The following is a 72,089-nucleotide window of genomic DNA, read 5'->3' on the forward strand; positions in this document are numbered from 1 at the left end:
TTGAGGGAGGCCATGTTGACTGAGGTTGGGTTATTTTTCCATATCTTCTCCAAGGTGCGGCATAGCTTCTTGGATTTTTTAAGGTCGTCATTGAACCAGGGAGCCTTTTTGCTGGCTGAATTGATCTGGTGCTTTTTCAGGGGTGCTAATTCGTCAGCACTGTGGGTGATCCATTGCTTGAGTTTAGTGGCCGCTTGGTTTGGGTCCAATGAGAGGGTGGGGGGGTTTTTGTTGAGTGATGTGAGGAGTTGGTCGGAGGTGATTTTGTTCCAGTTTCTCCAAGGAATAGGTTGAGGGCGGTTGTGAGTTAGGGAGGTTTTGTAGCTGAAGTGAACACAGCTGTGGTCCGTCCATTGGAGAGTTGTGGTGCGATCGAAGGAGATGTGCTTGCTGGAGGTGAAGATAGGGTCGAGCGTGTCCGGCTACATGGGTGGGGGTGTCCACAAGTTGTTTGAGTCCGAGATTGGCCAGGTTGTCCAGAAGGGTGGTGGTGTTGCTGTCGTGTTGGTTTTCAAGGTGGAAGTTGAGGTCTCCTAGAAGAATGTAGTTCTCGGTGGCTAGGGCGTGTGGGCTGATGAAGTCCGTGATGTCATCGCTGAATTGAGTGCGGGTACCTGGAGGCCTGTAGATGAGGGTGCCTCTCAGTGTGGTTCTGGGGTCGGTGTGGATCTGAAAGTGGAGATGTTCGGCGGTTGCAAGATTGTCGTCAGAGCTGGTTGTGATTTTGATGGTGTTCCAAACTACTGTAGAGATTTCAACTAAATTACAAAAGAGATTTTTCTGGTCCAAGAGCAAACGATCAGCCAAATTTGATGCAATACCATTTAGTGGTTCAGGCTCCAGCCGTGTCTAAAAACTACAAAATCCCCACAGATATTGCATGGGGAAAAACATTTTGAGACCCCCTTATTTCATGTCCTCTTCTTGAGGTATCATCCCAAAACTTTCAAAACAGAACTAGCCATACTAGGGCAAGTGTTCAGTTTCATAGATTATCTTTTATTTGATGATAAGACAAGGAAACCAAACTCATTAAAAGAAGTAGAAGAAATGAGTCAGTGTGAAAACGTGAGAAGGTAAAGTGTGTGAAATGGCATCTTCAGTCTAATTTGCTTCCACTTTCATGATTATGGTCAAACATAAGAAAGATGAAGTATAGGTAATATGTCCATTATGAAATAACATTTTCTGCCCACATTACTGGTGTTTGAAGCAAAAAAGAATTTTTGACTCATTGGAGCAAGAAACAAGCAAGAGCAGTTCTGTAACTTGTCTTTTTATATATGGTTTAGTGACCTAATCAACAGTTGCATACTGCAGATTGTTTCACAGTGGTGATAGTTGGTTACACCCAGCAGATTTCCTGTGACTCTCCCAAACATATATGGAAGGTATTCACATAACAAATTAAAATATTACTTGACAGAGACAGGTATTTGAATGAGTTCCCCTCACCTTTTTCTTCAAACAGGCACACACATGAAATGTGGGGTAGTACCTTATAAGACTTTTATTTGAAGTCAGGCTACTGCAGAATATATTTAATTATTTAGAACAAATTGGAATTCTCCTTACATATTTATAAAGTTTTGTATAGCCCGAACATGACCCATGGGTATCAGAGCGCTTCACAGTTACATGTTGTTAGTCCTAACTTTACTACTCCTAAACTGAGAAAAATCCTAACTTTAAGACTTTCGGTATTCACAAAAGGCATTTAGGAGTCCTAAAGTTAGGACTCCTAACTTCTGTGAATACCGAAATGAGTAAGTGCCTTCTGTGAATACCAAAATGTTAGTAAGTTTAGGATTTTGTCTCAAGTTAGTTCTGTGAATCGGGCCTGCTGTGTTTAACCCTCTGATAGCTTGTCACAAAAGCAGTCAGGCTTAAATTAGAGTCAATCTGTAAAGAATTTTTGCAGCACTTAGACAGTATGGAAGTGAAAGCACAATGCAAGAAAAATACCACATCAATTTAGAAAAATAGATCACATTGTAATACATTATTTGACACCAAAATGACAAAATCCAGTCACTAGAACAGGAGTTATTAATTGTTTAAGTTTAAGGTGAAAAATAGCACATAAAAGATAAAACCGTCAACGTTGGCCATTTATTCGCATGAGACCAGGGCATAGTGAAAGTTATGGCTGACCGCAATGGAACATGGTTGCGCAACAAGGCAGCTGGTAGAGTCCAAGGAGGAGGAGTCATTTTTGGGGAGCCGCTGGGTGAAGTCACTGTAAAGATTTCTATACTCAGATTTAGTCTGTTTATTGGAGGTTGAAAATCTCCAACAAAATTAAGTTGCAGGCTTTAGCTGACGAAGGCTCCATGTGACCAATTACCCCTTCTGTGAGAAACTGCTAAACGGGATTTGCTGCTGTGGAGAAAAACCTAGCAGGAGCTGTCACGAAGTAAGGAAAACCGTAGATGCACTTTGGGAGGATCTGCAAGCACTTACAGCCCTGTCTCCTCTCAGTTCTCAAAGAACTTTTTGGCAGAAAGTTACCAAGTTTTGGATTTGGATTACAGGAGCACTTTTAGCACCAACTCCAAGGGTCTAGTCTGGAGGGGCACCACTTTGAGGATCAGGACTTATGCAGGCTGTGTTGAGGTGCGTATTCAAGATGGTGGGAGGCTTTTCTGTACCTGAGGATTTAAACAGAAGGCCCACCAACTAGTCCTCTGAGTCATTCTGGAGTTCTTGGGTTCAAGTAGCAAGGCAATCCTGTGAGGGTGCAAGGCAGTCTGCTGGCAGCAGGGTAATCCTCATGGTGCAGAAGAGCAGTCCACCAAAGCATACAGAGGCCACAGGCAGCAGGGCAGTTCTCTGAGAGTCTTTCTTCAACTCCAGAGTGGGTCTGAGGGTCCAATTTTTACACCTGATGGCAGGTTTGAAGTGAAGACACTTCTGGAGTTTTAACTCCATATAAGTGTTTGGAATGTCCTACCTCCCTGCCCTGGTTCCAGTCTTTATGGGGGACAATTGAAGGAAAGTTTACCTTTTTTCCATGGTTACCCCCCACTTTTTGCCTAACACATGACACACTTTTGACTTGGTGTGCTGTGGGTCCCTGCCAATCAGGTTCCCAGGGCATGTGAACCTTCCCAAAGCTGTACCTTTGTACCCACTATTGGCGCATCTCTGGCCAGAGGCAGGCCCCTTGTAAAAGGTGCCATGGGTACCAAGGGCTCTGTAATCAGGGAAGGCCTCTAAGGGCTGCAGCACCTATTGTGCCACCCTTAGAGGCCCTGTACCTTAACACACTCACACTGTCATTGCAGGCTGTGTGTTTTGGTGCAGAGAAAAGTGAAGAATCAACATTGCCAATCCAATCCAAACAAGCTTTTTTCGACAAAAATCATAAAAGCATTACAAAAAGACAAAAACATCACAGATAAATACATTAAAACAGCTTGACGGTGGGAAAATATGTTATATACGGTCCAAATTAAGATGTTAAAAATGACTTCATACAAAAATTATTTTAAAACTGGTGATTTTAAAAGATTGGACACAAGTGCAAAATTCCCACAGACCTATACACAGTGAAATGAAATGATGATGATGATGATTACGCACTTGTATAGCGCACGACTACCCGTAGGCATCTCGGCGCTTGTACGAATACCGCCGAGGAACCCTTCCTGGCCTTTCCCTGTGAGGAGCCCACTCCTGGGCACCCCCAAGGTGAAGGCAGGCATCCTCAGCGTTGTTGGGGCCGTTGTAGAAATTAAGCAAGCTATTACCCAGAGGTGCAGAGTGGGACTCATGAATAGAATAGGCACCGAAGCGAGAACTATCAGGTCCGAGGAAATTGAGCCCAAGACCCGCCGAGGCGGGAATTGAACCCTGGTCCCGGCCAGACTACTGCATCTGGGTCTGCCGCTCTAACCATTGAGCCACACTTCTCTACTTCTCTAAGAAAGCCAAGACTATCACTCTAGGCCAACATATAAATGGCAAGACAAAGGAGCGAAGGGTGAGAATTACCCTGTTACACTGTTCAGTCTTATGATCCACACCCATCCTAAAAACTTTGCAACTCCCACTACGATGGTAAGCATAGTGCTAGTACACAAAATCCCTTGAGCTTCAGTACTCCTCCTTGTGCCAAGTAGTTTGTATACCGGGCTCAGCCAAACCCGTCTTGGGACAGCATAAGCCGGGCAGGCAAAAAACACAAGGGCAATTGTTTCGGTATGGATCTTACAAACGGGGCATATACAATCACCCTGTTGAGCCCACTGGGTAGTAAAAGATCTTAGGGGAATCGATCCTACCCTCAGCTGGAAATACAACTTTGTGTCTTGTACCTTTGTGATACTATCCCAAAAGGGTTCAAAATTGGGAATAGGTTTCATATTCAAAAAAATACCTGACAAAGAAAGAGAATCAGTACTTCTAAAGGCTTTGCTCATAACCATCTCCCAATACTTCTCCTTTAAAACCTTTTTTGACGGAAAAGAAGCACCTACAGGATTCTCCCAGAGTTCATACATTCCCAAATCCGCTAGGATCTTTCTTTCTTCTTTGAACCACCCTATTTTATGGAAACCGTCTGATTTTATTACGTCAAGGAAACCCTCGGCGTACAATAACAATTCGGGGGTTGACCACATTCTGGCCCAATTAAGAATAGGCCGCAGTTTAGCTATTTGCGCTATAGGGTTCCTACCCAGATCATACCTTAGGGGCACTAGTGGTGTACTCTGGGCAAGGGAAGTAATGGCACGCAAAAACTTGTTTTAAAAAATAATTAAATCAGTCAAATTCCCAAACCCCCACAATTCCGCACCATACAGGGCAGAACTGACAGCTTTCGCCCCATAAACTTGAAGTAAAGGTCTAATGGGCTTAGTCATGGATTTTTTTAATTCAGCAACCAGAGCCCCCGAAAGTTGTCTATGCTTTAGGGTGGCCAAATCTCTTTGGTGGCTCCACTTTAAATCTTTCTGAATATTCACCCCTAGGTATGTAAAAGACCTTACTTGCTCCAATGGTTGCTTCGTCAATAAAAAATTATTTTTAAAAGTTCTGTGCGGATTAAAGGGCATGAATTTGGTCTTGTTCACTTTAACTTCAAGGCCTTGCTCCGAACAGAATTCTTCAAAGATTAATAATGCCCGCTGGAGTCCGCTGGGAGTCTTTGCAATTAAAAGCGTATCGTCGGCGAACATTAAAATCGGGACTTTTACCCCCGCTAAAGTGGGAGCATCTGTGTTCACCAACAGTAAGCGATCAACTATTCCGTTTATGTATAAGGAGAGCAAACATCCATATGTGCCATGCCTGCAACCCAGTGCCTGGGGCTTAGCTAAGTCACCCATCTAGCAGGGTACACCAGGCCCTGGTGAAGGTACAGTGGCATGAGCCCTCTCCCCATACTGTGTCTAAGTCCATTCCTAGCCATTGCAAGTGTAGGAAAGCTATAAAGAGTATTTGGTCTGGGAGTTGGTCATTATGAACTCCACATGACCATGATGGCTTTACTAAACCCTGGGAAGTTTGGTCGTAAAATGCACACAGAAGTCATCTTAGAGATACCCCCTGAAAAGTGACCAGCCCTGGGTATAACGCCTCTGCTCTGTTGCTCCAGAAGCAAAGGCCATCCTGGGCAGAGGTGTCATGCCTCCTCCCCCAGGATTGGTTGGGTCCACCGAAGGGGAAGCTTCAAAGGCCTTCCACCTTTGTACGCTGTCTCTGCCTTTTGCTGCCCCCAGTAACTGGCTCCTGATGGTTCTGACCCCCAGTTTGGGCTGGGGAATTGGAGGGAAAACCAAGTTAGGAGAAGAGGTGTGCCCACCTTTGCCAACCCCACTCCTCAAGTGGGGGAGGTGAGGTGAAGCACACATCTCAATCCCCTCATCTTGGAGATTAGGTGACCCAGGCAATCAGGAACAGGCTCATGCCCCCTCAGACTGGTGGGTGGCATTATAGGGGGTGCACGCACCCTAAGGACGGGACCCATTGGTCCCAACCTGCACACCCCTGTAATACCCTTAAATTTAGTATTTAGGGTAAACCCTGAATCTTGCCTCCTCAGATTCCAAGAAGGACCGTAGAGATGTGCTGACCCAGGAAAAAGAGGACACCTACTGATTTGGCCCACAGTATTACTGGCCTGTCCCGACTTTGACCTGCCTACAGAAAACAAACCAGTGTATCCAGCAGCCAGCACCCCCCCCCCAGAGCCCAGAGGACCTTCCCTGCACTCACCTTACAGACTCTCGGTCCCGTCAGCACCAGATTTGCCCAACAAAGGCTCCAAAAACAGAACCCAGACCCAGGCAGCTCCGCAGTTGTGCACCACTCTGCACCCGATGTCCATGGGCCTAGTTCAAGTGTCCCAACACCATGGGGAGGTCTCCTCAGTGATTTTGACCTGGGATGTGGTGATCCCCGGCCTCCCGCAAGCTTCAAGGCGACTCCTGCAGCCTCAACCTGAAGGGTCTCCCCAAAACCGACAGGAGCTGGTAAGAAGACCCAATGCCAGAAGACTCACCTGCACCAGAGGCGCAAAAGCCTTGGGTGACCCAACCAACAGTGTCCAAGCCCCCAAGAATCCAACTTACCTCTCCAGCCAGTGGTCACCTTCAGAAAATCTCCACAGGGTCTCGGACATCTTCTTGGCACACTGCATCTGGACGCCCCTGTGCCGCTGGTGGTGCGGCTCCTGTGCTAATTGTTGGCTCATGTAGTCCTGGCATTAACCCCAGGAGCTTTGCTCCCACACCCGGGTGCCCTGTTCGCAAGCAATCCCTTACCGAAAGCCTCCTTAGCCCCATTGGCTAACATTGGGCCTTAGCACTCTGCAACCGGACACCCGAGGGCCACTAGTGTTGCAATTTGAGTGCCTCTCCAAACCTTGGATAACTTTGGTCTCAACCCCCGACACTCCCATTCATAAGACGTTTACTTACCTGTGAAACTGATAGCCATTTTTCTCCCATAGGAACCAATGTTATGTAGTTTTGTTACTAAAATATTGTGTTGAGCTGATGTTCTGTATGGAGAAAAAGTAACTACACTGTAAATCATAAAAAGTCTAACTTACCTTGTATTGTGAGATCCCCGGCAGGGTATCTAGGCATACCACCCAGAGTAGTCGATGTGATCTAAAGTAATCTAAAAATGTTCCAAAAGTAATGACTGTGTAATTTAAACTGCTTTTTGAACGAATCCCAACCTGTAAAGATTCCAAATCAATTCCCTATTGCACTTCTCGAAATGTTCTATGATTGAAAGTATAATTTAATTACCTGTGCCAAGTCCTGCTTGGGTCTAAAAATAAAACATAAGTATACCTTTTGTTATACTTACCTAATTGATCTCGATTCAATTTCTGAGTGTGTGCTATTAGTCTTGAGCGAGTGAATACAATAAATGCTTAACACACCCTCTGGATAAGCCTAACTGCCCATCCACACTACCAGAAAGTATACCTCTGGGATTCCCTGGGATCTGTGCACACTATACCTTACTATGGTATAGTATATACAGAGCCTGCTTCCTACAACAATTTTTTAGTGTGAAGTGCTGTGTGTGAGAGATGAGGCAGGGTCTTTGAAATGCAATAGGGCCATACGCAGCTCCACCCCCATCCTGCTTGGATGGCCCATCATGCCAAAAGTCAGTCTCTCTATTATGTGGCTGACTGGGAAAAATACACAGAGGCCAGCTGCCAACTAATAATGTGTACCAGAAAACAGTCTGCAGGCATCAAATGGTTAGGAAAAGAAATTGCAAACTTTTGAAAAGTGACATTTCCAGAATTCTGTCTTAAAATCCAACTTTACCATTAAAGAGGACTGTATCTTACAATTTCTTGGACACCAAACATGATTTTTCTTCGTATTCCCAAACAAAACTTATCATTTATTAAATGTAATAAGGTAACTCAATGTGGGAGAGGTAGACCTCACACTAGTGAAAAACGAATTTGTGAGTTTTTCACTACTAGGAACTGAAGTACATGTCCAACTTAATACACTGCACTATGCTCTAAAGGCTGATTAGGGCCTCTCTCAGGAGTGACTTATAAGTATTAAAAATGAGGTTTTAGTATTGGCAAGGGATTTACTTTGCTTGGTCGAATTGGTAGTTTAAGATTGCTCATAAGCTAAGGAGCTACTTAGTGTGGCACAATATGTGCTGGAAGGCCCACTAGCAGGAATGTATTTGCCAGCCCTGGGTATATGGGACTTTACTAGAGACTTACAACTAAACTACACTAAATATGAAAATCAGGTGTGAGACATTTTCACCTTGTATTTCTGAGTCATAAGGCCAACAAAAATGAATGCAGCAAAACTAGAGGGGAAAAGGCAAAAGGTTTTCGGGGAAGACCACCTTTAGGCTCACAGGTGTAACACATTTATTTTACAGTACATTTTTATGGTGCACAGACAAAATATCGAGTTTTAAATATCGACATACACAAATATCGAGTTGGAAATATTGTGATACATGAACATCGACAGCAAGAATAGCGTAGGCAAGAATATCGACTTTAAGATAAGAAATATTGTTTTTCAAAAATATCGAGGTCAGTAATATTGTTTGCAAAAATATTGTTGTTTAAATTATCAATGTTTAAATTAGTGTTGTGTATTTTAGTATGTTTTTTGAAAGTATGTGATCTATTTGAAAGTATGTGATAAGTATTGCTTTTGTTTTTTAATATATGTGTTAAATTTTTAGTAGCGATTCATTTTATGTTAATTAAATGTTGCGCTTCGTTCTGTAGCGGATTCTGGGGTTTAAAGGGGAATAGGGTGGGAAGCAATTTTATTATAATAAATTAATTAGATTTTATTAATTATTAGTATTTATTTAATTTAGATTTTGTAGTGTCAATTGTGGGAAATAATATATTATTAATTAACTATTAATTGGTTGTTAATTTTGAGTAACTATAATACATTTATTAAATGTTACTGCATATTAGTATTTATTTAATTTTGATTTTATAGTATTAATTGGTGGAATTAATGTATTATTAATTGGTTGACATTTTTTATTAATTAGTTAATTGTAAATATGTTAATTGTGTTACTTTTTTAGGAGTGAGTTGTGGGTTTATATGGTGGGAAGTAATTTAATTATAATACATTATTTGATATTTTGTATTTATTGGTATTTATTTAATCTCCATTTTATAGTATTAACTGTAGGAATTAATTTATTATTAATTAATTATTAATTAATTGGTAATTATGATTAATTATTTGAAAATTAAGTTAATTGTATCATTTGTGTAGGAGCGGGTTGTGGGTTTATAGGGGAATAGGGTAGGAAGTAATTTAATTTTAAAACATTTAATAGTGTTAATTGTGGGAAGTAATTTATTAATAATCATGTATCAGTTGTTTGTTATTTAATATTGATTAATGCTGTACTGGATACAGAGCTAGACAAGTCACACCCGCCATTACATAACACAGCCAGTAGAAAACTAGCAGATGCACTGAAGAACTGGGTAGTTGGATGGGGGATTGTAGATGCCTGCAGGGCGATGCATCCAAAGGATAGGGAATATTCCTTTTACTCCCCGACGCACAAATTACATACTATAATAGACAGAATATTTTGCACCTCTTTGATGCTGGAAGCAGTTAGTGACTCTACCCACTTGGGGAAAACTTTATCGGATCATAATCCGGTGGAGATTACGCTGCAATGGGGCAAAATACCTACCCTAGTGCCGACATGGAGGCTACAACCACAGCTACTGGAAGACTCAGTCTTTAGAACAACACTATCCACAGTCATATATAATTACTTCACAGAAAATGCGAATACAGCTTCCTTCAGACAGATAGAGTGGGATGCCTTTAAGACTGTGTTGCGAGGCGTGGCAATCAGTACAAAGGTAGGGGCGAGACATACCCTTATTGCACACCTTACTGACATAGAAAATACCTTAGAGAGACTAGAACGGATGGCTCATTGGACGAGGCGCATCAGGTAAAGCTGCAGGAAGCTCACATTAAACATGCAGAACTATTAGAGGATCTAAGGCTTTTAGATTATAGGCTTTATGCACAGAAACAACATGCTATGGCGGATAGGGCGGGTCCGTTACTGGCCAGAATTATTAAAGACATCCCACCGTCGTTCCCATTTTAGAAATTGAGAATGTAACGGGTGGTATGGTCTGCACACAACTAGGCATGAATGAGGCCTTTAGAGAATATTATGAAAACTTGTATACACAGCCGGATGCTGCCGAGGACACATACCAAGATGCATTCTTTGACGGTCTGCAACTCCCACAGCTGCTACAAGCACACAAAGAGGAACTGAGACACCCAGTGACTAATATGGAAATCTAAAGCACAATTAATAGCTTGCTCCGTAATAAGTGACCTGGTGGAGATGGACTACCCATCAATTTTTTAAAAACATTTTTATTTAAAAAAATGTTTTTCCTCATTCGCCTCAAACCTCAGCTAACAGAAGTTCAGAAGGCTGCCACTGCTACTCAAATTAGAGAAGTAGGCTGTGTGGTGATATTTCCCGCCCTTTGTCTCCCACCTACCAGTGGCGTAAGCCGACTTCACTCCAGTTGCTGCCCTCCCGTTGTTAAGGGGAGGGTGGTTCCACTCTCTCCAGAAATTAAGACTGAAGCAGGTAATTAGACAGGCCAAATCCCTGCTGAGTTACAGCTCTTCTACAGCACAGTCTGAGAGTTCCACTGCGGCTTAATCATGGGACCAAAAAAAAAACAGACTGCTCCAAATGGCACGCTTCTTAGAGTTCTTCAATCAGGCCAGATCTGTTTTAGAGGTTTTATATACCGAGGATAACCACTCTGCTTGTATTAGGGGTGATGACTCGACCCATCTCCTACATATTTCACTACACACAGAGCCTACTTTTCCCCGGCCAGGCTTTCAAAAATTTCTAAGGGCCCACCGGCAAGGTGTAAAAAATGTAACTTAGAAAGTGCCTCGAATGTGTATATGTTTTGGGCTTGCCTGTCTCTCTCAGACGTTTGGAGGGAAGTTGGAGATTGTTTAATTTCTATTTTGGGGCCTACAATACAAATTTCCCAGAAACATGCCATTTTTGGTGTATTTAGTGACATCACTGGCAGCAATAGAGAATTTCTATTTTTGCCATCTTGCTGCCCATCGAATTTTATGCAACATTTGCTGACCTGTTGGTTCCCCATCTGTAGCAATTATATTAGTCATCCCTAGAAACTGGCACCCTTCCCCACACAACACTACAGGCGACCATGGTCTCATTGCATAAACCGGGGAGGGATAGCACTGACATGGCAGGGTATAGGCCCCTCTCATTATTAAATGCAGATTATAAGATTCTGAGTAAGATACTGGTACTAGGCTCTGTCAATACATACCACAGTTGATACACAGTGATCAGTGTGAGTTTGTCCCAGGCAGGAACACAGCTCTTAATATTAGGAGACTACATCAAATAATGACGCATACGTTTCAGAGATCAGATGCAGTGTGATGTATTTCATTAGATCTATGCCAGGCTTTTGATTCCCTGCACTGGGAGTATATGTTCTATGCCCTGTCCAAATTTGACATACTGGAAGAACATATAAAATGGGTGAGGCTGTTGTATATGAACCCCACGGCGCGAGCACGGGCAGGAAGTCATATTTCACAGAAATATATGGTAGCAAGGAGAACCCGACAAGGATGCCCACTGTCGCCCCTGCTGTTTATCCTAGCTTTAGAACCCCTTTTACAAAAACTGCACTCTACTGCGGGTCCTAGGGGGATAGTATTGGGTCCCAACACCCACATTGTTTCTGCATATGCCTTAATATTATATTTCAGGAATTTAGATAGTGACTATGTACCATCTACATTCGCAACATTTCAAGCACTTTCTGGGCTATCAATCAATGAGAACAAGTCCTATGTTTATTTTTTGCGGACGCGTCACGCACTGGTTTGCTGGACTTTGGGAACTGGTCTTTCCAGATCGCACCCAGCACTTTTAAATATTTAGGGATAAATATATATAGAGATACAACGGACTTTCTGGATGGCAATTTAAACCGTACTATCACTTCACTTAGGTCCCAAATAAAGCTCTGGACCACCCTACCAATATCAGTGGCGGGCACGGTAGCAATTGCCAAAATGGTGGTGCTCTCTAGATTATTGTACTTTTTCACCAATTTACCCATTATAGTGCCGTCCAAAATATTTAAATTGCTATCTTCTCTACTGGTTGAGTTGATATGGGGCAGGGGCAGAAGGCGTATAGGGATTGCAAAATTGCAATTAGATACTAAGCAAGGAGGATTGGGGGTTCCTGACCTGAAAGCCTACTGCAACGCGAGTCAGTTGCAATGGCTGGCGTACTGGCTAGCGGGCGGAATCTGCAGGAAATAAACATGACACAACTGGACTGGCAGTGGGGTGAGATACATACATTAATGTTGCCGAACAGCAAGATTCCACCAACGACGCAACATCTACTGAAAATTGCGTTGTTGTACTGGAGACACTCCCTAAGGTACACCAAGACAGCGACTCCTTATGCCCAACTATACCTCTATTGGGGATCCCCACACAATTAGGCAGGGTTACTAAAAGGAGAATGCGTGCATGTGAAGATGTAGGAGTTACCACAGTGGGTGATTTCTTCAAAAAGGGTACCCTGGTGCCTCACGATGTGTTAATTCATGAACACAGAGCATCCGACACACTGTTTATTCTGCACACAAGTATTTCTCACTACATACGCACTAAATAGGCCCCTGGGGGTGTAGAACCAGACACGCACACATTAGTCACAATGCAACATTTGATGGGCAATGGTCGACACCTAACAAATGGCTGTACAAAGGCATCCGTACAGTAGCAGTGGTATCTCTACAACCCCTTCGTACCAAATGGGATGCAGATATAGGTCGAGCGCCCAGTGCCAAGGAATGGGTTGCGATGTTAGAATACCCTAGAAAGGTGTCGTGAAACCCGAAATTTTAATTCGTACAACTCATGCTTCTGCATCGACCCTACCTGACACCGTGTAAGTTAAGTGCTATGTTCTAAGACACGTCGGATGTGTGTGCGAGATGCCACTTACCGGCATGGACCTGATGCACATGTTGTGGAACTGTCCACGGCTGTGCCACTATTGGGTAACAGTCTGTAAGATTTTGACAGATATAGCTCCAGTGAGAAATAATGACAGGCTGGAATACTGTTTGTTGGGGCTGGGCCCTAAAGGGAAGAAAGGTAGCCCAGTTACTAAATTCAATAATTTGGCACTCATACTGGCCAAACGTAATGTTACAATGAAATGGAAAATTGCTAGTTCACCGTCACTGAAGGACTGGTATGAAGAGCTCATGCAATGGGGCAGGGCGAAAGGTGCAGAATTAAAAAGGGAGGAACAACGTGGCTTTCGCAAGACTCCTATATCCATAGAATGGAATATGCTGATGGAGGAGTTTAGAGCTGTAGACATACTAGAATATTGTCTCTAGGGAGTGATCTAATGGAGCATAAGGAGTACAGAACATGGGCTACAATACAGTTTTGTAGTGTACAGTGAAATGCTGCCGGGGGCCAGAATATTGCAATTTGTGTATAAGCTTGCTATGCTGAGCTGGACTGGTTATGACTCCTTAGCCTGAGGTATATCCTTGCAGCACTGTCCATAGAGAGGGCAAGGGCCACGGCGATGTAAAAATGGAATGAGGATTACTGATGGGTGTTTCTGGATTGTACACATGCCAATATACGGAACATGATATACATCACAGCTTGCTGGAATATGGATTCTATTGATTGATATGTAATATGTATCATTATAATGCGGATGTACTGCATAATATACCCTGCGATGTACTGTGCTGATATTTTCTAATAAAAAATATGTTTAAAAAAAAAAGTTGACTCAGTAAATATTCTTCCTATACCACAGTCTATAACAAATCTTGCATTGATCACTTTTTGATCTCAGTTTTCATTGTATCACCAGTGCTGCACAGCTTTTGTGCACCCTGTCTTACCACTCTCCCAGTAAGGTAACTATGGGCCTTATCATGTGTTTGGCAGTGCAGGAGAAGGACCACCCCACTCCAGCACCGCCAAACCTGTGTAGGAACCCCCGCCAGATCAGGAGTTTTCTCCAGGTTTGGCGGGCGGTTCTTTGGCATTTCCACGGAGGTGACTATGAAATAAGCACCACAATGAAAACATCAAAGATAGTACCTGAACGGCATGGACTTCTGCAGTCCATGCTCTGCAGGTGCTGGTGTGCACACATGTTGTGTCCCCCTGTGTGCATCCACATGGCGTGAGGCACCAGGAGGTCCTGTAGGGACCGCTTTGTTTCTTCACCGTCACACTTTCAATAGAGGTCGCACTGCCATGAAAAATGTGGCGGTGAGGAATCTCATAATATGCCAGTGGTGGCTCCACTGCAAAAGCGGAGGAGAGTTCCCCAACTACTCTTCAGCAGTTAAGAAAGTAAAAAATAAAATGATAATAATGTAATGTAATTTTCAATTTATTTTGTCCTCCTGTTACAGCAGCTTTGCGTGAGGTGGTGTGGCTGCAGAGCAGGGGAGGAGTGGTTTACCCACTACTAAGTGTGCAATGACTGTTTCATAGACCGTCTCGAGCTGCCCAAACCAGTCATGCGCACTTCCTTGTTCTCCATGTAGGATGCATTACAACCTGCATGGAGAACATGCCCACCCCTCCGGCCCCTGGCTGAGCACGCCACCGTGTCTGAACTGGGGTGGCGTGGTGAGCAAAATAACGATGGATTAAACCCAGATCTGTGACTGGGGATGAATGTTTTGCCAATGTGCAACATTCCGTCCATCACCTTGTGTGTTTTGCTGTTTGCCCTATGTGTGAAGTGTATGCCCAAATAAGGGTCCCGTGCTCACTACGCTACTGGAGTCAAGCTATCCTGGCTGATGACGGCTGATAGCCAGCAATCAGTCCTAGGATGCTTGATTCTGGTCCAGGAAAGACATGGCTTGGCAGTTCGGGCTGGACTGTTCCCATGAGGCACAGGGTCAAGACTGATTTGCATATGGCCATGTCTGAACTGGGGTGGCATGGTGAGCAAAATAACAATGGATTAAACCCAGATCTGTGACTGGGGGTGAATGTTTTGCCAATGTGCAACATTCCGTCCATCACCTTGTGTGTTTTGCTGTTCGCCCTGTGTGGGAAGGGTATGCCCAGACGTGGGTCCAGTGCTCACTACGCCACTGGAGTCAAGCTATCCTGGCTGATGACGGCTGATAGCCAGAAACCGGTCCTAGGATGCTTGATTCTGGTCCAGGGAAGACATGGCTTGAAAGGTCGGGCTGGACTGTTCCCATGAGGCACAGGGTCAAGACTGATTTGCATATGGCCATGTCTGAACTGGGATGGCGTGGTGAGCAAAATAACAATGGAGTAAACCGAGATCTGTCACTGGGGGTGAATGTTTTGCCAATGTGCAATATTCCGTCGATCACCTTGTGTGTTTTGCTGTTCGCCCTATGTTGGAAGGGTATGCCTAGACATGGGTCCAATGCTCACTACACCACTCGAGTCAAGCTATCCTGGCTGATGACAGCTGATAGACAGAAACCGGTCCTAGGATGCTTGATTCCGGTCCAGGAAAGACATGGCTTGAAAGTTTGGGCTGGACTGTTCCCATGAGGCACAGGCTCAAGACTGTTTTGCATAGGGCCATGTCAGAACTGGGGTGGTGTGGTGACCAAAATAAAGATGGATTAAACCCAGATCTGTGACTGGGGGTGAATGTTTTGCCAATGTGCAACATTCCGTCCATCACCGTGTGTTTTGCTGTTCACCCTTCTATGTATGGCGTCATGAGGCCGCTTTTCAGTGTGAAATGCAAAAGCCAAATGAATGAATACAATACTCTTTTATTTTAGATCTCAGAAATGTAAGTCACGAAGCCGATTTCGAGTGCATGAAAATGTTCTCAGTGCAAAAATGATGGACACTGTTGACATCACTTCCCCGATACCTGTTTTGTTTTTATAGGTCTATATGTATGTATGAAAGAAAAGTTCGATAGCATGGGGTTTGAAAAATTAGCAGCCGCTCACGAGCGTGCACATCAATCCATCATACAGGACACAGTCTCAAGAGCCTTCCCAGGGGATAACTTGCTAAGACTAAGAAGAATTGCTGTAAGAATGAAATTGATGACATAGAGGAAGAAAAATTAATTGAGAAATGGGAAGGGATAAAGCGATGTCATAGTGGTACAAACGAATGCGATGCTTTCCAGACAAGGTGGCCCAGTGTCCATTCTATGTACAGACGATCTGACTTAGTTCTCTTTCCCTGCACGGATGGCATATCCCAAGCAAGCCGAGAAAAGACTGTGCGTTTGTTGGCATTCATTCAGTTGTCATCACTGCTGTGTCCTTTCTGTAAGCACAATGTGACACTGAGGAGTTTTGCTCTCAGGATTAGCACTCGGAACATGGCTTATTGGAGGACTCGAGCCTACTTTTGCACTTCTGTAATAGTGGGTGATTTGAATATTGCAAGATGATTTGTCCAATTGGGTTGTGATTACTGAGAATCTTTAGTGTTTTGTGACCACAGAAAAGTTCTCAGTCATAGGGTTGAGTGTTAGAAGGCTTCTAACATATCTTAACATGCAGTCCGCTTAAAAATAAGAGTAGGCAATTGGTGAAACTCTTTCTGTGCACAACTTAATTTTATTTAATGTATTTATACAACACAAACGATCATTCACTCGGCTCTAGAACATCTTTTCAACTGTGAGTAGTGGAAATAAGAATTAGAATCAACTGCTAAGAATTAATTAACCTTAGAAAAAGCCAAGTTTTTAGTTTTTTCCTAAAACGAAAATGGTTATCAGTCAGGCGGAGATCTGAGGGTAGAGTGTTCCAGTGGGCTGCTGCCAGATGCGAGAAAGAGGATCCGCCGGTTCTGAGTTTTTTTTATCCATTTGACCTAGGTGACCGCCAGGTTTTGTGACCTCAATTTGCATGATGGATTGTAAAATTCCACTTTGCCTTGAAGAATTTCAAGCCCAGTCTTGTATAGTGACTTTTGTGTAACGCAAAGGAGTTTGAAGCTGGCTCTTTCCCTTACTAGCTGCCAAAGTAGGGTTTCCAAGCAACCTGATTCTGACCTGTATCTGTCCATTTTGCAGATTACCTTGGCAGCAACGTTAAGGATCATATGGTTTCTGGTAAAGAGATCATCTGCCTTACCCCCATACAGGGTAAAGAGATAATCTCTTCATACCCACATACATTGCATTGCCATAGTCCAATTTGCTGGTTATCAGGGCCTGGACTATCGTTTTTTGCCAGTCGACCAGTATCCACCTGAACAACCGTCTTTGTAGTTTGAGGATTCCAAAGAATTTGGCACATGTGGCAAAGATATGCTTCTGCATTGAAAGCGAGTCATCAATGATTACTCCAAGGTTTGTATCTGATTTCTTAGGGATCGGTGCCTCTCCTAGTGATGTAGGCTACCAGAACGAATCCCATATTCCGTGAGCCCCACCAAATCATAGGATCGCAGAATTCCCAGCATTGAGTTTCAAACAATGCTCTTTCATCCAAAAAAAAGTTCCTACTAGTATATTTTCAGCGGATGGAGTCGTTGTTCCTATGAAAAAGTATAGGGAAAAATGTATTATTATTAGTTTTTTAAGTATTTCTATAATGTATACTGTAAATGTAAAATCATTTAAAATAATTGTAATTCAACTGGTAAAAATAATTATACAACAATTTGCTACCTCAAAATAAATGTGACTACATAACAGAAAAATTAAATGTTATGACACATTACCTCCTCGAAATAAATGTGTATTAAATGAAAGAAACATTCAAATATTTTATTTCATTTATAAATATTTATCTTTGAACAATAATTTGTAAAAAAATACCTTTTCTAAAGTTAGTACTTCAAATTGAATTCTTGATTAAGCGTTAGTTATTTAGTTAAATTAAATAGTTTAAAAAGTATTATATAATTTCAAAATTAAGTTTATTTAAAAGCTATTAGACATATTTTAATCAAATATATCAATATATAAAATTCTCTCTCTCTATATATATTATATATATATATATCTATATATATATATATATACACACACACACACACACACACATACATATAGCCTACTTCCATACTTCCAATGCTTTCTATAACTGTGTGTTGCAGTACAAGGGATTTGCCATTTGTTGTGCTCTAAATACATTCTCCAGGGTTAGGGTGGAGTATATTCATGCCTGAGGTGATACTTTTACAGCTGTAGAAACTTGAGAAGAATATTTTGTGAATTGGAATGATACCTATATGTGCAGAGATCTCCCCGACTGAGGTGGGTAGCTCTGCACAGAGAAGAGGAAGGAGAGATGAAGGTCTCTGGCTATACAGTTGGGAATTTCATCTTGCAGTGTATGAGTAGTACCACAGAAGAACTACTAGATGTACTACAACGTGTAACTTATGAATCAGGCCTAAAGTATCTATTGCTGTTCATTTGCTATGTTGTGTGTGTAAAGAAAGGATGTTTATGATATCTGTTTGGTGCATAACAAGTGCCCAAGTACCCCCTTCTTGTGCAGAACTCTCCTGAGGGTGAAATCTGCTCCAACTTGACTATCTACTGCTGCTCTTCTCAGAATATATAAATATTCTTGTTGGTGGAAGACTACCATTTTCAGAGGCTAACCAAGAATATTGAGCAATTATCCACCTTGCTCTTGATGGGATGTTACAGAAAGGGACTTCAGACCTACTTGACCGCTAGTCCGTCTTTACTATCCTTGATAAACGTTTGATAATAATGGCGTTTTACACAAGCAAACACACCAGCTAATTTGGGGAACACACTGCCAAGACGCGTTTTCATCTACCAGAAGGTAAGATCCCGGGGCCTCATTTATGAAGCTATGCGTCACTTTTATGCCGCTGGTGCGCCACTTTTTCTGACGCACCAGTGGAGTAAAAAATGCGCCTTGTTGCGCCATATTTACAAAGTGACGCATCTAGGTAGATGCGTCACTTTGTAAACCCCTGCGCCACATTATACCTGCACCATGTATAATGTATGAAAGGGGGCGTATTGACGCAAGAAAGGGTCGTAGAAGTGACGCAGTGAAATCTATGTGATTTCACTGCGCTACTTCTAGCACACAAATGCGTCAATTTCTTACGCCTGCCTCACAGCAGGCGTAAGACTGACGCAGGCCCTTTCACATGGGGCTTGCCCCATGTGAAAGGATACATTGCTGGAGTTGCGTCACTTTTGTGACACACTCCAGCAATGCGCCACTTTTGCGCCATACAGATACATCAGAAATACTGACGTATCTGTAACTCCTTGTGCAATGATGCGTCATACTGTAAATATGACGCATCATTGGTGGTGCAAGGAGGGCGCAGTGAAAAGTGACGCATCACTGTTTTCACGCAGCAAAGCATCACTTTTCATAAATAAGGCCCCCGGTACTTTAAGTTTCGAGCTGAAATACACTTTTTTCTATTAGTTGCACGTAGTGACACCGGCATGGCAAAATTCATACTATCATCGATTCATATTGCAATGCTTTATTGATTAAGCAGGTCACTGACTTTTTCACTCTTTAAATGCACGACCATGATACCTTGTACTAATCCTTATCGCCGTGAGAACGTTCAGAATTATTGCATGTTCACCATTATGTTTGGCACCACGCCATCCGCGTGTTCACCAATAGCAATTCACACTGATTTCTATATGGAATCATTTGGCTTTCAACGTTTTTTTTCTCTTGAAAATCAATACATTAGTTACAACTGAACCTGCCCAATTTTCACAATTAGCTATATGAATTTTAGGATGTGGACCCTCATTTAGTCAACCTTTTGTTTTCATTTAGATTTCCCCATATGAACTGCCCGTGTGTGCACGAAATGCATTGGAAATGTCGTTAAAACAGTCTGATAAATATCCAAGGATGATTTAAGCATTGCATATACATAAGGATATATTCATGGATTGAATAAAAATCTATATACAAAAACCAATTTCTTCAGAAATTGTTGTGGATATATAAAATTGAACTTTATTAATCGCACAAGTGATCAACATTGCAGCGCCCAGAGGGTCGTCCTCTAAGAATAGAGGACGCATGTATGGCTACTTGAAAGGGTGACAAAGTATCTTTACCGCAAGAATGTGGTTTACCCACCAAATTTGTACGCGTGTGGACCTTTAGTTTAATCACGGCGGAGACTACCCTATCTATGCCATAATTGAACCCCTCCGACAGCCCTAAGCAGTAAGGTCAACAGAAGCAGACCTCTAATTCTGTCCACCTAATTTAGATGTTCCGAATTAGAGGTCTGGTTTTACTGCCTGTCACCGCCAAGAAAACCTTGGCAGTAAGAGGCAGTGAAAACTGCTCGATGGTCCCCTCACTATGACAGATGATTCCCATGGCCAGCGGAGCTGTGCACTAAACTATACACAGCATTGTCAGGAATTTCCATGACATAAGTTCCTGCCAATGTTTTAGAAATGATCGCCAGCTGGGCCCGACAGAGAAAAGGCAGCCCACCAAAAAATAAATCAGACAGCTTTTGGTCAAATAGAGTAGATAGCCAGAGTTATTGGAAAACTGATTTTTCTTTGAGGTCATTAAAATATAATGCTTATCTTAGGCCCATCCACCTCCTAATAGGCCATCTGCATCCTTAAGTGAGTGAGATTTCATTTGGTTTGCTGTGGCTGAAACACCTTATTTTAGTTTGTTGCCTTATTATAGAATTTTGATGCAGAGCATTTCCAAGACACAGGTATCCCTTACAAATTCCTCAACAAATATGCTAAACCAATGTGTAGCGTCCTTCCCAGCCCAGAAGCATTTAATTGGATTCCGCACAGTATTATACATCTTCATTTTTCAAAATGTAACCGATAACTGAGATGTACTGGGTCATACCTTTTATTAACTACACCCAATTGCGTATGTCACTACACACCTGAGTCTGTTAGGGACCATAGAGGTCCCACGCTCTATAATGCAGAAGGCACTACATCCACACCTTTGATCAAATTTAAAATAAAAACAAAACATATAAACATAATATTTCCTCAATGAGTCATTGAGGTGCTCGAACCACTCCACCAGATCTCCTGGTGTGAGACACAGGAGAAACAACCACAGCAGGCACTTGTGAGCTAGCCCCTGGTGCAGTCCTTCAGCTCTCCTGGCCCTCTGATGACAGAGTCTCACACCCGATGTCTGGAATCAAATGACTCCAAGGAAGGTGCTTGAAATGTGAGGAATCCCTCGTAATGGACTTTCCGGGATGGTATGTAGTCACCATATGTCCCTTACTCGTCACAACTTGCAATGGATCAGCATCGAAGGGAGCATACGATTTGCATTTTCACCTCTGCTTAACAACGACAAGATCAATTTCCTGAAAAAAAGGCAGAGTACATCGATCCCTGTCTGCATTAGTCTTCATTTTGAACTTGTGAGATGAGTCAGTGAGCCGCACTTTCTGAGCATTAATTGTTCTTTGAGCAGCTTGGTACCCATGGCTCTCCCGTACATTAGGGTGGGCGAGCTTTTGTCGGTTGTAGAATGGGAGGTAGATCTGTAGGTACAAAGAGTAGAATGAAGAACTGACTTCAGCTCAAGTCCCTCTAGCACAGCCCGCTGGACAATTTTCTTAAGAATGCCCATAAAACATTCAACAAAACCACCTGTGGTCATGGATGTGTGCTTTTCCGATGCTGATATTCAAATGATTAAGAAAGGCTTTGAATTCCTGACCATTGAATGGTGGACCATTGTCAGATTTTAGAATGGTCAGAACACACCAGGTTGCATATATGCCTTCTACTCTTTCGATCATGAGTGATTGATGATAGGTCTTCCGCAAGAGGAAAAGAGGAGTAGTCATCTATGATTACCATCAGGTAATGGCCACAGTCAAGGTCTCCAAAGAAGTCAACTGCAATTTTCTCCCAAAAGTGTCTTGGAAAAGCCAACATGTTCAAAGAGTGCTGTGTTGTTTTGGGAGATAAACAGTTACACAAATTACAAACCTTGAGCTCTCTCTCAACTCACTCATCAAGATGAGGAAGTCAAACATGAACCCGGAGGGCTCACTTTATGGTGACAATTCCACAATGTCCCTCATGTTCCACTTCAATGACTTGCTTTCGTAGACTTTCAGGAATGACAATTTTTGACCCTCGCAAGACAATCCCTTGTCCTTAAATGGAAATTTCATCTTGCACATTCTTGAATTTCTAATATTCATTGTTGTTATCAAGAGGTCAAGCATGTGTTCTCCGCGACTGATGCATAATAATGTCTTTGAGGGTTAGTATATTTCAGTCAGCATTGGTAACAGCACGTATATGTTCTACAGACACAGCAGCAGGAGTCCCGGGTCTCACAATGAAGTTAGTTTAGGCCTCTGCCACTTTGGGTGGGGTACCCAGACGCAGTATAGGGACTCAAAAAAAGTAGTCAGCAGTGTTTCAGTCTTTCCAAGGCCTGTGCACAATGGAGTAGTCATACTCATGCAGTTGCAGCCCCCACCTCTTAATGTGAGGGGGCATTATGGCCTTTGGATTGCCAAAAGTAATGAGCAGTGTTTGATGATCAGTAACATATGCAAAATGTTTCCATACAGAAACACATGAAAGTGTTCAGAAGCCAATCTGATGGCCAGGCTTTCTTTCTCAGGTTGCAAGTAAGTATGGTCAGTTTGTGACAAACTTCAGCCAGCAAAAGCTGCAATATGCCTTTGTGCATTTGCAGGTCCACTATGTTGGGCAAGAATCACACCTGAACCCACTGGCTGGAATACACAATGATCTCTGTATGCAATTTCAGATTCACTTAGGCTGTTTCAGTAGCATTTTCAATTGCATGCTTAATTGTCTTAAAACTTTGATCACACACTTGTGACCACTGAAATGATACATTCTGTTTTGTTAACTGTTTTAATGGGGCACTCACAATGGCAATGGATGTACATGGGACAGTAGCTTGCCCTACCAAGAAAAGAAACAGCATGGTTACATCTTGTGGAGGGGAGGTGGATGACAAAGCCTGATTGCTGGACATTGATTGTCTTAAGTTTTCCTAATCCATGACAAAATGAAAGACACTGATTCACTATGAGCATTGATATTGCAATTCACAGAAATTAGTCCCATGTCAGCAGCATTGCTAAAACTGAGTAGATAGACGCTTGACAAAGTGCCCTTAAGGACATGAATTGGCACTTGTACTTTTGTCTTTTTATGTTTAGTAGTCACCATAAATGAACCTTTACTTTGCAATGGTGTTGAGGCTGCCCACATGTATACTGTGGTTTTTGAGAGTGTAAGACAGGCGCCAGAGACAGTTCATTGCACTTTTTGGTTGGCACGATGTTGATCGACACACCACTGTCTATATTGAATGGTATATTGCAATTATTGACCTTCAGTATGACCTTGGGATAGTGTCCAAAGGAATTTCATGATTTCACATGATCCTTTTTTAAATTGTACTCTTCCCTGCAAGAAGCCAAACCCACATGCATACATTTTGTCAGTGGCCAGCATCGAAATGCTACAGCCATCTTCTTCAGTGTCGCTCAACAGTGACGTTAAAGAAGCTCTTGACGAAGACTTCAGGGACAATTCACCTCTTTTAGTTTCTACTTGCCTCAACTGATATTGCTGTTTACTTCGATAGGCGTGACTAGAATGTTTCTGGAACTTTCTGCCAGCCATTTTGTATTCACAACTTGACACTCACTTTTTCTTCCACTTTGTAAACTGTTACAAAATGGTTCTCTTTACCGCAGCCTTGACATATCGCCTCAATGGCGGAAATTTACTTTCATATGGAAAAGAAAACCCTCATCTAAAACAGAAAGTCTTTTTCTTTGGAGAAGTCACTTTTTGGCCTTCTATCTTGTGTTTTTGCTTGGTTTTCATACTCAACACCAATTCACTCTTGGCTCCTCCGGCCTCCTTTTCAGCAGCTTGTTTGTCGGCACGTTCTTCAGCTCTGTCCGCCATTAGCACATGCTCCAGACTGAGCGTTTCTCTCAGTATTCGGTGTCTGAAGGAATCAAACAAGCAAACATCTATGGCTCTTAAACAAATGCATTCATCATTGAATTTGTTGAACTTAATGTGTTTGATGAGCATTTCAAGTCTTTCAACAAATTCATCCATCGTTTCACCATCTCTTTGTCTTTCCTAATTGAAGATGTACCTCTAATAGTCAACTTTTAACATCAGATTGAACTTGAGTCTCCATGCCACCTTGACACCCTGGTAAGATATTCTGACAACCTGTTGTATCTTCATTATCACTTCATTTACTCTTTCTCCTGCTGTGTTAAGATAGTTGATGATCTTTTCGTCATCATTTCTTTCTAGCACAGCAATGAAATCCTGAAAGGTTTCTCTCCAAGCAGTCCATTGGGTGCCAAGACCTGGGTGTCAGTTCTCCTGTACTTGGTGGGAATCCATTTGAAGGCCCTTTGGATTAGGAAGAGCGTTTGGAGTCAGGAGGATGATTCAGAGTTGATTTGGCGGTTCATAGAGAGCTATAAGTCGAATATGATGCCCGGTTGCATGCATAGTCAGTGGGTTTAGGGGGTTCCAAGGGCTGCTGGTGTAAACCCTGACTGCCCACAGGATTGGATGGTGACACCCCACTGTTAGTAGCGCAAAGCAGAAAGAATACAGTCGCAGACTGATGTGGTTTGGTTCAGGTTTTTACTCTCATAAGAGCTAATACACCGGGTCAAGTAGTACTAGGAGTTACACCACTCTGTTCCTATGGTAGCTTTCTAAACCGTCCTCCGCATGAGTGTCGTCCTGACACTCTCCAACGGAGGGCACTGTGCTAAGCAGTGGCCGACAATGCCACTCGACTCTCGAACAGCTAGCCAGCTGTTCTGAAACCATCCCCCGCAGTGGTGCTGGTCCCAGCACCTTCCAACGTGGGGTACAGTATGTCCTGGTTAAGTGTGCACCAAAGACCCAAGAGTCAGTTGTTGTCTTGCCAGTGCTTGTTCAGCGTGGGACAGCGTACAAGCATTGGCTCTTCCAGTTGGCCCCCACGAGGGATTGCAGTGTCTTAATTACTCAAGGTGAATGAGACGCTGAACTCCCTCACCGGCTTGGGGATTCTTGTCAGAGTGCAACTGACGAGGTCTGTTTATATAACCGGGGCAACTGAGCCAGTGTATTTGCAAAGTCAGATACGAATTCCGGGGTCAGGGATGACAAGGCTGTAAGACTACGGTTTCTAAGGCTAGAAAATTGGTTCGCTATCGACTCTCAGTACACAGAACAGGGAACACGCTTCCCTTACCTTCCCGGCGTCTTCCTTCGGTATCTTCAATATCCGATGCTGTCTCCCGGCGCCGCTTCTGTTTTTAAGCATCACGGATGTTCACGCATGCGCAGCGCACAGACTCACAGGACCTGTCGTTCTCTCGGCTTCGCGGCTGTTCGCACATGCGCGGCGCACAGACTCACGGGACACGTAGTCCCCTCGTCGGCCGTTCTGGTAGTTCCCTGCGTTCGGCAATGCGCCATAGCGGTGCTGAACATGACAGCACATCCCCCTTCACACCGGTCCCCTGGAAGGGCCGGGTTTAGTGGGATATTTCCTGTGGAAAGCCGCTAGCATCCTTGAAGCCGAAATGCCAGCCACGGGCTTCCACGACTGTTCCTCGGGGCCGTACCCCTTCCATGCCACCAGATACCACAGCTTGCCCCTTTTCCACTTGGAATCGCGGATGCCCTCTACGTCGTAGTCGCGCTATGCCTCTAAACGCACCGCAACACGGGAAGACGGTGTCCTGGAGACGGAGAGCTTCAGCAGCGATATGTGGAATACAGGATGGATCCGCATTGCGGGGGGCAACGCGAGCTGCATGGTAACCGGGCTGATGCATTTCTTGATGCGATATGGGCCGATGTACTTAGATGAAATAGGCTGCCTTTCCGGAAGCGCATGTTGCGGGATGACCCCCACACATAATCCCCGGCTTTGTACAATGGCCCTGGTCTCCGGTGTTTATCTGCTTGGGTCTTGTTTCTGGCTTTCGCCTCCACCAAGCACCTTTGTGTACGCCATCAATCAACAAAGGTCCTAGTTTACAAGGCAATTCTCGTCTATCAATCTATAGACAACACTGGTTAAGAACCAATCACCCCAGGACATCTCTTATTATAGAGATTGTCAAATTGTCTCAGTTTATTGCCTCTATAAAAAGCAGCCCGGCTCTGATCTACACATTCAGAACAACACAAAGACTCACAATCACCTTAGAAGACAAAAAAAAAAGTGTGGAGAGCGAGATGGCACCTCACGGGCGCACCACCAATGGGACCCCTGGTTGGTACTCACCAGGATGGCCCTGTTCTCATCATTGGTGCCATCAAGCTTTAACGGAAACGTGTCTTAAACCCAAAGTAAGAGGACAGTGAGTGGTGCAGTGCAACACTGTCACCGCAATAGACATGCCTTCACGTGGGTGATCCTGGAGAGAGTGATAGGAGATGCCCAAACTGTAGAGAGACGTTTAATCACCAAAGAAGCCCGATGGATATATCAAGAACAAAGTGAACAGAAGGGACTGAATGAACTTTTGGAGTGGAACAAACTGCGTTGAAGTAGATGTGTAGATGTTCTTTTGTGTAGTGGGCTGTTGACTAACACATATGAACTCCTTTAGTACAAGTATGTTGCCATCTCTGAACATTTGGGATTGGTAGAATATGATATAACATGGAATCTGCTATTAGCAACGCTAGCGATACCATCAAGATTGCCTATACACTGTTCTAAGATGGCCGCGGTTGTTATTCCACTTCCTTGTCCGAGCCCGAAAACTATCAGGAGCGAATACCATAATGAATGAGGCTAGTATGACTTTTTTATACCAATGTAAAACCATACAATGCTTTAAATATTGCGATAGGATAGTCATCAGTAACGCAAGCAACGCAAATAACGCAATACAAACCAGTAAGATTGCCGAGCATACTGTTCCAAGATGGCCGTGGTCGTCATTTGAGTTCCACGTCCAATCTGGGGCCCGAGAATTATCTAGGGCCGGCATCACATTTTAAATACTGATGTGAAATAATGTTTTGTATAATAGACAGACAAATCTGTTTATACTTTTAGTTGAGAATCTGCCGCGCAAAAAACACATCGCGATATTACACGATATTATCTATATTCCCACGGAATATAAACAGTATAGGCTTGTCAGGTAACAACTTAGGCTTTAGAAATTGCCAAGCCGAAATAAATAAACATCGTGAGATTACCGAGAGATTTCCATAATATATATACATTCCATGGATTTGGTACTGCTTACAAATGGCTACGAGGGTCACATGACTATCGCAGCCAATCAGGGCCCACGAAAATCGTCAATGGAAAATCTAAAATAGACCGGTTCAGCACTCTCTCGTTGTTCGAGGGTTGAGAAGACGCCGAACGACTACTCTCCACTGGTAACTCTTTGATGAGTCAATTTTGTCGTTTTTGAGGTAAAACAAGCAAGGTATAAAGATGCCCTTCGAGTTCATAACTTTTGTTTGTTTGGCGTTTGTCTTATAGTAACAGAACCAAAGGGAGATAGGATCCCGCTCACCTATGGGGGCTACATTCCTGTTTTAATATTCCTCGTGGCTGGTATGAGAGGCAAGGCTAACTGAAGGGTAATTATCTAAAACAGCATGTTGGTTTGACAGTGCAAAATGATTTCTATACATAATACAGGGGTGGATAGCAGGTAACCTCGTATATGTTTGTTTTTATTACAGCACACAAAAGCTCAGTGTCTTTTGCAGTGGCATTCAATTGGGTTGCCCTGAGGAAATTGCCTGATAGAAACCAAGGCAATGAAACATGTCGGCTGTAAGTAGGGTGTGAATCGATGGGTAGTATTCACATCCTCCCTTTTAATGTTTATGTGTGTACTGTTTGCAACAAAGAAAGGAACATGAGTAAAGTTGTTTGTCCTGGTTGCACAGTAGCTTGTATGTTAAATGTTTAATGTTGTAAGTTTCTTGTCACATATAAGTTGTGTCCACTGCACCACTCACTGTCCTCTTACTTTGGGTTTAAGACACGTTTCCGTTAAAGCTTGATGGCACCAATGATGAGAACAGGACCATCCTGATGAGTACCAACCAGGGGTCCCATTGGTGGTGCGCCCGTGAGGTGCCATCTCGCTCTCCACACTTTTTTTGTTGTCTTCTAAGGTGATTGTGAGTCTTTGTGTTGTTCTGAATGTGTAGATCAGAGCCGGGCTGCTTTTTATAGAGGCAATAAACTGAGACAATTTGACAATCTCTATAATAAGAGATGTCCTGGGGTGATTGGTTCTTAGCCAGTGTTGTCTATAGATTGATAGACGAGAATTGCCCTGTAAACTAGGACCTTTGTTGATTGATGACTTACTGAGTGGAGGGCGTCCTAGTTTTGTTTTTCCCTCTAGACTCCTATTTTTCTTACACCTTTGTGTACGCACCAGCAGATCACTAATGTGCGCTGTGCTCTTTGTTGTTTCTGGCACTGTCTTTAACCCAGCAGGGTGCTCCAAAGGCAGAAATCTTGGATGGTGCCCGTAGTTGGCATAGAAAGGCTACACCTTGGTTGAACTGTGTGAAGCATTGTTGTATGCGATTTCTGCAAGCCAGAGGTGCTCCACCCATTCCTCCTTACCCTGGTCGATGAAACAACGCAGGTATTGTTTTAGGGTTTGGTTGAGCCTCTCGGTTTGGCCCTCTGTTTGTGGGTGGTAGCTCGTGGACAGGGCTGACTCGACGTGCAAGGAAGAGCACCAAGTTTTCCAGAAGTGAGCCGTAAACTACGAACCCCTGTCGGACACGATCACTTTGGGTAGGCCATGCAGTCTCACGATCTCTCTTAGTAACACCGAGGCCATCCTCCCTGCTGAAGGCAGTCCTTTGCAGGCTATGAAGTGCCCCATCTTGGTGAGGTAGTCGACCACTACCAAGATCACCGTGTTCCCTTGGTCAGAAGGCAACCCAACCACAAAATCCAATGAAATGTTTTCCCATGGTCTTGAAGGTGTGGGAAGGGGTTGCAGCATTCCTTGTGGTTTGCGGTGATCCGACTTCATGGTAGCGCACACTCTGCAGGACGCGACCCATTCCGCCACGTCTCTTCTCATACTTGGCCACCAGAACTGTCTTGAGACATATTCCCTTGTCTTTTCTGTCCCCAAGTGCCCCGCACTGGGTGACTCATGACACCATGGAAATGCCTGTTTCCTCAATAGCAAAGCAGGCAACAGCATGGCAGTCCCCTTGATAGGAACGACCTCTTTTACGCGCCACTCCGGGTGGTGATGAAGCCAGGTTCTCCATTCATGGGTGCGGACCCCCTCCTGTACCCGCTTCATGAAGCTGTCAGGTTGTATAGCCCGATCACTTTCTCAGGGTGGATGATAGAGGCCACCGGCGCAGGAGGCGCCGTGGTGCCAGAGGTTTGCCTAGAGAGGGCATCCGCTTTGCGGTTTTCGGCTCCGGGCCTATAGGTTATAACAAAATCAAAACCCGAAAAGAACAGCATCCACCTCATTTGCCTCGGTGATAGGTGTCTTGCAGCGGTCATGAATTGGAGGTTTCGGTGATCTGTGACACCGATACTCTGTGCCTAGCCCCCATCAGGAGGTGCCTCCACTCCGAGAAAGCGTCCTTGATCGCCAGCAGCTCCTTTTCGGCGATGTGGTAATTTCTCTCCGCCTCCGTCAGCTTCCTGGACATAAACGCCACCGGATGAAGCACTCCCGTGCCCTCATCTCTCTGAGACAGGATGGCCCCAATCGCCATGTCTGAAGCATCCGCTTCGACAACAAAGGGCAAGTCCGGGTTCGGATGAGCCAGCACTGGAGCGGTGCCGAACGCTCGTTTCAGGGCAGAGAAGGCTTCTCCCCCCTACTGGGTCCAGGTAAACGTCTGTGATTTCCGCAGCAGATGAGTGATAGGGGCCACCAGTCCTGAAAACCCCTCGATAAAACGCCGATAGAAATTGGCAAAGCCAATGAAGCTCTGCACCTCCTTGACGTTCCGAGGGGGCTGCCGCTCTTTTATGGCCTTGACCTTTCTGTCTGCCATCGTCTGGCCGTCCGGGCTCAACATGACTCCTAAAAACTCCACAGATGTGACATGGAAGTCACACTTGCTTAGCTTGCAATACAGCCTGTTCTCCCTGAGAATGCGCAATACTGTGGACACATGTCTTATGTGTTCTGTCTCGCTGTCCGAATACACCAGAATGTCGTCACTGTAGACCACGACAAAGACGTCCAGGAGCTCGTGCAACACGTCATTCAAGAAGAACTGGAATGCCGCAGGGGCGTTACAGAGCTCAAAGGGCATCACCGTATATTCGTATAACCCGAACCACGTCTTAAACGCGGTCTTCCACTCGTCCCCCGACCTCATACGCACCAGGTGGTACGCTCCTTTTAGGTCAAGCTTGGTGTATATTTCACCTGTTCTAACAGTACGTTGATTAGGGGCAGTGGGTATCTGTTCTTTACTGTGATGGCGTTGAGGGCTCTGAAGTACACACAGGCGCGGAGTTCCCCATTGGCCTTGGGGATGAAAAACAGGGGAGAAGCTGCTGGGGATTTGGACGGGCGAATAAATCCTAAACTCAGCATGTTGTCCAGGTACGAACGCAAGTGCACATTCTCGGGTTCTGATAACGCGTATAGCCTTCCACTCGGCACGCTCGCACCCGGGACCAGGTCGATTTGGCAGTCGTACACCCGATGTGGGGGCAGTACTTCAGCCTGCGTGTCATCGAACACATCGGCAAAGGGCTGGTATACTTCAAGGAGTGTTACATCTTTTTCTGCTGCTGTGGCTACCATGTATGGTCCTCCCCACGAATAGTCAGGTTGCTCAATTGACACACCGCAATGAGCGATGCAATAGGCTGAACTCATGTTGTCCTCTTGTTTATCCCAATCTATTGCTGGGTTGTGTTTCCGTAGCCAGGGTAGCCCTAGGATTACTCCATACTGGGGGGCTCGTATGATGTTGAAGTCGATGGTTTCCACGTGTTCCTTTCCGTACCTTGCCAGCACCCCTCCGGTGTGTTGTCGTATGGGCCCTGAGGTCAAACAGCGCCCATCAACAGCGTAAACGCTCTCTGGTGTTTCCTTCTGGGTGAGGACTATGCGCAGATCCCTGGCCTTCTCAACATCCATGAAGAGCCCCGTGGCCCCAGAGTCCACCATAGCATCCACCGAAACCCATGCATCCTTCACTTTGAGGCGGATGGGTATGAACAAATGTTTCTGTGTGGAAGGCATCCTCACGTGCATGGAAGTGACAAAACAACGACTCCTTGAAACCCCTTCTTTCTTCCTGGAGTCATCTAGTTTTCCGCCGCCCCATCAACGGCAGCGTTTGTCAATCGTGCTGACCGGAATCGGTTTGTTTTTGGTTTGGCCGGGCATTCCCTCACGAAGTGACCCTTCTTCCCGCAATACAGGCAAAGCCCTTGTTTGCGTCTTGATTCCTTTTCAGTGGATGTTAAGCTGGCTCGAATGGCTCCTACATCCATGGGTTCGGTGCGTGGGTTCGTCGGTGCATCGGGGGCCCCAGGCGGTTCTGGCACGTGTAGAGGTTTGTCTTTTTTCTTGTGATCTCCCTTGCGTTCTCACAATCTATGGTCTAGGCGAAGGACCAAGCCTATGAGGTCCTCACAAGTGGCCGGTTGTGGGTCGATCTGTGCCACCACATCTTTTAATTCCTCGCTGAGGCCTTGATGGAAGAGAGCCACTCTCTTTTCGTTAGGCCACTTTGTTTCCGACACCAACCGACGGAAGGCATTCATGTATGCCACCAGTCCAGCGCTGCCTTGTCGTAACTCTAGCAGTTCTCTGTCCACCGTGTACGAATCGGCCCTCCTGTCAAACACCTTTATAAATTCTTCTTGAAAGGTATCCCAGTCATGAATAAGCGGGTCGTCTCTGCTTACCAACGGTACTGCCCACTGTGCCGCGTTTCCCGCTAGATAGGATATCAGAAAGGCGACTCTCGCTTGGTTGGTGGGGAAGGAGCGGGGTTTGCATGTGAAGTGCAGGGCTACCTGTGTCAAGAACACCTGGGGCTATTTAAACAACAAGGGGACCCCAATTGGTATCAGCGAGGGACCTGGGGGAAGTTAATTATGTAGAAACAACAATGGTCCCTGCAGGGAATTGGATGATTGAAAAATAAATATAGACTCAGTCAGTTCTATATTGATAAAGACGTACCCAGCCGGGCAGTGGTCTTCCAAGTTTTATATTTTAAATGAGGACATACAAAACAGAATAACACCTTCAACAGTTCACGTGCGTGGGGCACAAGCCTGTACCCAACCACGACCGTGCACAGACAGAGACATACACAAAAGGGCTTTTACAAGGCAAAATCAACAATCTCTATAGGGTTCCAGTTTTTGGACAGAGAGATTACTTATAGGTACCATTACATTGTTTCATTTTGTACATTTTCACAGGTATATGGTACACATTGGGTCGACGACGTTTCGGACCCCCTTGTTAAATAATGGGGTCCATCATCAGGACAAGAAAATGGTTGCCTTTTTAGTTATTAGCCTCTTTAGCCAGGGAGGCAGTTAGCAAGCTCAAATAAGGGCGAGCGGGTAGAGGGCTGAAACAGGAACAGTGGGATAATCTATTCCGTGTTATTAGAATTTTTGAACTTTTTCGGAAATTCAAATAGAGTTCTGGAGGTAAGGGGGCGGGAAGGGATTAATTCCTTGTGTCCACTTGTACCAGTAATTCAGTAAGGGGTCTTAAGGGTCCAAGGCGGGAAGGAGTAAATATCTCGAGTCCGCTTCAACCAGTGTATATTAAGAATTTCTCGAGGGTCCAGTGGCGGCAGACGAGTAGTGTCTTTGTCCGCTTGTACCTTCGGAGCCGAATAATATCGGAGGCGCCGAGTCGCGCTGGGGTCCTGAAACCAGGGGGCCGGATCAGGAGCTCAATGCCTGCCGACTGATCCGGCCCCCTGGTTTCAGGACCCCAGCGCGACTCGGCGCCTCCGATATTATTCGGCTCCGAAGGTACAAGCGGACAAAGACACTACTCGTCTGCCGCCACTGGACCCTCGAGAAATTCTTAATATACACTGGTTGAAGCGGACTCGAGATATTTACTCCTTCCCGCCTTGGACCCTTAAGACCCCTTACTGAATTACTGGTACAAGTGGACACAAGGAATTAATCCCTTCCCGCCCCCTTACCTCCAGAACTCTATTTGAATTTCCGAAAAAGTTCAAAAATTCTAATAACACGGAATAGATTATCCCACTGTTCCTGTTTCAGCCCTCTACCCGCTCGCCCTTATTTGAGCTTGCTAACTGCCTCCCTGGCTAAAGAGGCTAATAACTAAAAAGGCAACCATTTTCTTGTCCTGATGATGGACCCCATTATTTAACAAGGGGGTCCGAAACGTCGTCGACCCAATGTGTACCATATACCTGTGAAAATGTACAAAATGAAACAATGTAATGGTACCTATAAGTAATCTCTCTGTCCAAAAACTGGAACCCTATAGAGATTGTTGATTTTGCCTTGTAAAAGCCCTTTTGTGTATGTCTCTGTCTGTGCACGGTCGTGGTTGGGTACAGGCTTGTGCCCCACGCACGTGAACTGTTGAAGGTGTTATTCTGTTTTGTATGTCCTCATTTAAAATATAAAACTTGGAAGACCACTGCCCGGCTGGGTACGTCTTTATCAATATAGAACTGACTGAGTCTATATTTATTTTTCAATCATCCAATTCCCTGCAGGGACCATTGTTGTTTCTACATAAAGAACACCTGGGGGGCGTGGCTAGCAGCCGGAGATGGCGGCAGCATAGAAGGCGAGCTCCGCGGTTGAAGCGGCCTCCTTGAAGATCCGACTACTGATCCGGCGGAAAATAATTCCCTGCGGGAAGGTACCGAAGCCCAGGACCGGGCGGCACAAATGGAGACAAGCGGAACGCAAATCCGACGGAGGGAAGTGAGGTTTAAAGTGTAACCCGCTCAGGCCGCTAAGGAGAACTGAAGCCGGGGAGCTGCCTGGCGCGAAGATCAGACAGGAAGTGCAGCAGGGGGAGCGAGGAAGCACCGGAAGTGCCCGCTCGTGGATGAGCTCGAGCCGACGGAGGGAACCGCGAAACAACGCCGACACCGGACTGGAGGTGCCCGGGATCGGGAAGACAAGCATCGCTGCTGGCGGCTCGGCAAGTAGCGGGAGCGCACCCGGCCAGCAGACGGAGGCGGACAGCCCGGCCGACTCTAGGGCTGCAGCCGCCATCTTGAACGCCGAGCGCTGTTAAGCCCGGGGCGTAGGACTGTGAGAGAGCCGCACCAGCCTGCACGAGACCCGGTGAGAACGGCAGAGATCGGGGGTGTCATCGCACAGACCACAATATCCCCGGTAAGAAGGGAAACTGACCCCGGGGCTTCCATTGGACGGTGGCGCAATTGCAGGTGGTGGCGCACCGGCACATAACGCCGACACAGTCACCATTAAGGAGACGCTGTATCCCGAACTCGGACTCAGCCTCTCAGGGCCCCGCACCCCATCGTGTGCAGCGGTGCCACGGACTTCCATACCGGGGCAAAGGTGCAAGCAACCCAGCTCTTCTGCCCTACTGCAGGGCGGTTTACATTACAGACAGTGGTGCCCCTGAGCGCGGCATTTGAGCAACGCCGCATACGCGTTTACAGCGGCAAACACGTTGACGCCTCCCTGCTGTGGCCGAAGTGAGACCGGCCGTAGACCTGAAGCGACCGCAGGCCGCGCCTGCCATTAATTGCAGAAGGGGGGCACGGCAAAGACGGCGTCCGGGGGCTGCTCCACACCAGACACCAATGCCACAGACGACGTGCACCAGGAAATCATAAGTAGGGGTGCGCAGCGGAGCATCAGGCGACATAAACACTCTATTTGGACCGCAAACAGTCTGCATTCTGAGCGCGGCCAAAACAGTGGTCGCACCCACCAGTGGCTTGGTAGCACGGAGAGGAAAATCCGTCGACTAGTGGACATTGTGTTGGTCGACCCAAACAAATCCGGGGGTCTCGGGGGACGCTGAAGGCCTCCACCGGGGTTGCATCCCTACAGACTCAGCTCCACTAGAGACACTACCCACAACGGTCTTCTGCGGGACACTACGGAAGTGATCACCAAGATGACCGGTAAAGGGCCGAAGGGAGGGACCGCACAATCCCGTCTGGAAAGATACGCTTACGATAAAACAATGTCCTCCCCAACGGACGCTAAAATACAGGCCGGGAAAACCGCGGATACGGCGGGGGGTAAGAAAGCGACATTGGATGATGTGATGCGGGCCCTAACTCAGGTGCAGGCAACAGTGGGATCGATCTCAGCGGAAATAACACTAATAAGAGCAGACTTCTATAAAATGTAGGAAAAAGTGAATACAATGGATGTAGTGACCAAATCCTTAGTGGAAGATGTCTCAGAACTGCAGATAAGTATGGAACGGATCTCGAGGGAAAACAAGGAACTGCGTGACAAGCTGGATGATCAGGAGGGGCGCTCAAGACGGAATAACATCCGCATAATAGGGGTTCCGGAATCGGAAGACACAAGAGCGATGGACCTGTATGTCGAAGAGCTGATGAAACAAAAACTTAAGTCTAAGGGTCTCTCCAATTTTTTACAGTGGAAAGGGCGCACCGAGTCCCGGGGGGATGCCCGAAAACGGGTTCTACCCCAAGGCCGATCATTGCTCGGCTCTTCAATTTCAGAGACAGGAATGCGATCCTACAAGCAGCAAGAAACTCACCCCCCATTAAACTCCAGAACTCCACATTGGCACTCTTTCTGGATTATACGGCAGAGGTAGCACGTAGAAGGAGGACATTCTTTGAAGTGAAGAAAGAACTTAGGGCAAGAGAGATTCCATACTCAATGCTCTTCCCAGCCAAACTAAGGATAGTGGCCGACAATACAACATGGTTCTTCGACACACCGGAGGCAGCACAGGACTGGCTGGAAGGCTGGAGACCGACGGGACAACCTCGTCGTTCCAACAGACCGAACAGGCACTGTGCCAACGGATCCCGTCCAGGCTCCCAGGCATCCGGAGGAGAAGCGGAACTGCACTCACCTCTGAACGAACTACCTGAAACGGAAGATAACGAAGAACAATGACTTCCCGATGTTGCCTTTGTAGGCCAAATGCAACGCTGACTGGGCGAGCCGCCAAGGACACTGGGCTGAGGTCCTCCGTGGCCAAGGAGGGGGGCCGCCGACTCCGGAGAGTCCTTCACCCCAGCGAGCAAGTACTGTGTTTTGGGTTTGGGTCAGGCACTCTGCTGAGTTGGGGGGGGTGGGCAGTTCTAAGTCCGTTTAGCAGGGGGGCAGGGAGGGGGGAGTTGGGGGTTAGGAGGTTTTGCAATTTTTAGACTGTTCCACTGGTCGAGATTGGAATTACATGGCACATACACGTAGTATAGCTAGAACCTGGCTACTCAATCGAATTCAGTTCATACGACAAGCAGACACTTTCAACCACAGACGCTATGGCACACACCACACGAGCTGACGCAGGGAGGGGGGAATCTACACTGGGGCAGGTGACACCATGGCAACTCATGTCTTGGAATGTGAGGGGACTGGGGGACAAGGTCAAACGAGGATTAGTATTGCAAAGTATAAGAAGAGTGAGTCCAGCCCTGGTCCTACTACAGGAAACGCACTTAACCGGCACAGCAACACAAGCCCTAGACAGGAAAGGCTACCGTATGATTGTTCACTCAGAATTCACTAGGGGGTCCCCTACTTCCTAACACTGGGACACGGACTCCTCGCTGTCGACGACGTACAAATTAAGCCGAGGGGTGTCTCGGATCATTCCCCGTTGACGCTGGTTCTTTCCAACCCGGGGCGGATCCGAAAGCGCATCTACCCGATCTACCCAGGGTACCTTAAGGTGCCACAAGTGGCTAAAACACTGAACGCAGAAACGAGGTCTTACCTCGCTGAGAACGAGGGTTCAGTGGCGTCTCCCTCTGTCCTATGGGAGGCCTACAAAACGGTTCTTCGAGGGCAGGCTATCTCCACTATCACGAGATATAAGCGCACCCGGAAACAGGAACTATTAGACTTAGAAGACAAACTCGCCAGGGCTAACGAAAACCATGAGGCTGACCCGACGAGGGACAAGCTGCACACGCTCCGGCTGTGTCAGCAGCATCATACCGATCATATACGCCGCAGAGTAGTAGACAACATAGCGACCACAGCGCACAGGATATACGATGTAGGTGATAAAGCTGGTAGGCTCCTAGCCTGGTTGGAGAGGAAACGGGGTGGACAGAGGAAAATACTACAATTGAAGGATCCTGCAGGTATGCTACAAACCCGCCCATCACTGATAGTTGAGATCCTGGCAGACCATTTTCAAACAGTGTATTCTCCTGAATTAGATGTTACACGGGAGATGGCGGAGACATCTCTCATGGGAGTACCCACTCGCACCTTGTCGCAGGACTCAGTGGAAGAGCTGGAAACGGACCTGACCGCTGAAGAGATACAGATAGCTATCGCAGCACTACACTCGGGGAAAGCGTTAGGTCCCAATGGGATACCTATTGAGTGGTACAAATCCATGTCGGAGACGCTTTCTACACCGCTACTCAACATGTTTAAGGACAGTCTGGAACAGGGACAATTGCCGCCTGACCAACGTGAGGCGACCATAATAACGATCCCGAAACCCGGCAAACCACCTGAAGAATGCGGCTCATACCGTCCAATATCCCTCCTTAACGCCGAAAGCAAAATCTTGGCAAAACTACTGGCCAACAGATTGTTGCCTCATCTGGTGCACCTAATACATCCAGATCAGTCAGGATTTATGCCGCACAGGAGTACGGCGATGAATCTCAGACGATTGCATGGGGTGATGGCACGAGCCCCGTTCTTGTCAGAACCCGTAGCAGTCCTTTCGCTTGACGCCAAAATGGCGTTTGACCTGGTAGAATGGCGCTACCTCTTCGCGGTCCTGGAACATATGAGTTTCGGCCCGAAATTCATATCATGGATTAGGTTATTGTATAAAAACCCTGTGGCGCGAGTGACGGCAAATGGTCATATCTCGAGAGGAATACCATTAGCGAGGGGTACGAGACAGGGCTGCCCGCTCTCGCCACTACTGTTCGTCTTAGTGCTGGAACCTTTGGCCACTATCATTAGGACCACCCGGCTACTGCGGGGTATAAATTGGGGAGACGGCTGGGAGGACAGGGTGTCCCTATATGCCGACGATATGTTAATATACCTAACGGACCTGACAGTGGGTATTCCAGTGTTGCTGGCATTGTGTGAGAGGCACGGGATAGCCTCCGGGTACAATATTAAAAAAATTTAAAAAAAAGAACACCTGAACCGTGCTTGGGTCTCCACTATATCTTTCCGGCGTGGCAAGCGGTATGGACACCGGCATCTCCACCGTTACTGCGGTTTGTTGCGTTACTGGGGATGGTCCGGCGTTGAACGGATTCCTTTGGAGATGTTCCATTCTGGCTCTTATGTCTGCGGTTTCCAGCCTGGATGCCGCTAGTTCGTTCTGTACCGCCTGTAAGGCTGTTAGCACATCGTCCATGTCTGCCATGAGTTACTATACAACCGGGTGGCTGTTTATGCTATAAGATCGGATATTTTGAAAACCCTGACTGCCCACAGGATTGGATGGTGACACCCCACTGTTAGTAGCGCAAAGCAGAAAGAATACAGTCGCAGACTGATGTGGTTTGGTTCAGGTTTTTACTCTCATAAGAGCTAATACACCGGGTCAAGTAGTACTAGGATTTACACCACTCTGTTCCAATGGTAGCTTTCTAAACCGTCCTCCGCATGAGTGTCGTCCTGACACTCTCCAACGGAGGGCACTGTGCTAAGCAGTGGCCGACAATGCCACTCGACTCTTGAACAGCTAGCCAGCTGTTCTGAAACCGTCCCCCGCAGTGGTGCTGGTCCCAGCACCTTCCAACGTGGGGTAAAGTATGTCCTGGTTAAGTGTGCACCAAAGACCCATGAGTCAGTTGTTGTCTTGCCAGTGCTTGTTCAGCGTGGGACAGCGTACGAGCATTGGCTCTTCCAGTTGGCCCCCACGAGGGATTGCAGTGTCTTAATTACTCAAGGTGAATGAGCCGCTGAACTCCCTCACCGGCTTGGGGATTCTTGTCAGAGTGCAACTGACGAGGTCTGTTTATATACCCGGGGCAACTGAGTCAGTGTATTTGCAAAGTCAGATACGAACTCCGGGGTCAGAGATGACAAGGCTGTAAGACTACGGTTTCTAAGGCTAGAAAACTGGTTCGCTATTGACTCTCAGTACACAGAAGAGGGAACGCGCTTCCCTTACCTTCCCGGCGTCTTCCTTCGATATCTTCAATATCCGATGCTGTCTCCCGGCGCCGCTTCTGTTTTTAAGCGTCACGGATGTTCGCGCATGCGCAGCGCACAGACTCACGGGACCTGTAGTTCTCTCGGCTTCGCGGCTGTTCGCGCATGCGCGGCGCACAGACTCACGGGACACGTAGTCCCCTCGTCGACCATTCTGGTAGTTCCCTGCGTTCGGCAATGCGCCATAGCGGCGCTAAACATGACAGCTGGCCATGAAAAGTCATACCAAGTAGAGGGGGTGGAGCCCAGGATGAGAGCTCCAGTTTTGTCAGGTTTGAATTTTAGGTAGCTCTCCTGCATCCAGGCTGCTACTGCCTTCATCCCATTGTGGAAGTTGCTCTTAGCGGCTGTAGATTTGTCAGTGAGGGAGAGGATCAACTGTGTGTCGTCGGCATAGGAGATGATGTTGAGTTCATGGTTTCTGATGATGGCTGCGAGAAAATGCTACTAGTGTCCCTGCAGCACTGATTGTGCGACCCACATGAGGAGACCTGCAACCGTGTCTCAGGCTTGCCACTGCAGTGTCTGTGTGTGTAAATTTTAAACCACCATGTCGACCAGGCAAGTGCAAACACTTGCTAGGCTCAAACCTTCCCTTTTACTACATGTAAGGCACCCTTAAGGTAGGCCCAAAGTAGCCCTTTGGCAGGGTGCAGTGTACTTAAAAGGTAGAACATATACCGGTGCCCTTCACATGTCCTGATATTGAAAAACTGCTAAATTTGTTGTTAACTATTGCAAGGACGGGGGCGTGGCCATGCCAGCGACTAAGAATGCCGCTTGCTGTTGAAGCTCCGTCGGCTGTCCCAGCTTCTCTGCATTATCTCTAGTGCCCGTTGCAACAATCGCCCCTTAATTGGCAGAGCTGGAGCACTGAGCATGTTCTGAGCATGGCGGGCTGAATCTGTGGAAGAGAGATGCCGCCGACATCGAGATACCGCACTTGGCGGATGGAGGGGCGGAGAGAATAATTGCACAGACCTGAGCCTTACACACATGGGCAGGCTGGAGAATGATGAAGTGTGAGGAGGGTGTCCAAGGTGAGTGAGGGCCCGTTGCTGCGGTGAGTAAGCCGGGCGCGAAGCGGCAGCGATGAATCTCCCCCCTAATTTGCCATCACCTCGGCTAAGGTGAGGTCACGTCTGGCTGCACCTGGTCATTGGTGCCTGCGCCTGCCATTTCCCTGAGGCCATGTTGCGACAGGGCCCGCTGTGTGCCTGGAAAGCGCCCAGCCGGACGAGGGTGGGCGTGGAGAGCAGGAGGTGAGCCGGTGTCGGCACGCCACATGCCACGACCGGCTGCCCTGTGACGGGGTACCTCCTCCCTTTTACACAGCTAGTGCACAGCCTGAGAGACTCCGGATTCCTGGCTCCTAACTTCTCATGAGGCACGCTGGCACCTGGCGCTGTTTTTCATCTACTCAAGGCACAGGCCCATGTTCCATCCTGCTTCTAGGCCCCTGCCTGGCTCGCCTACTCCCACTGACCTCCCGCGTGCCTCCGCTGGGGACCTCCTTTTTCTACAGCATAGAGGCCTGGTCCAGGTCACTGCCCTACATACGGATGCAGGGCCTATGCATAGGCTGGTGGGAGGCGAGGACCTGAGCCCTAGGCCCTATCGACAACCGGCTCTCATCAGGCCTGCAGCAAGAACATAGCGGCCTGAGAGGCGAGACTGGGACCTGCATGCCGTGCCTGATCCGGGCACTGGATTTTCAACATACACTGCCTGGGGCCCACAACCATTCACTCCTCGCTGCCCAGATTTAGACACAGACAATACCACTTGCACCCTGAACCCTTGCACTGCACCCTACATTGCTTAATCGCCACATTGGGATTGGTCCGGCACTCCCATAGTAATTGGCCGTGCTTTGCTTCTCCACGGTTGCATTTGTGCTTAGGCTCCGCGGCATGGGCCGCAAAGACCCCAAACAGAAGACCCTACCCTTCAAAAGGCAAACAGATAAGGCTCCTGAGGAAAGCTCCAGCATGGCGGGGAGCACACAGGGTGCGGACCATGTGGACGACCTCCCCGCCCTGTCCACTTCAATGATACAGGAGATGAGAGCTGGCTTCAAAGCACTTGACGGGCGGTTCAAGGCACTGGACAAGAGTCTGGCTAGCCTGAGGGCCAAAATCCAAGTACATGACAGATGCCTGGATGTGACTGAGGATCCCATTTCAGATATTGAAGGCAGCACTGCTCAGTCCCTAAAACGATTAGAGTGCGCCGAGCGCGTACTTAAAGGGGTGGCTATCAAGAATGAAGACCTTGAAGCACGCAGCGGGTGCAATAACATTTGCATCTTGGGAGTACCAGAGACCACTGCCACTGGCCAAATGGACCTATTTGTCGAGACTCTGTTGTCTGAGCTGTCTGGGAGGGAGACTTTAACCCCCGCGTTCGTGATAGAGAGTGCACACCGGCCCTTGGGGCTCAGCCTAATCCTGGCTGCCCCCCAGACCCATTATGCCAAGTATTATGAACTTCCGAGACGAAGTGGGGGGACACCATATGGCAGGGGTCTAAACCATCCTTCTACCTGGACTTCACTGTCATGGTACAAGATGCCCGCTGTAAATATAATGGGGTCAAGGCCACCCTCAGAAACCTGGGTTTAAAATATAGAATGTTGTACCCCGCCAGGTTGAGGGTTGATGTGGAGGGGCTGGGATCGCATTTTTGACACTCCTACAGAGGTGCAGGAATGCATACAAACAAAATAACAATCAGAAAAAGGTAGGAGGGGGACCTCCCCCCCACACAGCAGCTCAGATGCAATGTTGAACTCTTTTCTGGTTCCGGCACTGGTTAACTCTAATGCATTGGTCCTTCTTCATTATAGCACGACTGCACGGCAATAATGTCCTCCATACTTTTACAATGTTTCACATAGCTGGTCGACTGACGTGGCGTTGCCACCCCTCACGGTGTATACCTTGGGTTTGTTCTTTATCTTATGGATGTGCCATTCTAGGGGTTTCTCACTTCAGTGTAAAGTCAATTGGTACTTCATGTTCTGCTTTCTGTTATGGAAGTGGCTCGCTTTGGTTGTAGTGAGGTTGGGTGGGGGGTGGGAGGGAAATTTCTTATTGCTTACACTTTTCTAGCTATTTGCAGACATGGTCACTGTCGCAGTTTTTCTATATTTGTTATTGCTTGAATATGACATGCTTGACGCGTACACCTGATGGCTCAGTTGGGTAATGTTGATGGTCCCTCTGGATTGTCCTTGATGTCCTGGGATGACAGGGGTCTAAATGATATTCATAAGAGAAGGCAGGTTGCTCATTATCTACTTAGACACAATGTGGACACTGCTTATTTGCAGGAAACACATCTACCCAAATCAGACTCGGCCCGCTTCGCTACTAGCTGGGGAGCGCACAGGTATTTTGCCAATTACAGCAATTATGCCAGGAGCACGGCCATCCTTATCCACAAAAGGGTCCCTTTTAGCCTCAGCTCTATGATAGGTGACAGTGAGGACAGATGCATCATTGTCACTGGTCACTCATGGAGCACAGCACTGCACTTGTGTGTGTATATGGCCTGAACACTGATTCCCCTGACTTTTTTCATTCATTACATGCCCAGTTAGTGAGGTTAGCGCCGAGTTTGCTATTGGTAGGGAGGGGATTTCAACTTACTCCTCAACCCCAGCTTGGACAGCACCGCCACAGCTCCAGACACAAAACCACGAGCACGCCGCGCTCTTTTTGATATTTGTGAGCAGCTAAAGAACGGTGATGGATTAAACCCAGATCTTTTGACTGGGTGTGAGTGTTTGATTTATTCAGATGCTCCGTCCATCATCACCCCCTTTTGTACCGCTTTATACACAGAGGGGCATTTCTTCTTAGTGTCGGATAACGTTCGTTTCCAAGACGTCTCCTTCATGGACAACTTCATTCTAGGCTGAATCTGCTTGGCTCTGCACAGCACACTGCCTAATTATTACCCTGTTGAACCCGATTCATTCACACCCCTCACGTTGATCATCGAGAGCAAGACTGGTGCTCATCTAATATCTAAGCTATATAAAGCATGTGCTAGCATGCGGCCGGTGAACGATGAAAAAGCCCACAAAGCTTGGGAGAACGACTTAGGCCACCCCATTACAGATGAGCAGTGGGCTAAGTGTTGCAAAGTAACGAAGGAAGTCTCTCTCAACAGCAGGCATAAACTTCTTCATTTCAAATTCTTGCATCAAATTTACTTTACTCCTGCCAAAGCACATAGACTGGATCCACCCAGACCACATAATTGCCAGAAGTGCACCACCCCACATGCAGACTTTGCACACCTCACTCACACATGGACCTGTCCCAAACTGCAGGCCTACCGGGAGAAGGTACACAGCACACTAGGTGCCATGACTAAATTGTCCATTATCCCTACACCGGAATTGACTTTACTGGGCTATACGGTCAACTTCCCCAGAAAGGTTAGAAGATGTGCATCCCTTGGACTGCTACTGGCCAAAATAGAAATAGCTATACTGTGGGGCTGTAAGTCCGCTTCTACTATGCAGAGTTGGCTGCGCAGCCTGGCCTACTGTAACACTAATTGTGAGGTTTATGCCAGTATTATGCTTAGCTCATCCCGCCCTAAAGACATATGGGGCACCTATCGATCCTATATGCAGGCTTTGTGGCAGACCTCCAACTCTCAACGGAGTAAGCATAGTCCCAGAGGGTGTGGCGTGACGGATCTCATCCTTTTTCTATTGCAATATATGCTTCTAGTGCTCTCCACTATTGCAAAGACCCTCTCGACTGTTTGGCTGTTTATATATGATGCATCCAGGGGTCCGGGGTTCTAGCGATTACCGGATGAAGGCTAACGAGGGGACTGGGAGAAGCCACTGGGACTGTGATTTTAGTGATATGCTGAGTCTTATACTCCGAATCATATTCCCCTGTTAGCCTTGCAATGATCAAGTATGCTATTTTTAGTATTACTTCAATGATGCTGTAGTTGACAGTGAACCACTGTATCTGCAGGTTTTGATATGTGATAAATGGGAAAATAAAGTTAAAAAAAAAACTATTGCAAGGAATATCTCCACCGTAGGTTATCCTTGGAGCTGCCCTGGGACCAATTGGGAAGAGATAGAGATTTGGAGTTTGGGGTCCCTGAACTCACAATTTAAAAATGCATATTTTAGTGAAGTTGGTTTTTAAGTTGCTTGTTTGAAATTGCCACTTTTTAGAAAGTGGGCACTTTCTTGTTTTATCATTATGTGCCTCTGCCTGGCTGTGGAATCCATGTCTGAGGGAGGTTGACAGATGGGCTGTTTGTGCATTGAGTCTAGACCTTCACACAATAGGAGCTGTGGTGTTCCATGCATATCTTGATGGCCCATCACCAGGCTGAAGGGTCTGCCTGAGGTAGAGCGGTGGGACGGGTTGTCAATGACACCTGAATAGGACTGTGCCTGTGACTCCAACCCCTTGTAGTGTGTACGAAGCCAGGTCAAGGAAAGGCAGGTTCTTGTCCACTACAATGGCTTTCCTTTGAGGTCCGCCTACTTTAATGGAAGATATTCATATCAGTACTGGAGCTGTGCCACCATAACTTTGGAACAATTCTGGACTAAGAGGACATTCTGCCAGAAAGAAGGCCTGGGTGCTGTAGGAGGGAAACGGCCACTCTGCTTGTTGCTTTGTTGTGCTGGCCTGCTGCTTGTTGCCTCTGTCTTGGGAGACTGGACTTTGCTTTCTACATTGTTCTTACCAAGGTTCTCCAAGGGTTTGTGTGTGCTTGCCTCTTGTTAAGAAGTCTCCGGGCCATCAAAACATAATTGGCAGCCCCTCAACTCCTCTGCTGGGAGTTCCAACCTGCCAAGTGGTGCCAATTCCATTTATGGATCCTTGGAGGTTGCTTTTGCTACAAAGAACCAAGAAAATACACCTGAAGTGCCTGCTGTGTTTTTGAAAAAGCAAGGCATTGCTGCAGTGCGGCCAAAGAATAGATGCACTACCTGCAGTGCAATGCGGCTGAAAGATTGCTGCAACCCGAGTCCTGAGCACTGTGTCTCCAACTTCCGGGGCACCTGCTTCGACTCCGATGCAGGCCCTGCTGTACGGCTGAAGAATTCGATGCATCACCTGCTTCTCAGCTGGAACATTGACGCAACACCTGTTTTGCTTCAGCTGCATCGACCCAGCGCTTCCGGATTTTCGACGCATTGCACCCTGCCACCGAGTTCGTCATTGACATTGCCCAGCAGTAAGGAACCGAAGTCGCATGTCTGGAAATGGACACATCCCCTCCTCTCACAGGAATAAACCGACACATCACCTCCACTGACAGTAATGAACGGATGTATGACGTTACAAGGCATACTTTTACCACGCATACCTTTACAACGCGGTTTTTACATCGCATACCATTACAACGCATAGCGCTTTTGGGTGTTGGATAGTGAATAGTTTAATTTACTATTCCAACTCCAGTCCCCGTGGACACTAGGGAAGGTTATTGGATAGTAAATTAACCTATTCCCTATCCTAGAGCGCCCCCCAGAGCAATGCGTTGTAATAGTTTGCGTTGTAAAAGTAGCGTTGTAATGGTAGTTTGTTGTAAAAGTTTCGTTGTAAAGGTTGTATACCGTAATGAACCAATCAATGTATCAACTCCTGTGCACTCCAGTAAGGAACCGACACATCACATGCCCTGGCAGTAAGGAACTCCAGTGAGAGTAAGGAACTGATGCATCACTTTGCTTTTTCTGCACCTAACCTCCCCTGACCATGTTTTCATCTTTGATTTGGATGCATTCCAGATACTTTATGATGTAAGTGATGCATCCATAGTTTCTTATAGACTGCACTATTTTGAACCTTTCAAAAGTGATATCTTTGCTTGTGTATGTTGGAGTTTTGTTGTTTGCGTCTTGCATTGTTCAGATAAATTTGGTTATGTTTCTAAACTGGTGTGGTGTCACTTTTACTGTTACTGTGTGTTGGTACAAATGCTTTACATATTGTCTCTGGGATAAGCCTGGCTGTTTGTGGAAAGCTACCAAGGGGGTGAGCAGGGGTTATCTTGGGTGTGTAACTCCCTTACCCTGACTAAAATAAGGGCCCCAATTAGACAGGGTGCTAACCACTGGCAACTAAAGACCCCCAATTCTTACACCAACGATGCATGAAACTTTATGTGGGGCCTTCACTGTCTTCAAAGATCTCATAAAGGCTTGGGTTCTACTTTGACTCCACATAAGCCAATCGTCAATTCTTCCCTTTGACTGTGGCACATGTGGCACATGTGGCATGCATGAGCATCTTGCTGGACCTCGAAAACTAACTGGGAGAGCACTCTCAACTCTTCCACTTGTGGGGTTACATATCCCCTATCTCGTCACCAGTTATAGCATCATTCCCAGACTGGAAGCATTTAAATGGATTACGCCGCACATTGAGTTTGGAATTATACGTCTTTATTTCTCAGAGTGTAACCGGTAACAGACATATGTCGCATCATGAATTTTATCAAATACACCCAATTACTTATGTCACTAGATCACAGAGTCCCTTAGGGACCATAGAGGTCTTGTACTCTATAATACACAAGCCACTACATGATGGTCAAGCATGTTTGTTACAATGATCATATTAGTCGGCCTCTAGAGGATAGCGAATCCTCCTGGATCCAAAAAAATACCAACGTTTTTATTACATATACAACTATATGGTGTAGCAGAAGGCTAGATGAAGGTGGTATCCACTCATAAATTCATGATTGTCCAAAGAATTTGAGGCTGTGGAGAAGCTCAACATAACCTGCAAAACTTCCTAACGTCTACCCATGCACCCCTCTTGGTGCTGTGGGTCGGGTGACAGCGATGTGCTCCCCCCACAAAAACATAATCAATTTCAATACAAAGGTACATTTATTAGGTGTTGGTGGAACAGGTACACCACAAGACACCTACCCATCATCTGAAGCCTGTCAGCAGTAAGCAGACATCAAGGTAGCCATTTTAGCCTCTCTGTTTGTTGCTTGACTGAAGTTTGATGACAGCAGCCATCATGGATTGGGAAATAGCTAATGAGGACTTGGAGAATTAGATGGATATGTTGGATTGCTTTTGTTTTGAAAACCTCCTCTTATTGCTTCCTCTGATTTATCGATCACATAAGTAGCCCCAACACCCCCAGCCACACACTCCTTTTGGTGCATGTTGGACCTGGCCCTTTTTGGCAGGTTCACCACGAAACTTTTTGCTTTTACCCAGCCTGTTTCTGTAACCTGGTGTTGGTGATTTTAGGCCTCTGCGCACTTTTTCACTGTGGTACAGTGTAAAGTGCGTGAGCTCTCTATGTATGTGTGGTGAGTGACCTGCCCTCCCATAGGAATGCATGGGGAATATGTGTGACCATGGTAGTTCCTGATGTGTGGGGAGTGCAGGGTCGAGTTTGGTATGTGCGAACTTGTGAGATTGAATGCTGCGTAATGATGTATGCGGCATGAAAGTGTCTAGTGTGGAAGTGCCACTTCTAGACATGGGTGTGCGTGTGTAGTGAGTCTGCTGGCACGTGATTGGCTGGAGCCTGGCTCCAGGAGTGTGCCTGGGCCTGCTTGTGGATTGACTGTCTGGTTTGACGGTGACAGGGGCTGGGGAGCCCCCAGGAGGTTGTCTGAGTCAGCCCTTGGTGGAATGACTGCATCTGCAACTAGAGTGGTGGGAGGAGATAGCACCTGGGAGTGAATAGGGCTGTGCCTGCCTGCCACAATGCTGGCTCCACCCCCTGTGGTGCGTCTGATGTCCCCAGCCTGGCCAGTGAAAGGAGTTCCCTATAACCAGTTGTAGCTGGTTCTCACATTGCCTACACCCTGCTAGAGAAAGGATTTTATGGTATAAAAAGGGGCTGTGTCCCCTTACAAAATGTTCTTGTTTCTGACTTTAATCCTGCCAGGGGTGTGCTGCTGCTTGGGCCCAGGGGAAGGCTTGCAGCCCTGGGCCCTCCATAGCCCCATGATACCTGATGGACTTGTCCTGGACCCCTGAAGGACTTTTTGCTGGACCTTTGTTGCCCTAGCGCTGGGAGTGCTTCTTGGGGGTCTGCCTGATGCCACAGCGCTTGGAAGCGCTTTATTTACACTTCTAGCGCTTGGGAGCACTTCATGTGCTGCCTGTGCCCCTATAGCGCTTGAGAGCCATGTATTTTACTTATAGCGCTGGGGGCGCTTTATTTTGCCGCCAGGCGCTTAGTAGTGCTTTTATTATTATTCTCGAGGGTGCCCACCCCTCGTTTTGCACCTCGAAGAAGCACCGCCGCCGGCCCGGAGATCTTGAAGCAGGCGCTGCACCCGCCTCCCTACCAAGGGCCGCGCTGCCATTGGCGGCCCTCGAAACCGGAAGTCAGGCAGGCCGGCCCGTGACGGTGCAGGGCCTGCCATGAGGCGGAAGTGCGGCCGGGAGAGAGAGCCCCGGGTCCCAGGAGGGGGCCGGGTGAAGCAGGAAAAGTGTTGCGGTGATCTGCGGGGCTCCCATGTGCAAGGGAGAGCCCCGCCTTCTGCTCGCAGGTCCTGAATGGCTGACGCGACGCGACGCGGGGATCTCATGAGGAGAGAGAGCCCCGCATGGAAGGCGCCGCTTCGGATCCACGAGAAGCAGAGTGCTGCCTCCGCCCCCGCCGGTGAGTTGTGTGAGGGAACCCGGGTGGGGAGGAGCAGACTTAGAGCGGCCCAGTCTGGCAGCGGGCCACTCCAATGGTTCCTCATGTGTTGTTGGGCCCCTGTGGGGGTCCCAAGGCCCCGTGGGCCCATATCGCCCCTGAAGGGAATTGTTCTTCAGCTGCCCCACTCTGGCACGAGTCAGCTGCAACGTAACGGGGCATGTTCGAATTTCTAGAGCCTGTGTCTCTAACCTTAAGCCCCTTTTTGTCCTAAGGGCCATGGAGGCCCATGCCTGGTGGTTGAGAGGGCATGATTCGTGTTCCAGAGCGCTAGTGCGCTCCCCCAGGGGCATGGTTGATTTCAGAGCCTGTGTGGCTCCAACATGTGGCGCAGTTTTATTCCCAGACGGTCAGTGAGTGCCCTTGCCAGCTGTGGGTGCAATTTGCTCCTAAGGGCCAGTGAGGGCCCTGTCGCAGTTTTGTTGTCTCCCAGCTGCCCAGCAATTAGTGGGCAGCTGCACCATTTAGGCGCAAGAGAGAGAGTCCCTGTGTGGGACAGAGATGGCACAGAGGTGCCAGGCCTTCTACAGCTGCGCAGAACTTAGTGCCAGCTGCAACGTTTAGGCCCTGTTCTGTTCCCAGCTGCCCAGCAATTAGTGGGCAGCTGCAACGTTTAGGTTTGCGCCGGTGGCGCACCCCTGACTGGTGCTGCGTGGCACCGCGCCCTGACATTCTGGACACAGGGCTTTTGAGTCCCCTTGTTGGATGGCCAGTTGGCCAGGGGGCTGGTATGTGGGTAGGGCGCAAGGCCCTAATGTGTTTTTTGCGCAATGTGATTTTGCTATGTTTATGATAGTAATTCCCTAAGGTGATGTTTTGCGCAATTATGTTTTCTTGCTCCTCTGAATGTTTTAGGCATCATGTGTTTTCCTTCCCTACACCTCTGAATGTTGTGATGCATCATCTGTAATGTGTTCTTGCTGATATCCCTAAATGTATTTTATGCTTAGGTGGTTGTGTTCTGCCTAGTAGAGTTTATACTAGAGAGGTTATGTGTCCATGCGTGATCTAGGCCTATGGTTATTAGTATTGCGTAGTGTGTACCTACCTTTACCAGTAGTTACTGGTTGTGACCTATAATTGTTCTTTTGTGTTACCCTTATTCTATGATCTACAAAGTGCTATTTCTAAAAGTGTTGATTCTGACAGTGGCCCCTGTGGCCCTGTCTTGTAAATAACCCCATGTGAATATTGCCCGTGCCAGTTGGCACAATGTACATGTGTGATTTCTATCTGATGTGTTTTGACAATACAGAAGTTATTTTTATATAACCTTTTGGGGAGTTCCTTTTGTGGTGTGCCTGGGATGTTGTTGCTGTTGTGTGCATGCGCAAATACTTTACACATTGCCTCCGGGATAAGCCTGTCTGCTCGTGCCAAGCTACCAAGGGGGTGAGCAGGGGTTATCTTGGCGTGTGACTCCCTTGCCCTGACTAGAATGGTGGTTTCTGCCTGGCTTTGGCGTAAGCCTTCGCTAACCAGAAATCCCAGTTCTAACATTGTTGGACAGCGGTGAGGATTAGGACTTGTGTTTGCACAGTGCCACAGCGACAGCTGGCTACATTACAAAACTCTGCATTCTAGATAGTCCCAATTTTGGGATTGTTTGTGATTTTGTTTTTCCTCAAGAGTGTCATTTTCAAATGGTGTTCCTGCGCTTTTATGTTTAGTGGCAGATGAGAGAAAATGACAGGGCGGGACGCCAGTAAAGGGGGAGGTTCCCATAGATTAGAAATCCCTTGCTGGGTCCAGTGCCCAATCCCTGTTCATGTCCCTGTGTGGGTAAATGGAAGAGAGGGAGTGTGGAGGAAAAATTACTTGCTCGGGAGGGTGGTTATCCCCTGAGTGTAGTGTGTGTGTCTGGATTCCCCAGTATGGTAGGATCCAGTGGTGGCAGCTAAAATGTGTCCAGTGCGTGAAGTCCCATTCCCAGTTCCCAGAGTATGGTGCCTGGTGCTCAGTAAGAGGGGTACAGGTTGAGAGTCAGAGGCAGTGATGAACTGTCTCACCAGTCTGGATGGGGAATGTGTGGATGTGTGGTGTGTTGAACTGGAGGAGTTGGTGTGAGTTTTTTAAAAGGAGCTTGCACTGGAGGTGTACATCTGGTGGTGTGCAGGAGGTCCTGCAGAGGCACTGGATGAGAAGGTGGACGTCTGGCGGTGTGCTAGATGTCTTGCAGAGGCATTAGGGAGTGATTATAAAAGTAGTGACTTGTGTATCTGATGATCCTGTGTAGGGTAAGAGGTTCATGTGTAGCCCAGCTAGGTCCCAGTAGGATGGTAGGGGTGTAGGGGCTCACGTCCTGTCTCAGTGGAGGCGGAGTGAGTGTGGGACGATGTGTCCCACGTTGGCCCGAAACCCTGTCTCAGGGCCTAGAGGGTTCCCTAAGGGAGCGCCAGGTCAGGGGCCTAGGCTGTACTTACAGGTCATTTGAGGAGGATCTTCCTGTGTCTAGAGGACGGGGAGTGCCTGTAACCAGAATTCCGGCGGTCCTGGTGTTTGTTCAGTACCGCTCCTAAGTGGAGGGTGCAGAACTCCTGGTTCGCTTGGCATTTGACCGTCTAGAGTGCTTGACCATTTGTGGGGCCTCTGGAGGTTGTTCCCCGAGGAGGGGGGAGGCCAGGTTCAGGTTCAGCCTGACCTGGTGGGAAGGGCATCTGTAATCGGTGTCCTGACCAGTTTTGGCTTCCAGGGGTACCGCTCCAAGGTAGGAGGGTGCAGAACTCTGGAAGGGGGTGCAGAGGGACGGTGTCCTTACTTCTGACCCCGGTGCAACCTGAGGGTTTAGACCCTAGGTTGGGAGATCAGGAAACTTCCAGGTCAAGAAGGAATCTCTGCCAAATAGATCAGCTGAAGAGACTGAGGGGGCTGCCCTTGCTGTATGATCTGGGGCTCACCTGCAGTTTGTTGTTTCTACTAAGGTAGAGGAAAGGGGACTTTGCTGTGTGCTGTGTCCCCCCACCTGCTTGAAGAGGGACTGTGCTGTGTGCTTTGTACCTCCGAGGTGAAATAGTTTCCAGATCCCAGGTGGTAGACCAGTGATGGAGTGAGGTCCTGAACTGGTAGGAGAGTTGTGTTCTGGTGGGTGCTTCCCTGGGAGGGTGCGGAACCCCAGAAGTAGAGGTAGGGTGGGGCATTTTTGCCTGTGACCTCTGGTCAGCCTGAGGGTATGGTCCCTAGGTTGAAGGATCAGTGGTAGTTGTAGCTACACTGAGAGGGAGAGTGGAGAATGGCTATTGTGTGCCAGGGGTTACTGCCCCCCCACTCTCTGGATTGGTCAGGTCCTGTGACATTTGGATGGCCTAGGGCCTGGTCCTGGCCGTGGACGACTAGGGAGTGCCAGTGGGGTATCCTAGTTGGGGCAGAGAGTTCTTGTTGAGAGAAATCCATGTGGGTTCAGAGTGGCGTAGAACCGGAAGGTGTCCCTGCCGTGCGGGCCCGTGTCCGTGTTTTGTCGCCGAAAGCAGGGAAGCCCATCAGTGGAGTGATTGGTCTACCCTGCGTTTTGGCTGGAAGGGGGTTGTGTTGGACCTGGCCCTTTTTGGCAGGTTCACCCCGAAACTTTTTGCTTTTACCCGGCCTGTTTCTGTAACCTGGTGTTGGTGATTTTAGGCCTCTGCGCACTTTTTCACTGTGGTACAGTGTGAAGTGCGTGAGCTCTCTGTGTATGTGTGGTGAGTGGCCTGCCCTCCCATAGGAATGCATGGGGAATATGTGTGACCATGGTAGTTCCTGATGTGTGGGGAGTGCAGGGTCGAGTTTGGTATGTGCGAACTTGTGAGATTGAATGCTGCGTAATTATGTATGCGGCATGAATGTGACTAGTTTGGAAGTGCCACTTCTAGACATGGGTGTGCGTGTGTAGTGAGTCTGCTGGCACGTGATTGGCTGGAGCCTGGCTCCAGGAGTGTGCCTGGGCCTGCTTGTGGATTGACTGTCTGGTTTGACGGTGACAGGGGCTGGGGAGCCCCCAGGAGGTTGTCTGAGTCAGCCTTTAGTTGAATGACTGCATCTGCAACTAGAGTGGTGGGAGGAGATAGCACCTGGGAGTGAATAGGGCTGTGCCTGCCTGCCACAATGCTGGGTCCACCCCCTGTGGTGCGTCTGATGTCCCCAGCCTGGCCAGTGAAAGGAGTTCCCTATAACCAGTTGTAGCTGGTTCTCACATTGCCTACACCCTGCTAGACAAAGGATTTTATGGTATAAAAAGGGGCTGTGTCCCCTTATAAAATGTTCCTGTTTCTGACTTGAATCCTGCCAGGGGCGTGCTGCTGCTTGGGCCCAGGGGAAGGCTTGCCTCCCTGGGCCCTGCCCAGACCCTGGATACCTGATGGACTTGTCCTGGACCCCTGAAGGTCTTTTTGCTGGACCTTTGTTGCCCTAGCGCTGGGAGCGCTTCTTGGGGGTCTGCCTGATGCCACAGCGCTTGGAAGCTCTCTATTTATACTTCTATCGCTTGGGAGCGCTTCATGTGCTGCCTGTGCCCCTATAGCGCTTGAGAGCGCTGTATTTTACTTATAGCGCTGGGAGCGCTTTATTTTGCCCCCAAGCGCTTAGTAGCGCTTTTATTCTTATTCTCGAGGGTGCCCACCCCTCGTTTTGCACCTCGAAGAAGCATCACCGCCGGCCCGGATATCTTGAAGGAGGCGCTGCGCCCGCCTCCCTACCAAGGCGGCCCTTGAAACCGGAAGTCAGGCAGGCCCGCCCATGACGGGGGCGGGGCCTGCCATGAGGCGGAAGTGCGGCCGGGAGAGAGACCCCGGGTCCCAGGAGGGGGCCCGGGTGAAGCAGGAAAAGTGTTGTGGTGATCTGCGGGGCTCCCATGTGCAAGGGAGAGCCCCGCCTTCTGCCCGCAGGTCCTGAATGGCTGACGCGACGCGGGGCTCTCATGAGTAGAGAGAGCCCCGCATGGAAGATGCCGCTCTGGAGCCACGAGAAGCAGAGTGCTGCCTCCGCCCCCGCCGGTGAGTTGTGCCAGGGAACCCGGATGGGGAGGAGCAGACTTAGAGCGTCGCCGTCTGGCAGCGGGCCACTCCAACGGTTCCTCATGTGCTGTTGGGCCCCTGTGGGGGTCCCAAGGCCCCGTGGGCCCATATCGCTCCTGATAGGCATTGTCCTTCAGCTGCCCCACTCTGGCAGGAGTCAGCTGCAACGTAAGGGGGCATGTACGAATTTCTAGAGCCTGTGTCTCTAACCTTAAGCCCCTTTTTGTCCTAAGGGCCATGGAGACCCATGCCTGGTGGTTGAGGGTGCATGCTTCGTGTTCCAGAGCGCTATTGCGCTCCCCCAAGGGCATAGTTGATTTCAGAGCCTGTGTGGCTCCAACATGTGGCGCAGTTTTATTCCCAGAGGGCCAGTGAGTGCCCTTGCCAGCTGTGGGCGCAGTTTGCTCCTAAGGGCCAGTGAGGGCCCTGTCGCAGGTTTGTTGTCTCCCAGCTGCCCAGCAATTAGTGGGCAGCTGCACTGTTTAGGCTCAAGAGAGAGAGTCCCTGTGTGGGACAGAGATGGCACAGAGGTGCCAGGCCTTCTACAGCTGTGCAGCACTTAGTGCCAGCTGCAACGTTTAGGCCCTGTTGGTGTTCCCAGCTGCCCAGTAATTAGTGGGCAGCTGCAACGTTTAGGTTTGCGCCCGTGGCGCACCCCTGACTGGCGCTGCATGGCAGCGCGCCCTGACATTTTGGACACAGGGCTTTGAGTCCCCTTGTTGGATGGCCAGTTGGCCAGGGGGCTGGTATGTGGGTAGGGCGCAAGGCCCTAATGTGGTTTATGCGCAATGTGATTTTGCTATGTTTATGATAGTAATTACCTATGGTGATGTTTTGCGCAAATATGTTTTCTAGCACCTCTGAATGTTTTATGCATCATGTGTTTTCCTTCCTACACCTCTGAATGTTGTGATGCATCATGTGTAATGTGTTCTTGCTGATACCCCTAAATATTTTTTATTCTTAGGTGGTTGTGTTCTGCCTAGTAGAGTTTATACTAGAGAGGTTATGTGTCCATGCGTGATCTAGGCCTATAGTTATTAGTATTGTGTAGTGTGTACCTACCTTTACCAGTAGTTACTGATTGTGACCTATAATTGTTCTTTTGTGTTACCCTTATTCTATGATCTACAAAGTGCTTTTTCTAAAAGTGTTGATTCTGACAGTGGCCCATGTGGCACTGTCTTGTAAATAATCCCATGTGAATATTGCCCGTGCCAGTTGGCACAATGTACATGTGTGATTTCTATCTGATGTGTTTTGACAATACAGAAGTTATTTTTATATAACCTTGTGTGGAGTTCCTTTTGTGGTGTGCCTAGGATGTTGTTGCTGTTGTTTGCGTGCGCAAATGCTTTACACATTGCCTCCGGGATAAGCCTGTCTGCTCGTGCCAAGCTACCAAGGGGGTGAGCAGGGGTTATCTTGGCGTTTGACTCCCTTGCCCTGACTAGAATGGGGGTTTCTGCCTGGCTTTGGCGTAAGCCTTAGCTAACCAGAAATCCCAGTTCTAACAGTGCAGTGAAAGAGGAGGAAAGGCCTCCTTTATTTGTACACAAGACCCACAATTTCCTTGGAAAAACATGCACATTGCAAGACAGTTATCACTCTTCTGAAGTCTTGTAGCTGATAACGTTATCCAGGTAGCCATGTCAGCCTCTCTTTGTGTTTTCCATGTGAAGTTTGATGATAGTGTCCATCTTTGATTGGAAAATTGCCAATGCAATGTAGTGGGATTTGGAGAGAAATAAATGGTCATTCTGTGTTGACTTCATTTTTCACCTCCTCTATTACCGACCTACAAACTACCCAACTTCAAAGCAGATCTTTACAGGGTGTCCCTGTTTGAACTTCCCAGTAAAGGGTGTAGAATAAGGGTTCTTGTTTTGGCCTTTGAAGGTCACTTTTGTTTCTAGGCCAATCATTAAGTCTCCTTCACATCATAACTCTGCTATGTCTGAAAATATATTGCAAGTGACGAGTTCATAATTATACATTAATATACAGCTTTGCAAATCAATGACATTGGTAAACTATCTTGTTCTACAGTGATCTGGAACATGTAAAAGATGCATAAGAGACGAAAAAGATATAATTCTGTATACTATGACCTCTAATAAAACTACAGTTTCCTGCAATAAATATGCTTCTGACTAAGTTGCTAATCTGGTGCCCTTAATCTGTTTGTAATCACTCATGTATTTATCAATGGATAGTGACATAGAAATGGTACTGCAAACTCTATGCCTCTGTTGGTTGTATAACATCTTTATTGGATTAATTAGCACTCTATGGTTATAAAACTGTGTTTTCTACACTGGGTCAGGTTGAGCTGATTTTTGGTGGATTGTGAAAGTCATAACAATAAATAAAGATGCCTTTGAATTATGTGTTTAACTTGTCACACATGCCACTGATTCAAAACAGAGGTCAAATGTCAGGCTGCTTTACACTTTTAACATGAGGATTACTTTTATCTCTCGAACTGCAAAGTTAGTGGAGTTTTTAAAGTGAATTATGTGACAATGTAGGATGCTGGTTTTTGCAATACACAACAAAATGTAAATACCTGTAAACGAACTGTATGCATCCAGAAGTTAGGCAAGCAAGAATGAGGCATCTTTTTGCAATTTGGATGCGTGCTGGAAAGAGAGATTTCAATAGGATCAAAACAATCAACACAAACTTGGTGATGCACAAATTATAAATAATTACAGAGCCCTGATTTCCACATATTATCATTTGTGTGCTATATAGTGTTATCAATAAAACTGTATGTCTCTGCACATTTAGTAGCGATTTCAATGAAAATGTGCTATCGTTGAATAACAATGCACTACCGTATGATGCTTCAGCTACATAAAAAGAAATCACCCATTAAAAATGTGCATTAAAGGTATTTGGGTCGCAAAGGTTTAGGGGCATATTATCAAAGGCTGGCAATACAATTTCGGCGCTTTAGCGTCCATTTTTGGGTGAAAAGCTGCAATAATTTTATTGCATTATTACAAGGACATCCTTACGCGTGTTTCAATAACTTAGCGCCCGTTACTGCACGCCTCGCACCACATCGTTAATGAGATGCAAAGGAGGCGTGCCTCACAAAACATCATGGAATAATATCGCTAATGGGGCATCGCAATATCTACAACGAGGCCCTGTCCGACGAAGCTATAATCATATTTGCGCTAACTTGGCATTAACGCTTCTGTCTAACGTCTGCAAAAATCATGACCTATGTATTCATCACATGAGGGGTGGGTTATGATGATACGACCACAGGGTCGTATCAGCAAGGTTATCAGCGTTTATCATGCAACATCGCTGGTTTTTAAGCGATGTCGGACCATTTTCACCGCTATCGCTGGAATATTTATCGCCATTGCGCTATGCGTTGTTAATAGAGCGGTAGCATGGCAATAAATTCCAGCGATAGCCGGCGATAAGAAAATTCGCACTAAGTGCAGCCAGTGATAATTATCGCTGCCGCTTGATACTATGTCCCTTATTGTTCTAAAAAGTGGGTTGTGGGTCTAAAAAGTTTGATAATATTGATATAAAAAAAAAATCTGACTTGTTTGTTTTTTTACTCAATTGTCTCAACACTATAGGACTTAGCACTCAATGATATGCACCCATTGATGCTTTGTCTCCTACCTGCTGTTTAATTTTTAATTTATAGACTGAAAGAATAAAGAATTAATAAGAAATATCACATGTACACTGTAGCAATTCCTCTATTGGGGCACCGGGGCATTGCCCCCCACCCCAGGCCCTTTAGTGTCCCCCTTAGCCCCTTCACGAAATGTGAAATACGTTACAATTTTTATTTTGGCCCACTGCATCTTTTTTTCAGACGCTGGCCTGATTGGTGCAGGAAAGTCAAGTGAGGTTATGAGAAGTGCAATGGGGTGGGACTTAACATCATTGGCGTCACCACCATTGTAGGAGTTATGAATGGTAGCACTGCATTCACAAGTGTGCATGTCAGATTGGCCGGCTGCCTTTTGGTGACCCGCCCGACATGCGTATTAGAGTCTAGAGGCCTCTCACCCTGTGCAATTAGTGAGCCAGAGAGTGGGGGTAACAGCTGCAGCAACCCAGACTCCTAATGAGCGCTGGTTTCACCTGACCAAGCCAATCCTGGTGCTGCTTTCATGTCTTAACGCAAAAAGAGCAGCACTTTGATTGGCTTAAGGCAAGCAGTTAGGCCTCTTGTTGTCTAGTTTCCGGCCCTACATGAGGCAGTGCTGGGGTGGGGAGAATCAGGTCCACTACGAAACAATGGACGATCACTGGATGGCTTTATGATGCAGTGATTGACTATTTCTGTCCCTCGCTATCCTACTCCCTCTTCATGTGCAGCGCCATGCCAATCCTGGCATTGTGTGCAAAGAGTGGTGGCTAGCAGCCAGCAGCCTCAAACTTCCAGGATCAGCAGCTCTAGTGACCTCGGATGTCAGTCTCCTGATCAAAATAGCATAAACGAAAATGACAAGCGAGGTAAAAATGTAATGAACGTGTGTTGTGTGTAGGTGGGTGTGTGACTGAATATGTGAAAGCATCTGAATCAGCAATATATATTGCTGTGTATTTTTAAAAAATATGTGAGAGCCCAGCACACGTACCTTCCCACAAGACACTAATTATGAAAATGCGTTTATATTTTTCAAAAACAGGAGTCTCACTCTAACCGTGTCCCGAGTCCGGACCAGTCCATGGCCCCACTGACACTTTCCCAAGTCTGACTTTGACGCCATGTTGAAAATAAATGTTGTATACACCCCGGTGGGCCTAATATATTTAACTGCATGTTACTGCCTAAAACGTACCAGAGTACTGCTGTGAGAATGCTCACGATATTTCCTGAAATGTAAAAGTGCCAATAAATGCTATAGCTTTCTGGTGGTACTGCAGTACTACTGCTACTTTTTTGACACTTTTACATTTCAGGTCATATCGTGAGCCCACAGTACCCACAATAGCTAAGAATAAAGGTTTACAAAAAAAAACTGCCGCATTTCAAAGTTGGTAAACCCGGTTTCCTCTGGACCTATTCCTGGTTTCTGGAATGATGAGTTTGTCTCGTTTGATTTCCACGGGCCTCCGCTCATGAGTGCCTCTGATTGGGGTGGCCATTACGAACATGATGAGCATTCAAAAATCTTAAACTTTTTGAGTATTTAGAGACTGAATTCATACTTAACTATGGGAGTAGAAATGGGGGCAGAATGGGTGTGATAATTTCCAAAAAATGGCCAAAGTTTTATCACGTGCTGTGCACATACTTAGTTACATTTGCACATTAACTGTGACCCTCTAACAGTAGCTTAGCCTAGGGTGAAACTATGACAGTTTGAACACTATGGAGAAGTTTTAGAATAAACTAACACAGCAAGTTATTTTGCTGCACCGCACTGCTTACGTTTGAAAGGACAGGAATGCAACTTATTTACATCAGTATGTTGCATCTCTGTGTTTCAGCCTGCGCTGATGCACAAACTGCTGCCATATGCCACAGCATGCACCCTCGCACCATGTGCTGCACACATGGAACTTGTAAAACATCTGTATTTAAAGAATTGTTTATGTGCAGGAAGGGACACTTTTCTGCACATAAACAATCACTAGAGGTGATTTCCTCTTTCTATGTGTGCTGCAGAATGCAGCACACATAGTAACACAGCTGGGGCTGGAGAGAGCTTCACTGCGCATGTGGGTCTGGCTGACCTGAGACGGCTGGCCAACCCTCGCGTGCAGTAAAGGGACTGCACAACCACTCCCCCAGCACAAGTGTCACCCCCCTGGACCCGTCCCCAAGACTCACTAGATTCCTGGGTGCGGGTGCGGGTCCATGGAATTAAAATAAAAACAATAATAAAACTGTTTTGAACATGTTTTATCATTTTATTTGAGGGTGGGGGCAAGGCGGGTGGCGCTCCTCCACCCTAATGGAAGGGCCGATCACAGTCTCCCACCTGAGTCAGTCGGGTTGGCATGTATGCTTTCAATCACTTCTGTCTTACTTGACCTATTACTTTCTGTGCTCACACGAGTTACAACGAAATGGCGGCAGTCGTGCTGGCACAAGCACTGTCATGACATCGATCTCACAAACATTTAAGACTTTGGGCCGATTCACAAAGGCAATCTGAGACAAAAGTCTAACTTTACAACTTTTGATATTCACAGAAGTCACTTGCGACTGTTGGTATTCACAAAAGTCATTTCCGAATCGTATCTTTACGTCCGCACTCAGGCCGGATTTTCTGCACTCAGGGTGGAATTTCCACACCCTAACCAGAATCTCTGCACCCGGGCCGGAATCGCCACATCTGGGCCGGAATCTCCAGTCTTGGGCCGGATGATCATTGTCTCCAATGCTAAAAACCAGTGCAAGTTCTTACCATCCCCCTGTATGGGTTAGATGCAGACAATTAACACCATCTGCAACACCTGCACCACAAACCATATAAACGCAGCACACAAACAAGGAACCGGTTTGTTTGAAGAGAGTTCTTGCTTGCCTGATCTGCGCATCACTTCAGGAAACTCCACCACCAGAGGAAGAAGAAAAATTACACAGATGAGGAGACTACCATGATCTTGGAGTTCATTGTGAGCACCACAAACGGCTCCATGGTTTCTCCGCTTACTGCACCCGTGGCACACAAAAGGATCAGCTACACTTAGCAATACTGTTAGCATTTAGAAGCTCTGAGGACATTTCTGACAAGTTCCACATGTACATTTTTGATTTGGTGTCTTTTCTCTGTTCTCCCCTATTGACAAATTCATCCAGAGTACAGTCAATCACAGTAGCAGAGGCTCCTGTATCTGCTGTGAGGAAACACCATCATCCAGAGCAAAGCATACCACCCTCACAAACTGGTAAGTTAAACTGGTCAGGAGAGGGACAAAATGTATACATTGTCAACAGACAACAGATGGACATGTAAGGCCCTATTCTCAATGGTAACAGGAGATGAAAGTTTAACGTTGTGACTTTTGGAACTCCTAGGACATTTATGTTTAGCAAAGGCCCTTTGTGATTTTCCAAAAGTCAAAAAATAAGATATTTTGGCTCAGTATACCTTTATAAATTGTGCACATTACATGTATTTCATCAACAGTTCCAGAACTGTGAACTCAACTCTGGAATTGAGTGCCACAACAAGTCAAAAAGGAGCATCCCACCTTTTTTTTAGGTCTTAGCAGTAGGAAGAGGCTTTTGAATGAGTTAAATCGAGTTTTGGAGGGGAGGAGTCAGAGGGGAGAGTTTAGAAAGGTTTGTTTTAGGGGATCAGTGTAGTAAAAAGGTGTCAGATGATGCAAGGAGGGGTAGAGCAGTAGAGAGTCTAGAAAGGGTTATTTTGGCGATCATAGTAGTGGTATGGGGTTTGGGATAAATGAGAGAGTGGATATAGAGGATATATTGATAGATGTGTAGGATGAGAGATAGAGTAGTGCATTGGAAGGAGTAGTAGAAAGAAGTTTGAGATGAGTCGGAAGGTTGGGCTAGAAGATATATTGAGCAAAGTATAGGCTGAGAAATAGGCTAGTACATTGGAAATGCTAAATTAAAAGAAAGTGATAAATATATAGATCCATAAGTACATTGAAAGTATATAGATACATAAAGGAAGTAAGTATATTTAGATTAAATATACTGATAGAGGCACTGGATGAGAAATAGGGTAGTGCATTGGGTATGCTTTTTCAGGAGAAAAGTAACAGACATAAAGATCCAAGTACATGAAAGGTACATAGATGTACAATGGAAGTATGTACATGTAGACCAAAGATGATTTTTATTTATTGATTAATATATATATTTTTTCTTTTCTCTTAACAACATAATTATTTTACATGTTTTATAAAGTAATACACAAAGATAGGTTGTGGCGTTAAACAGGGACCCACTGAATGCGATCAGATTCCTGGATCAGGGCAAAGCAATTTATAGCAAAAATATACACATCCAGGCAATAGCAGTGTAGACAACTGGCAACAACTTAGTATGACATTATAAACACAAGTAAAAGAAAAAGAAAAAGGTATAACCAATGATTATGATGACATAAAATTTAATAACAATGATAACATTTTGATGGACACATTCATTTAGATACAAAATATTATAAAAAGATAATAAAAAAAGAAGAATACAATATTCAATTGCAGTATTCACTCTAATATTAGGAAGAAATAAAAAGCTGTGATAACTCCCAGGGCTGATATTCAGAGTTGATGTATGTCTGTCGACGCGTTTCGACACAACCAGTGTGTCTTCATCAGGACAACATCAGCATATTTCTAGAATTCAAGAGATACCAATTTTAGAATAGATTTACTTGTGTTTAAACATATACAACTCTTTTTCATTTCCTTTTAGTTTACTAAGAGTAGTAACCACTAGTAGTGACAACAACTTTTATTGTAAAATACTGAGAGATCCTACCCCAAAAATCAGAAACAAAATTCATAAATTGACCACTAAAGCTCTGCAGAACGGAGATATTTGTAGAAAGGAGTACGAATATCTAAATATAGACAATCCCAGAATGGCGAGTCTATATGGTACTCCCAAAGTACACAAAAACGAATCAGACCCGCCTTTCAGACCCATAGTCACCACCATTGGCAGCATAACTGAACCCATATCAAAATATCTTGATGCCATATTGCGTCCGCATATCTCCAAAATACCTGGATATATACAAGACACTCGACAGATCATAAACCAATTGGAAGGAACAGCTTTCAATAACCATAGGCAATGGATGGTAACTCTCGATGTTGAGAGTCTTTACTCTAACATCCCTTGTATAGGAGCTATTGATGCTACGCAATGGTTTATCGAAACATATAATATCACCTGCAATACCGAATTTATTCTGGACTGTCTAAAGATTGTCTTAAACGACAACGTATTTGAATTCAGAGGTACCCTCTATAAACAGACCAAGGGGGTCAGTATGGGCGCGGCCTGCGCACCGACAATTGCTAATATCTATGTTGCCTTTTTGAGAAAACGAATATTTTTAACGAAATGGCTCCGTTTTTCGAATCAGTGTTTTATTGGTCGCGATATATTGACGACGTCATCTTTATATGGGATGACACAGAAGATACCTTGGCTGAATTTGTTCTTTGGCTAAATGCATGTGATCCAAACTTGAAGTTCACTGCACAAATTAACAACAATGAAATAGAATTTCTTGATGTCACAATAAAACATGACCAAGGTCAATTATTTATGGACCTTTTTGTAAAACCCACTGCCCGCAATACAATCCTCCATTACGATAGCTTTCATCCATCCAATCAAAAAAACAGTATCCCGTTCAGCCAATTTCTTAGGCTGAGACGGAACTGCTCCAGACTCAAAGATTTCGATGAACGAGCGATCATGATGAGTAAAAAGTTTGAGGAGCGGGGGTACCCCCATCGCCTAGTACGTGAATCCTATAAAAGGGCACGGTTCTACGATCGGCAACATCTACTGCAAGGCACAAAACCGAAACAAATTTCGAACTTGGTGTTTGTTTCAAGACATTCTTGTCTCAACAACCAAGTACGCCAGATAATCTATTCTAATTGGCACATTTTGAATACAAACAAGAATACCAACGAAAACCTGCCAAAACCACTCTTTGCATATCGCAAAAATAAAAATCTCAAAGACATAGTGGTTAGGTCCCGTATGCCTCCATTGGCAAAACCTACCCAAAGAAGTTTAACTAACTTAGATCCAGTGACCGGAAACTACAAATGCGGGACATGCAAAGTATGTCCCCAGGCGATTGAAACAAAGGAAATGGAATACAATGGAGTAAAAATCCAACTGACAGGTATGGTGAATTGCAAAACCAAAAACATTGTATATTTGCTTCTATGCCCCTGTGGTTTGGGCTATGTCGGTGAGTCCTCGAGGTCCCTGTACACGAGGCTCACTGAACATAAATCTGCAATCAGAACCCAGAAACTAAATGCACCGATGGTTAGTCATTATATCGAACAGAATCACAAACCAGAGGATGTACGTTGGATTATCCTGGAACATATTGAGACACGTGAAGGCCTATGTCCAGACAAAATCCGCAAAAAACGGGAGGTATTCTGGATTTTTTCTTTGAATACATTCACACGAGGTTTAAACCAGGACATTCCATGGGAACAAGCGATTCTGTAAGATTGAATATACCATCTACTATAAGAGATATACAGTAGAGTCGTACATTGATATATCCACATAGTAAGAAGTCTATCTTTTACAAATACCCCAAAAGTGATAATTTCTATTCCTATCTTTATTTGGGACATTTATATACCAACATGGTTTCATGTTAGTATATCTGTTATCCATCAGTATGGTCACCCCAATTATATCAGCGTCTCTGTGTTGTCTCTTTGTATATTGACATGGGGGACCGTACTAGATACAGACCCTTAGATTATTGCCCCAATAATATTCATATATGAGGCCGTCTTCATAGCTGTCTCTAATAAAATAAGGGTGCAATAATGTCTGTGAAAGTCCATCTTCTATTTTTATGACATCAAGCTCCTAGATTGTTATATCTCTAAATATGCACCATCGGACATTATCTACACATATAGGCTGCTGCCATATGTAGTTCAACTCGAACTTGCTCATTGACGAGTCCGTGAAAGTCCGTTGTTCATTTTCATGACATCGGACACCATCTAAACATATAGGCTGCTGCCATATGTAGTTCAACTCGAACTTGCTCATAGACGAGTCCGCGAAAGTCCGTTGTTTATTTTTATGGCATCAAGTCCTAATATTATCGCGTCATTGAATATGCGCCAGGCATTCATTAACGCCAGGTGCAATTAATTATATCTTTCTTTTGGCGCGCCGGGTGCCAATATATACCGCCGGTTTATAAACCTTTTTGTTCTTGAACCACCGGCACGTCGAGGGGAGGTCTGGCCAAAATCTATCAGCCTGCAAAACGAAGGTAAGCAAACTACAGCTATCACCCTCACACGCACCAAGACTGTGCTCTGTAGACGCTCGTTGGCCGATGCTGAGCTAGCGTCTAATCTGCTGCTTTATCCCCTTTTCTTTAGCACGGTGTATCCACTAAAGCCATATGATATACGTCATCCTCCATTTAAAATACGGGGATATTGCCCTCTTCCATCCATGATAAAGGTAATACCTCATCCAGACACTCTTTTAGCTCTATCTTCATACCATCGAATGGCCTTTTTTGATGCTTGAGGGAAATAGATATATATATTTGCTCTTATCTTTAACAGCACAAGAAGAAATTACAAACTGTATTTGCCGGTCTCCCAAGCATGACGTTTCAAGACTTTCAGTATATCTAGGAAAAGGTACCGCTTTCCATCTATAACTCTGAGATCAAGTACTTTATATAGACTGTAGCTACACAAACATTACATATGTGCATTTATATTTCCTTAGTGACACAGATAAAGTTTCCCACTCAGGGGCCTCTGAACATAGGCCTTTGGAGAAGAGAAAAAAGAAAGAAAAAAAGTGCATTGGAACAAGTATCTTGACCACAGACTGGGTCTCATAAATCTTACATTTTTAGTACAAGCAACTTTTAAAACGGTAAATATATACGTGGATTCTATTCAATTCATACATTTGAACTAAATAGTAACTAATGGTTATACTCACTCTTTATTTAGACGTGATAATCCACGAGGATCTTCAAACGTATCGCACCCCTATCTATATAGCGATATTATATTCTCAGATAAAAAGGTTGGTGATCCCTCTTAATGATCTTATTACATACACTCGTGCTACCGTTTAGATATGACTAAATCGTAAATCTTTAGTTACCTGGAATATAGATATCTAATCCAGCCATTTACAGGGAAATTATATCTGCAAGTTCTTTCCTAAATAATGGTCTGATATGAAATGTGTCTTAAATTTAGAATATAGATCACTTAAGTAAAAGACATATTAGGTTGTCTCTCATCAAAATAGATAGACCTGTTTATGTGCCATATACAATATACCTTAACGAATATATGTGTCTTAATGTATATCCTATTACTCTACTGTCTGAGCTGCATGAAAATCTGAGAAAATTATGACATTATGTGAGACTGTACCCAAAATTAAAACATGTTACATCTATGTTTCCATCAGTATGGGCATATAATGGAGGGCTAGCCAACTAAGAACCAAAACTTATGATCGACATGTTTCCTTGCATGGTGTATAGAATAATAGCCTCATGTTCGTTATTGGCGAAACAAAAACGAGTTACATCCATTATGTCGATATGGTCCCTCAGAATTGATGGTGGTCGTATATACCGGACCCAAATGTAACTAAGAGTAAAAATTGATAACAAGAGTGTCTTCCATTGGAACATATATAAGAGCTAATTCCAATCAAGTTATGAGCTACTGTATGTAAATTTTGTATATATTTGTATGTAAATAATGACCTATACCCTCTCGAATTGTAAAATTGTAAATACCATTATGCTACGACTTTTTAAATTTCTCAATATAATTATATGCATGTTTTTGTATTTTTTATAGTCTTTGTTGTCCTGTACAATATACACGTGAATGACGGTCACCTGATGAAGGCAGAATGCCGAAACGCGCGTAGTGCCAATACTCACCGCTTTTGCCCACTACAATAGACCTTTGACCGAATTGTCTCTGTTGGTTTTTGTGATATGTGTTTATATTTTTCCTAAAAAAAATTTTCTTTAAATGTGTATACCTTTATTAAATGAAATATTGAACTGTATATTATAATCATCTATTTAAAGAGCCTATATAGGACACTCAAAATAATCAGACAAATATTGTTACAAAATAAAAATAAAAGATTCTTAAAAAACTCAATATACATCTCTTTGTGATCATAAACTTATAAGATTGTGTGAATGTCGTAGTTATACACACGAGTATGTGAATGAGAGGTTTTGGCATTTTCTTATTAATTGTTTGCTATAATTTCTTTTCAAAACTGTTTTTGCCCTACCTATAGCAAATCTAATTCGCGTAGGGGTCCCCTGTTTTCCAAACCACAAGCACCTAATGACCAGTTGAATATAAGCAAATGGGTAGAAGTGCAGTGCAAAAATATAAGAAAGTGTGGTGAGTTTAAAATAGGATAGAGGACAAGAAAGAAGACAATTTTATTAGGAATATGCCCTCTTCTTAATTAAAAACAATTAGAACAGTGCAAGACTGCAGTGTGGAACAAATTACTGCATTATGGCCAACATGTTTCAGCCTCAATGGGGAAGACCCAAGGCTTTCTTCAGGGCCTCTGTTCATAACATTGCTACTGCAAAGTGTAACATCAAATTACAAATAATTGAAAATATAATGAAAAGTATGATTGAAAGGATACAATAGATTAGTTACTGCTCCTCTGTGTAAGTGGATCCTAAAAGTGATCTGTAAAAACACAAACAAGAACATACACCCAATGTTCAGAAAAATGAAAATTCAATCTGCCACTCCATGTTGCGACCAAAAATGGAATAACTCACTCACCCAGCAATTCAGGGGAAAAGACCTCACCTCACCTGGACTCAAACTCAGGGATAAATGAGGCCCCGCTCTAGGAGAAATAAGGAGACACATACTAGAATATCAGTGGGTGAACAAACCTATTCTGCTCCAACTTATATTCTATGAAATAGCATTCCTGTGATCCTATATTGCTATATCTTTACTACCCGTGCAATTTCAAATCACAACTAGCTCTACCTCGAAAGACAATCTGATCGCTCCGGTTCGTCTAAGCATACTACAGAAAATGCGATCGATTTAGCAACAAAGTCTCTAACACGGACTTAGCATTGGAAGCATAATCCATTGTTAACAAACGCGGGCTGTTTAGTTGCTCACCTCTCCGTCGTTGCCTCAAGCAGTACCCAGGTAAAGGGGAGGCAACGATCGGGGAAGCTGAGATGTTTTTATGCCCCAAGCAAAGATCCGCCTTGCAACCGTCACAGACTCTAATGAGTGGGGCGTGTCTAGCGAAACTCCTCGGTGTTACTGCTAAGATAATACACTAGACCAATGATAAAAGTAACACTTATATAAAGTCTCTAGTGCTGTAATGCTGGACATCTTACCCCTCATTGTTTCTCCTGGCATTTTAGATGTACGAACAGCAAAGCGCTGTGATCACGTTTAGCGCGTTGTCTCACGGTAACTTAGAACTACAAAATGACGTCAATCTCGTCACAAAAGTAGTTCCAAGTAAAGCATCGAACACCCGTCCGGCGTACGAGAAATCCAAGCTGCTCTTTGGATTATTTTCATGTGTCTGGCCATATAGGCGAGTGTTTGTATTAATTACTCCATTAGAAAACATAGTAACTAAATACAAGGGGAGAATATCCCAAATCCTGAATATTGGTCAGAGTGGAATCGCCCCAATTCTTGAAGACCGGATTGAATATGTTTTGACTGCAATATTCAATGCCCAGACTCAGGTTTTAAGGGGGGTTATGATAGTGCACAAGGATATTGATTGTGGATTCCTTCTCATCAAATGAAGCAGTTAATCCTAAGGAATCAAATGCAATGTAATGTAGATACCATCTCAAAGGGTAGTCCAGGGTATTTCGTCATTAAGCCCTCGACTATCCAAGTGTAAACGGTAAATCCATTTTTGTTCTTTTGAGAAAAGAAACGTAGTCACATCCCCAACGTGTGCCGGAATGTGTGGCTTTTCCAAAACTGTCCAACTGAACTCGGTTTCCTTGTGATTTTGTTCGAGGAAATGTTTAGTCAGTTTGGACACACTTTTTTTGCACTTGAAGGAGCTCTTATGTTCTAACATGCGTGTCCGAACCTTTCGGGTTGTCATCCCGATATATCTCTCGTTGCAAGGGAAGGTCAATATATAGATTACATTTGAACTATTGAAGTTCGAAAAATGTTTTAGTAACCATGGGCGGCCTGTTCCTATGTCAATTTGAGTGGTTTTACATGTTAGTGCACACATGGAACAACCCCCACATGGGTGGTGGCCCTGTACTTGTGGTAAGTCCCATGGGGTATCACTGGACTCTTTAGATTTCTCTCGTGGGCGTGTATGTACTAAACAGTCCCGCAAATTCCTCGAACGCTTGAAAGCGAACAGTGGTTGCTCTATTTTCTCATTAGTGCAGTTGAGAATACGCCAGTGGCGTCTTACGATCTTCTTAATTAGATTGGATTTAGTACTGAAAGTACTTACAAAAGTCAACCTTGTAAGGGGTGGCTTGTCAACAGTTGGCTCCAAAAGGGCATCACGATTATTGTTTCTTGCTCCTTTCAGGGAGCGTTTGACTAGGGATTTGGGATAATGTCTAGCTTTCACTTGGCTGATGAGATTTGCCGTGTGTCTTATGTACGTTTCAGTGGTTGAACAGTTCCTTCGAACGCAAAGAAATTGTCCATAAGGTAAGTTCTCGTGAAGCGACTTTGGGTGTTGACTCTCGTATAACAAGAGTGAATTCCTAGCCATGGGCTTGCGGAATAATTCACTTTGAAGTCCATCTGGAGTAACAAAAATGGAGAGATCCAGAAAGGTTATTCTCTCCTTGTTCATCTCAATTGTAAACCGTAAAAACCTATTACGGGTATTGAGCCATTCATGGAAGAGTGTGAGCGAGTCCTCATCTCCGGCCATACCATCAAAATATCATCGATATACCGTTTATAACAGATTATTGATGATAAAAATGGATTGCTGGCTGCTAATATTTGTTCCTGTTCAAACAAATGAATGTACAGGTTCGCCAGGCTTGGCGCAAAAATACTGCCCATACTCGTGCCCGTGATTTGTAAGTACAGCATGTCTTCATATCTAAAAAAGTTCTCCTTCATAGCAATTCTTGCTAGTGCCATTATGAAGGGAACAGGAGTGATGGTATCGAAATCAGTCTCCCCCAGGATGGAACAAACGGTGTATAAAGTCTCATCCTGGGGGATAGAAGTATATAGAGATTCAACATCCAGGGAGACAAGCAAATCTGTCTCCTGGTTGTATTCGATCTCTGGAATAAGTCGCAGGACATCTTTCGTGTCCTTAAGATAAGTGGGCATAGTGTGCACTAACGGTCTCAGAAAATGATCGACAAACTCAGACAGAGGCTCAAGGACAGAACCCTGACAAGAGATAATGGGCCTCCCAGGAGGGGGTCTCTGGGCTTTATGTACCTTGGGTAAGGTATAGAAATAAGGTACAACTGGATGTTTAGCCTGTAAAAATTGTGATTCGGATGAGGAGATCCATCCTTCTGTCAGGGCTTCTTCTGCTAGTGATTGAATTTCACTTATCAGCCTTTTGGTTGGATCAGTAAACAGAGGTTGGTAAGACCTCCTGTCGCTCAACTGGCGTAAGCATTCCGTTCTGTAACTATCTGCATCCTGTACCACAATGGATCCCCCTTTATCAGCAGATTTTATCACTATAGAGGGATCCTGTGACAGCATTTGTAATGCCTGATTTTCTTTTCTAGATAGATTACAGTACTCATTCTTTTAGTATCCCAAATCGTCTCTATTTCATCCTTTACTGCTCTCTCAAAAGTAGCTATCTGTGAGGGAACAGTATGAATAGGAGGTAAAAATGTAGATTTGGGTCTGAGGCCAGTATTCTTGTCTGGTCCGTCCCTAACTACAGGTGTTTTGTCCTTGAAGAAATAGTGTAGTCTTAGCTTGCGAAAAAACTGCGCGAGTTCAATTTGCATCCTAAATGGATCCCCATTATCGGATGCAACGAACCCCAAACCTTTGTTCAATACCTGTACTTCCACTGGTGAAAGTGTTCTCTTGCTCAAATTGATCACAAGACTGGGTTCAAGTTCTTTCAGGATTGTGGGGCATACCTCGCTGTTTGGCTGCGAGTCCCTGTATGTGGGCCGGTGGAATCTTCCCAATGAACCTGTACTTGTTTGCCTCTTCTCTTGCCCCGTGACCTGCAGGGACCGACACCTAAAAAAGGCTGATTGCTAAAGTTCTGGTAGCCTGAAAAAGGACCCATTGGTTGTTGAAAAGGATATGGAAAGGTGGGTGGGGGGCCCCAAGGGGATGGTTGCCAAGGGTGGGCGTAGTTCGCGAAGTAGCGCTACGCGAAGCTACGCGAAGTGCACTTCGCACTACGCGAACTTCAGGTAGCACTACGCGAGCTGCTTAGTAGCATGCTCGCACTGTGCAAGATGCGTTTTCAATGATTGCACATTGCGGACAAGCATCCGGCACTGTGCAAGCATTGAAAACGGCATCTTGCACAGTGCAAGCTGTAGTTTTCTACTGCTCGAGTAGATTATTACTCGAGCGGCAGCTTTCTCAACGCGAACAGGTAGTTTCTCATTGAGAGTGGTCGCGAGCTTGCGCAGCCACTCACAATGAGAAACCTGACCTCCTCGCCTTGAGAATCTCGCCGGGATGTCATTTTGCTTGCTCGCGGTCGCAAACATGACGTTCAGGACCGCGAACAAGCAAAAAATGACCGCTGCACTACGCTACGCTGCACTACGCATGTTCGCACTGTGCTACGTGCAGCTCGCGTAGTGCGAAGATGCGAAAACTTCGCAAGCTCCGCGAGCGTAGCGTAGTGCTTCGCCCAGGGTTAATGGTTGCCACCAAGGTTGTCCTGATCCCGGTTGTTGTCCCCTGAAACTCTGATACCCACGGGATCTACCTCGACCTCTATTAGTATATGGTTGAGGGTTTGTGGTGTCATGGTCACTATCTGAGTCAGTACTCGACCCGGAGTAGTTAGATCCATATCTTTTTCCGTTGTTCCTGAACTCGGGGACTTTATAGGAGTCACTTGTGTATGGATACACGACGTCCAATTTAAACTTAGCAAGACCCTTTTTGAACTTGTCAATTTTGGTTTGC

Source organism: Lissotriton helveticus, chromosome 5_1, assembly GCF_964261635.1.
Source record: "Lissotriton helveticus chromosome 5_1, aLisHel1.1, whole genome shotgun sequence".
Classification (NCBI taxonomy): Eukaryota; Metazoa; Chordata; class Amphibia; order Caudata; family Salamandridae; genus Lissotriton; species Lissotriton helveticus.